Here is a 71838-nt window from a genome sequence, read left to right as displayed (position 1 = left end):
TAGTTTTATGGGTTTGGTATGTATATAATATGCTTTATTTATTGTATTGCTATTTTACGTCTGATTTTAAGGCAATTATTTATTTGTTTTATAATGGAGTGACGGATCGGTGTAAACTTCGTTATGTAATGTTTTAATGAAATTGATGGCCGCCATAAATCGCTAACCGTATATAAAAGCACATTTGTTATTCTTTTGAGACTTAATAAATTGAAGCAATAAGAAAAGTAAAGAATTACTACGACGACCTCACTAACAGACAAACAGATGCTTACGTCCAATAAAATATTAAAATAATGGAAACTGTTGAATGGAAGTTAAAATTCCCGCATCTAATTATGTGGCTTTTATATTTATACGTTGCACAATGTCATAGCCCCCGATTATTTTTACACCAATTAAGAAACCCCGCAGCATCCAGAAATCCGTTGGGCGCGACAATGGCGAGTAATAATAGGTAGCATGCGGGCTCTCGGGACCAAAAACCTATCGGCTCATTATCGATTACTGATCGATGCGATATCGATACAATTCCATTCTTTAAAATACGTTTATAACAATTAAGTATTCACCTCATTAGTTTGCGACGTTACGTTTAGGCTGGGAAACCACTGACTGCGTAGGTCGGACAAACACTACTGAACAATATTATTAATATGATAACAACTATTGTGCCACTCTTTTTGGTAAATTATACGTCATGTGCCTATACACATACCTGTATTTTTTAAATAATTTATCATATTGAATAATACAGTATTGTCCTCCTGACATACCATAAAAAAAATTAATACCTGATGCGCGTATTATTTTCGGATATATAACTTTATTTTCAAAGGGTCAAAATATTGCGTGACAGAGATGACCTGACCTTCAGACCTCAGCGGGAAATAAAATTGCTATATTTTAGGTTTTTATATATGACGAAATTAATTAACCGAACGTAAATTCCGCTGCGAGATAAGTCGTAGTATAAAAATAACTACGTATTAAATAATAACTAAGTATCTTTTTTCTTGTGTTAAATTACGATTTTTTTATTCAAACATATGACGATATGAACAACTCAGTGTTTAAAGTATGCGCCACATCTGCTCATAGCGCGCTTGTCATTTTGATTTTAAAACATTGGATATCAAGTCTTAAGGTCCCATCATAACACTAGCTACAATAATCCGTATAATAAATTCAACTGTGCTTATACATTCGTTTTTGGTTATAGGTACAATATGCAGAGAACCCAGACAGTGGCACACGAGCAATTTACCAGTAAATGAAAAAAACACCAAGTAAGTTAGAAACCCAGCTTGAATAGGTTGGGACCATATACAATCTTATAGAAAATAAAACATGCACGAACTTTGGACGTACCATTAGAATGTCCGGAAACTCAACACCGTCCAATTTTGCAAATGACAATACCTCTAACATTGTTCGCAGTACTTAATGACCATTGCTGACTCGTTATAAGAAATGAATGGTAAATAAATACAAACATTTAGTTATATAATGCTGTAGTAATATCAAAGGCGTGTTTACAAGCTCGTAAAAGTTACCTGTTCAAGCGTCTGGCCGCCAGATGTGGGGCACCTTCGACCGCCGTGAGAACTCCGCGCTCTGCCATTCACCGGCTTTCATAAACAACGGCTTTGGAATATTGTCACGCGATTGAATCTGTCTGTAGCGAAGTATATTGTTCTTAATAATATTGTAATACTGATTGATATGGACAGAAGAATATTAACGGGTGGTCTAGTGTTAGTTTTGAAAAATATTTATATAAGAGGATTGCATTTCATGAGACTTAATCTACTTCTTGTAACGTCAATCAAACTCAAGCGGTGGTGGTCGACTTCTTATTAATAATATGTTCTTACATTAACCTATAGGATACATAAATGCTACACATATAGAAGAGAATACTTTGATATAGAAGACATGAAAAATAAGCTAATAATTTGTTATGGTCAGTAATCACAGACGTCCGGGTTTTTCTATGGAATAACTGAAAACCCAAATACCCCTTTTCTAATCCCCACTCCTTACTACTCTATAATCAATCGCTCGTCTCGTCATTCCATTGTAAATAAACTAATACACTTCAAAACCGCAACTCAAATAAAACCCGATGAAGTAACCAATACCCGGATATATAACTTCGCTTAGTACTTTCGTCATAATGTTTCTTCACTAAGCACTGATTCTCTCGCCGCTATATTGACTGTTTGAAGTTGGTTTACTAATCAAGTTTTTTTATAACATAGGCTAGCAAACCTGCCACATGATATAATATTAAAATCTTACTATCTTTCTGGTTCGGAGAGAACGATTGCAATTTTAGTTGCGCATCCTAGAAATCAAACCCTGGTGCGCAAGGTAACAGTAGCAATTTGCCACGCATCAATAATTATACGTGAGCTCATTATGTACAAACATGTTTTTCTTTTAATTCCGTTTTAGGTAAATATGGTTTCCCTTCGACTGAGTCACTAAACCCTACTCTCGACCACATATTCCCCGCGCATACATCTATATTACAACAAGTCCAAAATGCAAGAGATAGGAAAAACAATAATTAAATATGCAGTACCTTTTAAGTTGTTATTTTATGGATCTTACTCATAAAGTTCAATTGACTATTAACTAAAATTAATTACATTATATAGATGTCGTCATTTTAAAATAAACGTAAATATTTTTTTCTTTAGGCTTATTCCGAGGTCTGAGTATATATTCGGGCATAATTGACTCTACGAAGTTGTGTATGTGTGCGTGCGAATCTGTGTGGTGCGCGCGTTATTCTTAACTATAGCTCATGTTACTTGTAGAGGTAACAACGCGAGAAAACTGCGAATTCTAAACAAAAAAAAAACAGAAAGTACAAGAATGCGCCACCCGCATGAGCATCGTAGAGTACGACCCAGTCCCTTTAACCCTAGAACAATTTCCGTGCGTATTATAATTCAAAAGTATGAACATTTCTATTATTATTTGTGAATACAGGCGGGAAGCTGTCCCAAAATCAATAATGCACGGGCCACCCGTAATGACCCCACGCGATCCCCGGTCCCACAGGGCGCGGGCGCATCGCCGCCGCGCCGCCGTGTCGACGACACGTGCGTTCAAGGTGAGGGCTCATTCAGACGGTGGCATACTGGCTCGATTACTTATACATTTATTATTAAACTTAAAATAGACTAGCTTTCGCTCGCGGCTCTTCTCGCTTGTAATCCCAAAAAAAAATTTAAAAGCCATACTGTCATCAAAATAGCTTATGCATAACTATGATCTAAATCCATTGAACGCTATCAAATATATTTGGGTACGTGGGTGACATTAAAGGGACGCTTATAGGTCATCGGGAATCTCACTTACCGTACAAAAGACAGCAAAACTGCTATTTGACGCCTAGCTTCTGTGACCCAGTGACACCACTTTATATATTCCGAAACTAAACATAAATAAATGAAAACCGTAATTATGTACGTTATAAAATAGTAAATAATAATATTTTAAGTTCGAACCACGGACTATGTTGAAGTTAATAAACAAATTAAGTGAACATTAGTATTGAAAATAGACAACATATCTTTACAAGGAATCAGTACAGATAGACTTACTAGGTACTGTTCGTACTGGTGCCTCATCCTACAATATTTATAGGGATAATATAATTATACAAATTATATGTATTCTGGAAAACTTAATAAATAAATAAATATTTGTGTGTTTGTGAGGTTATAGGAGATAAACCGATGTTTAAAATTTGTAATGAAAAGGACATCAGCGTTTTTATGTTAAATACATTATATTTAATAAATTTACGCGAAAAATAGATGACACCAGCAGAGTCGTGAACAATAGCTGGAAAAATATGAAACAATAAACAAAAAAATAAAAACTATTACAAGTACCGTTACGTCGTTCAATTTGTTTCATAAATAGATTAAGTCACCATTAGTGTGGAAAGTAAACAACATCGTGACTTAACTAATGAGGTAACATTATAGTAACTAGTTGGTATTGTAACAGACGTCATCAAGGATTATTTGTTTTCACATTCAAATACACATCATTTTATTAAATATAGAAATTACCTAAATTCAAAAACCAATAGGAACTCATATTTAATTTCATTATACTGGTATAAATTCACAAAGCATATTCCGTGCCCTTAGATTTTTAACCTGTGGACTTTCGTATCAGCAGTTCGTTCCACTCCCAACTAGGCTATCGCCACTAGCAGATAGCCACATGGATAAACACAATCCTAAATAAACATAATATAGAGTGTAATCCCGAATATTTTACAGAGAAAACTTTATTACGGTAAGAATTTTTAAGGCAATACGCACTCTTTTAATCCTCTTTAAAATTAAGTATTATAATATATAAATATTAAACATCCTATAAACATAATATTTTTCCGTGAATGTCCATTGTTTACCTACACAATAGAGAATACACAACCCAATGGCTATTAAAACATCCTTGAGTAATTACTAAACAAATAAACATTTATATTTAATTAATTATTAAATACTTATAGGGATAAATAATTAAGTATTTCATGTTAATTATGCGAATAATATTATTATAATAACAATATCAAAACACTACGTACCTGCACGTGTACGTAAATGCTACGTCCCAATGTTTATATAACCAACATTTATTATTGAAAAGTACCTCAGCTCACCTAGCGCAACGGGTTATGAGACAGATATGAACTGAAACTTAACAGGTTCGATTCCTTTGACGAAACAAATATTTCTTAAGTGCAAGTTATCTAGGTAGATGCTACAGTTTTTTTTTACCTATCAAAAATACCTAGAATTTTAAAGTACAAGTATAACGATTACAATTAATGAAGTAATGTAAGCTTGTAGTATAATAGGTGTACTTGCAGGCCTCTCTCTATTACCTACATTACACAATGAAAAGTCCGATATATATTAATTATCGTCTAAATTTTATTATTTCATAAAGTCTTCGAAACGTCGGGAGAAAATTATAATACAAAAACCGTGATAAAATCCGAAAAATAGTTTTATTGCAATGTCTAACATTCCCTTTTACATACAAAAGCGTTAATTTTCGCCTAGTTAAAATAGTAAAATTAACCCTTACTAGTATAGGGCGGCGATAGCCTAGTTGGATGTGGAACGGACTGCCGAGACGAATTTCCGCAGGTTCAAATCCCAAGGGCACACACCTCTGACTTTCCTAAAATCATGTGTGTATTCTTTGTGAATTTATCGTTCGCTTTAACGGTGAAGGAAAACATCCTGAGGAAACCTGCACATCTGAGAAGTTCTCTATAGGAATTTCAAAGGTGTGTGAAGTCTACCAATCCGCACTAGGTCAGCTTGGTGGACTAAGGCCTAATCCCTCTCAGTATTAGAGGAGGCCCGTGCTCAGCAGTGGGCAAGTATATAATACAGGGCTGATATTATTATATATTATAGGTCCACGAGGCCTTGGATCTCTCTTTAATACCTACAGTAGGTAGTGGAAAATCCGACATATTATATCGCGTCTATCTATATAATTGTTTTCTAAACATTTCATTAATTGTCTATTCCGGCTGTGTGCAAGCCGCCGCGCCGGGTTAAAAATACTCGTCACGAGATAACTCGCATGACGAAACGTAAATTCCCAAAAATCCCTATTACGTATTGCATATGACTTATAATTAACAAACAATATAATTATCATCTTATCGTTTCTTTGTTTAAAGAGAAGACAAGGGAATTACTCGTCTTCTGCTAGGCTTCGCGACTGCCCATAGCGTGGTGCCATCCAAAACTTTAATTACAATAATATATATAAAAAATATAAATATAAATAAATAACAGAACATTTACAGCCTTATTTTTAAACTTGTTTTAGCGTTAAGTGGTGATTAAAATATATGCTGTTACTTGAAGCTCGTGTATATTTTTGTTAGTAAAAGTTTATTAGTCAGTTTCTCTAAAAACCAAATATATTTGTACCAATTTACAATTTGATATGTATTTCCTAAATTACTATTTCTCGAAGTAAATTCATAATAAGTAATCCGCGGTTTATAATACGTGCATTTGTTATATAAGCTTACCACATAATTTTCAAAATATATATTATATATGTACGAAAAATACTTCGTAGAATAATTTTGCTTCAATTGTAAAGAGAATTGTTTAAAACAAAGCGCGGCGGAGGCGTGAAATAAACCAGTGACAAACTCTAGGTGTGGCCATTGTCGCTGCGCCGGCGCAGACACGTGTGTCCCACGTGCACTCACACAAGGTGCTATTGTCTGCCCAACACGGGGCTATTTACAACTCATGCTCACATAAAAAGAACCTTAACACAAACATATACAGTGTACATCACCTTATCAGGCTACAATTATGATGGTAGTGTTAGTTTACCGCCACTCATTGGGCATTGTTTAAGTGCACAATGAGAATTTTATGTTGACAAAGTTCAAAGAAGGTAAACGGAAACAGTGAGACAGACGTTACTTCACAGTACACACACACACGCACGTCGCGTAGTCAGTAATTGGCTCTATTCTTTGTTTCACTATTAGCTGCTTGTTAAATAAGATATATAATGTACTGTGAAATAGGTCTGAACTAATATAATATAATTAATTATTAATTTAATATAATTAATAGCAACTATAGCGTGTTTTAATACCTTGAGTCCGGTGATCACAATCCGGGCGGATATAAAATATATCCTACCACGAGTAAACTAATAATAACTAATATAGGTAAATAAAAGCTTATCGATGTTGGTAATACCCAGCAGTACCACGCTATCGGCGGCGAGCGTCGCTCACGTGGTGCTCGTCCAACAGCCAATTACCAAGATAACTAAAAACCTCCCCACTTCGCAACGGTTACTATTTACCTCAACCGGTAGTTATTGTGCGGTTATCTTGCGGCTGGAAAACAGATGACCTTTCGAGATCAGTTTACAAGTACATTTATAATTTTTGCGAGATTTTCCACTTTGGCTACCAACATTGATGTTGGCACGTAGCACTGACTACGATTTTTCGCCAATTTGAAATTTTTTTTTCATATTCATGAACATATGGTTCCTCTGGTGGTAAGTGATCACCGCCGCCCATGAACATCTGCATGACCAGGTGGCATATAGATGCGTTGCCGGACTTAAGATCGTAGTTATGGCTGGACATTTATACTTATTTATGTGTCAACGTGCCTCCGAATCTAATAAATACGCACGTTTGTGAAATTCGCGAATCCCGTGCGTGTTAATTTGTTCACATCACAATACACCACTAAAAGCAACCTAATTAGATGATGTTTACGGAACGAACTGCATACGAGTGCGTGTGAGATATACACATTAAGTGCGCGCGCTCTCCGCGAGCCTTCCGGTGAAGAAGCCCGTTAACAGTTGCAGTAACTGCTAACACTATCTTTAGTCATAGTTGGACATTTCTTCACAATTAAATAGAATTTACATATACATCACGCCTTTACCCCGAAGGTGTAGGCAGAGGCGGACCACGCGCACCCATTTTTGCCTATTATTCGGTCATATGATTTGGGAGTGAGAATACCTTTACCGGCCATAAATTTCACACTCCGGGTTGATACTAATATCACTACGAAGGATTCAAATACAGTATCTCAGAGCAGTATCGTACCGCACACTCATTATGAGGACACCACCAAAGCAATCAAATTCTAAATTTAAATATCAAATAAGTCTAAAATGAATAATACAAAACAATCAAATTGTAAATGTAAATGCAAATTTACTTCGCATCAAGCGAGGGAATAATGTCGTATATCGTAATACTTAAATAAAAAAACTAAAGCCACCACATTACATGTTGGACCTGTAAAGACGTCATTTAAGAACTCATTAAGACCTCCACTTCTCCTGGTGGTTAACCTTAAGTGATATTTATCGTCCATGAACACTGGTTCCATAAGAATAAGCTCTCAATATATTATTTGAAAACAATATAAATAAATTAAATTATTATGTCATCTTGCATAACCGTTGTCTATAATAATAATTTTAAATTATGGATGTGATACTGGCTTCAGAGAACAGGAATAATATTTTTAATAGTTATCAGGTAAGATAGGAGTAATTTGATCTTTTGGAATCCCATTATGCAGTATCGTGTATATACTGGTGGTAGATTTCTCATATGTGAGAGTCCGCCTGGGTAGATACCACTGCAATGTATATTTCTGCCGCCAAACAGCAGTGTGTAGTCACTATTATGTTCGATTTTAAAGAACATTGTATCCGGTATAACCATTGGACATAATAAGAATTAACATCTCATGTCTCAGGATGGCGAGCGCAGTGTAATATCAAACAATACTTTGTAATTCAAGGTTTTGGAACGTGGATGGTGTTCCTACTATTTGTGGGCGGTCGTATCAATATACATCAGGCGAACGGCAAGCTCGTCTCGTCATTCAAAGCAATAACAAAAAAAGTTGAGTTCATGACTGTGATTAACAACCAACTTCTAATAATTATCCACGAGAGCATTCGCACACCATAAAAAAAACAAAGTCAAATTTTATTTTAAATTTAATTTCCCTAATCAATAGCTCGTAATAGCCATTGAACCGGCTGTGGTACAGATGCCAGTGCTTTTATTAAACATGTTTTTATAAAACACAAAATACTCAAAGTATAATTTGGATAAGAACGACTAAAACATAAGGAAAAACCTTATTACGATTATCGTACAACGTCGAAAGTAGTATACATAATCTTCCTTAAAACATTGTTGATGTATGAACAACATATTCTTCATATAACAAGAAAGTACTAATATGTAATAAGCAAACCGATATGTTTACTCGAGGGAATCACGTGTATCAGTACTCGCTCGGTAAGATTTACAACAACGCGCGTCGGAACAACTAGCGCCATCTAGCGACCGAAAGCCGAGGCACACATCGCATCACTTCAAACATTCCGCACCGTACTAAGTTGTTGATTTTGTCTCTACATTTATGAGATAAACTTTATTTCTTTAAAATTTATGCTTAAATTATTAATTAAATATAAATATCGTAAAAAAAAATATTAGTTAATTATTTCAATGGTTGAAACCATATTACGCGGTGCAATTTTAAAAATCTCAAGAACAAAATATATATTTTTAATATAAAAGCTAAATAAAAGATCGTGATTAGATAGAGACAGGTAGCTAGCGGAAGGTGGAGCGCGAGCGTGTAAATAAACAAGTGTAAGGCGCTAGCCCAGGTGGAAAGATAGAGGGCAGCGGGCAGCGGCTCACGGCGCGGAGGTGTAGAGTGCGGCGTGTAGCGTCATTAGAGCCGGTGGCGAGACACGGCTCGGCGGCACTCGCCAGTCGGCTGTACTAATTAAGTATAGGTGGGGGGAGGTGGCGGGCGGCGGTGCGGGGCGCGGGGCCGCCGGCGAGGGCGGGGCGAGAGGCGGGCCGCTCATTCCGCCGCGCGCCGCGCAACCACGAGCACGTCCGTCCGCGCGAGCGGGCCATGGTCGCGAGAACCGATGAGAGCATGTTCGGGTGCTATGGTGACAGCTACTCGTACCGCCTGTGGAGCCTGGCCAACGTGTGGGGCGCTTGCCGATGTGAGTAGTGCACCGTCGGCGGCCCGCGGTGCCCGTGCCCCTTCCACTTCCAAAACTGGGACTTTTGCCGCTGACGTCAGCGGAGGCTGTGAATCTCGGTGTAGTACGTGGTAGATGCGATCCCACCGGCGCGAGGTGCGCGTCGCGGTGTCAGTCAGTAGCGGCTGGTGGGTCAGTGCGTGTGTCGCGGAGCCCGGAGTCCCGCTCGTGTCGCTCGATGAAAGTGCACAGCTCGCTTATGGGAGTTGGCGGTTGGTACGAATGCTTGGCGGCCGGTTGGCTTGCGGACATGAGGAGTAAGCAGGTGCCCACGTCTACCACCTCGGCCAGGCGGCTCGCGGCCTTGAGTAAGCTTCATTTCTTTTTGTTTTTATTTGCATTTTATTATTATATTTATGTATGTATCTATCTCGCATTAGTTGTTTTGTTAAATGTTCAGTCCGAGTCGGTTCTCGGTTTGGTGTCTGCCGGTGACTGTCGCGAACACGTCGGAAAGTTGTTAAAGTGTACGGATCAGTGAATCGGAAAGTGAAACTGGAAAGTTCTGCCAGTGTAAATATTGTCGCGGGCCCCGGTGTGGCGAGTGCGGCGGTGCGACGTGCCGGGCTGCGGCGACACACGTTCAGTTACTCAGTGGGAGCAGGTGGAGTGATATCACCTCACCGGCATCCAAAATAAAACTCGAACACGTCTTCATTAGAAATAACCTCGGTGTCGGACGAACTCCCCTCGTCTCCCCCGGGATATAATTCATCCACTTGAGAATCGGGAACAGGTACACACAGACTTGAAAGAAAGTTTCGTTTGTCGAGGGGAACCCCGCGCCGCTCGCTTTCACCGTCTTAAATCGTAAATGATTATGTTGTTTTAATTCATTTGCTTTTTCTTGTCTATATTTTATTTTGTATTCCTGTTTGAGCGCCGCCTGTCTGGAGTGGACGGTAGGGAGTAGGGACTCGTTTGATGCAGCGTCGCGGTTCATTTTTACTCGGCCAGTGGAACGCGGATGAATAAATTAGTAAAAAGTTGTTTTATCGCCAGTCGGACGAACAAACGACTCGGTGTGACGCTCGCGTTTTAATCTCATTATAATAAACAGCTCAAAGTATGCACCGCATAAAAGATCAAAACGCACGCACCGTAACGCTTTGTATTTATATTACGACATTATTTATACAAATAGAGAAAAGTGTAAACAAAACCAACTGAAGGTCTATTTTCATAAAACAAATTTAAAATTTACATTGTCTTGGCGCAGCGTTCGTATTGCGAAACCGTTCGATTTATCAAACGCACGGATTACCTACTGTTTAACTGAAATATTACAACTCTGCATTTTAACCTCACTAGTCGTTTAAATACATGAAGTGAAAATAATGTGTTCGAAAATAACTAGCGAAAAGTGTTTGTTTCTAACTTTTATAACTGTTAAGTTCGCATCTAATGTAATCAAATAATTTGTATTTAGTTCAGTTTAATTGCTGCGACATTACATTCGTAACAAAGAAAATAAACAGATGAGGAAACTGATGGAATTATCGTGTCATTGATAACAAACGTACCGAAGTCGAAAGCAATAACAAAGTGCCAGTGCGACGCACAACTCCACCGATAATCGCCCTGTTTATTTACGATAATATAATCAATGGTTTTTGAATTAGTTTGATATACCACAGTGCATAAAGTATAAAATCGCGAGTTGATCCCCGACTTAGACAATCCATGTTATCCATGAATTCAGATCTCTGACACATCCACAAGTCTCCTGATTCGAAGTCAGCTATATAACTGTCAGGTATATTAATTTAATGTACGAATACTCGAGCCCTTTGACAAACAGACGTACCTTTGTGATGCATCGGTGAGTCAGCGGTGATTCACCGCGTATGTGATTTTTGTTCTGTTTTCACCATCTCACCTCAGCCGAGCCGATCTGAATCAGGGTACAAGTAATACAGATTGACACTGCACGACACCGCGCTTTAATGTTAGCTGTATATAGAGTGCAATATTACGTGTTAACAGACGAATTGGTGTTTACGATAAAATATAACATGTTGAAAATACATCCGGCCGATTAAAATGAGAGCTAGGACAGATAAGTGACAAATTATAGAAGAAATTAAATCATAGAGTTATAGATACACATGAAAGTTAGACCATCGAGATGTGTTAATTTGTTGGGTTATACGTAACTGGGTATGAATGTTTTTGACAATTATTATAGTATCACAAAATTTTGGCCAAAATAACTGTATGGCGCAGTCATATTCGGACGTTTGGACTCTTCATTAATGTTATACTTCGTGTCAATGTCATTTAATCGCGGACATTATGCAATTTAATTACTTTTGTGTCCATCTTGTTTTAACTATTCCTTATACGCCTTTGTGTTACGATATTAAAAGGAGATTTTGATGATCAAAAATACAACTAGCACAATGAAAGTCCTGGAGATTATTTTAAAAGAAAGCTATCCTTCATATTTATAGGCTAAGGTTAGTAATTCGGTGATGTAATAAAAGATTAAATACTCACTAGATTTCATTTATTAATATCTTATCTAATTTCTGTGGATCAATATTACTTTTAGAGACGATTAACATGGTAGTCTACATATTATATGTAACAATTCAGACACTTTATGGATTCTTCAATTCAATTCCTAGTGACTTCCTTTACTATACGCACAAAATATTATTACATCGAATATTGATGCAAATTGGTACCACAGCGTTAGTCCGCGAACCCTGATAAAACGAGATTGTTGTTATTCATAACAGTAAAGTTAAATAAATGTCGACAACTGTCAAATTCTACCTTTAATCTTATAACTTGAGAATGAACGTACCCGTGATTAGGTAATAAATATAGTCGAGTCGATTATTATTATGGAATCTTAAATTGTCTTGTTTGATATCGTTCGCATGTTTGTATATCACAAAAAACAAAATCTCCGCATCAAATCTTGTTATTAATTTTATAGCCACCTGTAAAAAGCATTTCCGGCGCGAGTTTTTATAACTGGCATTATGACGACCGCAAGTTTCGCTTTACTATAAGCCAACATATGATAACTGAACACTCATGTGTAACAAGTAAAGTTTGCGGAATCCGGCGCGCGCAGCTCCGCCTCGTTACATCTGCCTGTGAATACTGTAATTATAAATCATGACATATTATTACAAAACATTTAATGCGCAACATTTATGAGTTGTCTGCGGTTTATATATTTTTACCGCTGGACGTGCACGAGGGGCGTTAAACCGAACAACTAATCTTAACAATCGTAAATATCATCTTAGAGAGGGCTTACTATAAATTATTCCGGGACTCTTGACTCCACTAAATAGCAAACCTCTTCGTTGTGCGGAAAAACTATGATTTATATACATTTTACAACAATTTTATATAGTTTCAAATTTAGAATTTTATGGAATGTCATAAAATTATTAAGTTAATGTTAACAATTAGATGTTCGGGTCGTAAATTGTGTAGCGAGCCCACGTCGGAGGTAAGCCCACGGTCGCTCATGCAGAATATAAAAGTTTGAAGTGTCGGTTTAGTATTTAGGATCATTTCCGTTTTAATGTCATCATCAAACACGAATGCTCGTATGAAAACAGAAGTTAAAACAAATATAGATATGACCGCGCGGATTATCATATTATCTTTGCATGAATAACCAGTTTAGGATGATTGCAATCGTTCAACATGTGATTCCCATTACAGTATAATTAACGTTTCGGCGTCCAACACCGACACGGGCAAGTGTTGGGACTGACGTAAGACAGATAATAACTGTATAGGTATTAACATTCCGGGTGCCGGCGAGCCGAGCCGCTTCTTTCGTAGAACTTGTCGCGCTGTTGTGACATCATACGGAGCAACAATCGGCTTGTTTTGACACGTGTATCATAAACTATGACATATGAATTATTAGAGCGCGACTCGATACAATAACCGAATGAATACGCTTCGTCTAAATAGCTCAATAATTCTCTCAACGCGCAATTACAATACCGGCGCTACATGGAGCCGCTGGCTGACAGCCGGAGTTTTTTCTCTAACATGTCTGGCACTTCGGCCGAGGCCCTCTGCTCCCCTGCCCCCGCCCGTCTCCGCCCGCGCGCCCCCCCGCGCCCGCCGTGCACAGGTGCGACCAATCACCACGGCGCGCGTTTGTGTGATCAACAATCAAACTGTTATCTCTGGGAGTACACAATGTGGACGCGCGTGTGTGAGTGAAACGATAATTGTTATTTGTTGCAACGTGCAATAGGAAGCGGCGCGGGCGCGTGTGCGTGCGTGTAGGCTTTTTATCAGCGGTGAACGGACGAACTCTGACGGCTGCCCGTGCGCAGATTACTGAGCGGCCGATAGCGGCGTGTGTAGGTGTACCGTCCGCTGCATCGATACGTCGAACTTATGTCTTCTCGCAGCGCGGCACCTCCGTCTTTACTGTCTCTACATACGTCGCCTCTATCTTTGACACAGTATAAGCCACTTGGCACCGTGTCTTGACGTTTTTTATATCAACCAGGGTATCGGCAGAGGTACGAACTTTAACAAAGGCTCCGTTATCAATGTCATCCACAATACAATTGCTATGAAATCCTAAATTTTCGTCGTTACAATAGAGCAATACTTTAAATAAATAATCTAAATTTAGTTTTAACTACAAATCAACTACGTCTTAACAATACCATCTAATAATATGTAAAACGATGAGTGTACAACAGATCGCTTACACAAATGAATCAATGGAGATGTACAATATGTTGCATGTCGACTTATCAATTGCAAAACAATAATTGTTATTGCTATAAGGTAGATGTTCTGCCTCACATAAATGAGCAATATGTTTCAGGAAATTAAACACAGACTTGGGATGTCGATATATTATAATACAATATTATACCATTATTTAATTATATCGTTTAATTAAAAAAATATTGTCCTAAATAAAGTTCCATTTCAGAAGCTTTTTGTGAACTGCCGGTACGCATAGCGCCATCGCTCGGCAAGTAGCGGAACTATAACTACTAAATGCAAATTCAATTATTACTGACGGTTTTTTCTATATGCCAATAATCCTAAAATATCAACATTGCCTTATAAACCAAAATTAATTATAAGTTCTTAAAAAAATACTAAATTTATAGTTTAGTGCGCACTTTGGACAAATTTAATAACATCTTTGTTCATGGAGGATGAGTCAGATGGTTTCGTTGTCTAAACAATGTAAAGAGGTATGTCATTATTGAACAAAGGTATTGTACAAACAAAATAATTACTTGATTTATAATATAATTTAAACCATTTCGGGCTATTTTTTCTTAGACAATACAAACTGTTTATAAGTTTACTCATGAAGCCTGGAGATAGGTAGAGATGAATCTAATGCCAGCACGGCGATGTCGAATTTATTCTCGTTAATAATAATCTGACATATATCCTTTGTGACGTTTAAGTTGTTTAATTATACTTATTGTAACACTCTACTAATAAAATCAATATGGATTTCAAAATTATTTTTAGCCAATATCATTAAAAACCGTGTAGCATGTGTTGTGAGTAAACCAGGTCGTCCTTCAGTCGGAGTTCTAACTCGCGTAACTAGGACGCTGTAATCGCTCCACTTTCGGACAACAAAGCTTCGAGCTCTGCTGGACACGACCAAGACGTTTGTTAATTTTTATCCACTGTAAATACAAATTTAGTAAAACTTTACTAGCATTCGCCCGCGGCGGGGATACGTAAAATCTCCTATTTAAAAAAAATTCACAAAAAACATAATATGATGTTTTTTTCAGCGGAAGAAATATTGTTTATATAGTCTGAGATTCTATTATAAAAGTTTTATGTACCAAATATATAAGTAGTTAATACTAAGTCTTTGTTGCTAAAATAAATATTTAAAATAAAATAGCATAAATTTATATAATAATTAGTACCTACTACATAATATAAGTGATAAAGGAACCAATAATATTACATTTAAAGAGTAAAAAGAGCGGGTCTCGATATTTGTAGGCATCGCAATTCGCAACTCCGCGACACATGAGTCAGATCCCAGGGTCTTACAAATGTTGCGGTTTGCTGTTATTTTGTAATTATAGTGCTTATCTAACCTCAATTATTACACTCCGGGCAATATTGAAATAAAATATATAGGTAATTTATAACTTAAAAGGCAAATATTGTTTGGATTAAAATGTTTCGGCGAAGTTTTGTCGGTGTGCGTAGATAGGAACATAAAATAATATAAAATACTTTCAACAGAAATCTTAATGGAATGAAATATTTATTGTATCCATAAAATGTGTAACATTATTTAGATTTCGTCAAATATAGTTTACGGCAGATCTAAGAGCAGTTTCCACCAGAAGAGAACCGGCAGCACTCTAGTGTTCTGTGTAGTTGTTAATAACAGTGTAAAATGCAAAGAATTTGTCATATTTATTTGTGATATTAAAATATGTAATGATTCTTTATAAAATGTCGATTAATTTGATTATGCCGCGAGCTGGTTGGATTAAAAAAAGCAACGTACGAACGACGATTATGTTAAAGAATTCATTATAATGTTAGTGTACGTCAAACGAAAACCAGAAGCATATAAATTAATAATGAATTCCACCGCGGATATCTCATTCCTTCATAAATTATCCGCATAATCCTAAATATTGCAAACCGCATGAAATGAATCCCTAAAACATATATACAAAAGTATAAAATACGTTAGCTATTAATTTTAAGTTTTCCTCACTACTTTAGATTTTCATAATAAACGTATTAAGAATAACAAACACTTATCAGAAATCGGAATAGGTGAGAAAATAAAGAATAACGTTATTGAACGATACATTCGGCCCGTGACGCGCTGTAGTGTTTCTCTTATGGACTTGATTTATTATTATTACCTTTATACTCTTAATCAAAATATTTTAAACAAGAACTTTCCTCAAAATGTAAATATTTTGTAAAGCTCACTTTAAATCTTTGAAAGTGTTCTCATTGTATTATATTTTCAAATAAATAAATACACCTAACGTCCGGACTCAACAACTATTGGACTTTGTTTCACAAAATCTAGAATACGTTTGCAAAGAATATTTTTATCGACGTAGAAGTCGAACCTGCCCCAATTCATTTAACACGCCGCCCATCGTAAATTTAATATTATATCGGCATCCATTATTGTATTGGCGCGATATCACAATTATTATCTAAACTCAGTGCTGCCATCTATCGACCAGTAGCGACAATTTCGTTTGTAAAAAGTTAAGTTAATATGAAACTCATTATTTACTGACTTGATTAATAAAGTATAGTTATCTACTTTATTAATAATATACAGGATATGAATGCTTTACATTAATTGTGAACTATGTTTATGTAAGCAACGGAACTTTTTCTAGGTCAAGTACAAATGCTCAATAAGATGATAGGTTCCCCCCGGTCATATCACACCACATACAAGACGGATATAAGCTCGAAGATCTGTGGGTGCATAAATTATACCTCTATCTAGCTCTTGGGGATAAAATCGTGGACTTTTGTATGTATATTATGTCTGAATAAACTCTTACTACTCTGACTATTTTTAAAAGTGTTCTCCTCATACCCTAATGTGGGGTTCGTATATATTTACATTTTCACAATTAATTGGGCTAACTGTTAACGACGCATGTAACTTCAACTCTTTGACGGAACAAATCCTAGGTATAAATATTAGAAAATTAACACAAATTGCCAAGTAAATGAATCCGGAACTTTCAAATAAAGAGCTCATAATAATATACTGTCACTATAAGAATATAAGTACAGCATTATCTAAAAATAATGGCTATAGAGAAACCACTTCCAATCTCTTTTACCGGGTGACACAGAAGGTGGCGCCGAAACGAGATGCTATGCCGAATTTTAGCTGTATGTTTGTGGAGGCCACCCCTTAAGTTTCTAGGTATATTCCATACCCTCTCATCGACTAACAATGCATAACATTGGTTTTATGAGTCAAGTTAACGTGATATGTTTAGAAGCGTAATACACAAATTCAGCATTCCATAACTATGCCGTAGGTATGACGAGCGTTATCAATTCTGGATTAATTATAATAAACCGCGAGGCATCCAGTCATCAGCACTCGCTGACCGCGGACACTGCTGCATACATTGTTAGATAAATAAGCGCAAATAGAAGGTTTAAATCTACATGGTTGTGGTTAATCCTTTAATAATAGAGAGCCACGTAACGCGAGCGTGCCGCGTGCGTGGTAGTATTTTCTAAAATTCAATAGTGTCCCGAGCGGATAACGCGCGCCCGCACTAATTAATACGTACCGTTGTTCTTCTCTTTATTATATTTGATTAACGAGCCGTCGGTTTTAAAAACGATATTACACTGGAAAGCCGGTCGTATTACCAAAATAACCGGCAACGAATTAAATTGTTGCCGCCACGTTTGTTTTTATAAACGAACGCGCGCCCGTAAAGGTGTCCGCGCGATAATTTTAATCGCCAACAATGTGTTACAACGGATAATTGTTTTATTTCCAATTGGGGCCCGCGCCGGCCGGCCGACGCGCCGCCGCCATGCATACACGACCACCGTTTATTGTCTTTCGTTTGTACGCCGTATTGTCGCGTATTTATCACCTGATAATGTTTAACGGCATCGTTCGCACTCGTAATGCGTGTTTCGAACGGCGCCACTTAGTAACCAATCAAAATATCATCACTCAGTAAAATACATCATCGCTTATCAAAGACAGTGAACTCTATAACAACGTTTAAAACTTTCATGTTGTACTATACGGAAGAATAAAATGATTGAAAAACATAACCATTCTGAAAATGATGTGTTCTACAGAGAATAACGAACAATATCAATTACGTCGGTATAGTAAATATTAATAATATAATGGTGTTGTGTGCAGTCCGTCCGCTGGCAGGCGGAGGGTCGGAGGGCAAGCCGTCAGAGGAGGAGGAGGAGCGCGGCGGATCGCCGCTGGGCCCCGGCGGCCCCTTCACCTGCAGCCAGTGCCGCGGCGCGTACCCCACGCGCGAGCAGCTCGAGCGGCACGAGACGCTCCACTCTCCCAGCACACAGGTGGATACAGTCAAATATGTCAGTGCCCATTGTAAATATAACAAAGAATTTACTGCTTTACCGATTTTCAACACTTATCGACTGTCAGAGCTATAGACAAAAACACGAACAACTCTTCAGTGCTCTGCATAATTACCCTAAATAACACCCACCTATTTAACTAATTTTTGTAACGCTTAGAATAAAAAGCGAGTGAACAAGGGCGACCATTTAGACTCCAAACATTGCAATCGCGAAAATAAGCATTGTATACAGGTATTCTTAAGAAAATATACAAAGGAGTAGCAAATATTAACATAAAGTCAATGTAATATAAATTCTTTTAAAACATCCTTAATTGAAATCATTTCCAACTCACGGAATATGTAAAGTTTATTTTTTGTTTGTCTACAGACATGCAAGATCTGCCACAAGAGTTTCGCGAACGTGTACCGTCTGCAGCGACACATGATCAGCCACGACGAGAGCGCGCTGCTGCGCAAGTTCAAGTGTAACGACTGCGACAAGGCATTCAAGTTCAAGCACCATCTAAAGGAGCACCTGCGCATCCACAGCGGGGAGAAACCTTTCGAATGTGCCAATTGCGGAAAAAAGTTTTCGCACTCTGGATCCTACTCCAGTCATATGACCTCTAAAAAGTGTCTCGTAATGAATTTAAAAATGGGAAGAATAAAGGCCAATAACCCAGCGTTGAATCCAGACCGAAGTCCGTCTCGAAAGCGCGGCAATCCCATGGTTACGTCACAACTTAACAACAACATCGCTCCCAATGGGGGCATATTCCATCCCATTCTTCCGAAGTACAATGAAGCGGCTGCGTTTTTCGCTTCAATGTCGTCGCAAGAGAACAATTTTCATCGACCGCCGCTCGGGCAGACCGGTCTTAATCCTTTCTATATGCCTCCAGGAATACCAATCAGTCCGGCAAGCGGTATAGCCCCGTACACTCTGAATGCAACTATAAGTCAAATCTTCGAGCAATGGGCTTCCTCACAGTATTCGCATAGAAAAATAGAAAACGCCACAAGTCCAAAACATAATAGTCCCACGCTCGCCGATCCTGAAGATTTAATCGAAGAAGTGACCGAAGAGGACGACAAGCGTTCTGAAGGCAGCGCGGAGCTAGTGATGGATATAGAGGACGATGAAGCCGTTACCATAAAGAAGGAACAAGAAGATCGGGAGCCTGATCTAAGATCGCCGTCTCGCATTTACGATTCCGTCCCTGTAAATAACAACGGCCTTAAGCCCGACAACAATCACTCAGGATTTAATACAATATTAGAATCTGTTAATGAATCAGTGACTAAACACTTCTTTAGTGCGAATATGGACAAACTGTCACCCATGCCGGATAACATGGGCCCTGGCGTAGAATCTCCACCGACGCCACATGTCATCATTAAAGAAGAGCCTGAAGACCCCTACAGATGTTTAAAATGCAACTCTATTTTCAATAACAAAAGTGATTTCATGGAGCACGAAAAGTCTCTTTGCGGAAATTTATTCAGAAAACATGAAAGCTTGGCAGCTCAAGTAGCCGAAACGGTAGCTCTGAATAGGATAGAAGCTGAAATGCGTGTGTGTGCCTCCGTACAAAGCGGAGTGAGCGCCAGTGAAGACGAAGACTGTAAAGATGATCGTGATGAAAAATTGTCAGTACATGATAGCGACAGGAAAATCAGGGTGCGAACGGCCTTAAGTGAGGAACAGCAAACGGTATTAAAGGAACATTACGCCTTAAATCCCAGACCGAATCGTGAAGAATTCAAAAGAATAGCTCAAAAAATCGGTCTTGACAACAGGGTGGTTCAAGTGTGGTTCCAAAACAACAGAGCCAGGGTGCGCAGAATGACACAAACACTAACCGCGTCTGATCAACCTTTAGACCTCTCCACGAAGAAGTCCAACCCGTCGGTCACGTCCAGTCCGTCGCCGTCGCCGTGCAGCATTTCAGTAACACATTCCGACTCTGAGGAAGCGGTGAATCTGAGCCAGAAGTCATCGCGCAGCACGACGCCGCAACGCATCGGCTACACTCACGCGTATCCACATTCCAATTGCTCCTCATCTTCGTTCACTGATTTTCGGATGTCGCCTTCGCCAGGCGAAATTATTAACGGACAAAAACGGTTACTGCCGCAAAAGTTAAATCCATTGGTTCCAATGGAAAAGCTTTTACAATACAACGACATGGCTAACGGCAGGTCCCCTGTCCTGAACATGCACATGTCATCAGACATCACGCGACAAGGCAGTCCATCTTACGAGCGACCCCAATGGGGGGACGAAACGCAAGCTCCAAACGAGTTCGACGACGAAGCCACTGTACTTAAGAAAAGTAAGCTCAAACACAGCACAGACATTAAGGAAGGAGAAGGGCAGTTCGTCTGCGACCAATGCGACAAGACTTTTGTGAAGCAGAGCTCTCTGGCGAGACACAAATATGAACATTCAGGTGTGTATTATTGTACCTCATTTATAATCTTAAAATCTCAGTTAATTTCTATACCCATTATATTGCGATTAAATTTATAAGCTCTACAAAACGTAGTGAATTTCAATAAATTTACCATAAGTAAGTATATTGCCGTTACAAATATTATCGAGACTAACAATAAATGAATAAAAAAAAGTCTAATCTGATGTGTTTTGTTATTTCCAGGCCAGCGTCCTTACAAATGCATGGAGTGTCCGAAAGCGTTCAAGCACAAACACCACCTGACCGAGCACAAGCGGCTGCATACCGGCGAGAAGCCGTTCCAGTGCTGCAAATGCTTCAAGAAGTTCTCCCACTCCGGCTCCTACAGCCAGCACATGAATCACAGGTTCGCCATATGCAAGCCCTACAGAGATTAGACGCGGCGTCGCCTGTCTCCATAGCACAAAAATCATTATATTGTGTAAATATGCAACGAAATTTGATTCATGAAGATTTTTGTATTAATATTTTGAAGTATCAACGAAATACTGCAACGAAATAGTTGGTGTTGTGCCAAATACCTTCTCAACATGTTTTGATGCGGCGATTGATAGAGAACAAAGAACTATAAGTAACGAGATGGCATGAAACTGAAATGTGTAAGTCCTGTGCGGATACTGAGACCAAGTCTTAACCGGCAGGAGTGTTAGAGAAAGGACGGGAATCTCTTTATAATACTCATGTGTTAAAGTATTTATCGCCCGGTATTTTCATTTCAAATCATATTTAAAGTCATTGCTCAACATCATATTTTTATACAGTAGGAAATAATTTGTATTCCCTATTTATAAATAGTGTCAAATATACCAAAAAATGTGCCATACGATGAGCCAAATTTTATAATTTACTTATTTTTTAGTTTTGTATAGTTTAACGTAAAACCCAAAGGCCAGTACCTGCGACAGAATACTCGGATAATGTATATTGCTTTATTTTTATATAGTTATGGCCGTTTTGTTTATATAAGATACAACGTTGACGATGAGGTGCCGATTCAGTTCCGAATGAAGTGACTCAAATAACTTATTATGGTCCACTTGAGCCTGAACAGAACCCGCGCCTGATCGTGCTGTCATCGTACTATGCAGTTTATTTTTAATCGTTTAAATAGAAAACAAAGATGCACCTGCAACGGTCAATGCAAATAAGTTTACGGGAGTGCGCGAGCGCATAAGGACAATGCACGCACACGTGCACTCCTATTGTGATGACAATATTCTAGAGTTATAAACAACATAATATATTTATATTCAAGTAAGGTCTCTAACTCATACACTAATACGTAACAGTATACGTACACAATAGGACAATCTATATTCGTTGAAACATTTCTAAACGCTTGGCTTTCAAGTTGTGCTTCATTTTTTTTTATTTCTTCCACAAATCTAATCGTCTCTTCAAATTCTATACTATGTTAAAATAAAAATAATATTAATAATTATAAAATTTTACTCTAAGCTTCTCTTATTGTAACGTTAAATGTTTAGATAGATTCAATCTTAATTAAGTTTAAAGCATTCCATAATACTCCTATGGGATCTCTGCTGTGTTTACAAAACTCTTTCGATTAGTCCAAAGATAGTATATAATAAGTTGTAAATATATATGTATATGTAAATAATAACGGATTTATGTGTAAATAGAATCGCTTTAACAGAACATAGCGTGTGCGGGCGGCATGCGGCGGCAGGCGGCGGCCCGCGCGCGCCGCGAACACGAGACAATAATGCACTTCCGATAACGAACACAATAGGATAAAGATAATGTTATTGTAAAACTTATTGATAATTATATCTTATAGTACATAATATACAGTAGCAATCAACCAATCGCTATCCACTATCGAACATCTCTATTTTTTTACACCAAATATTTTATCTCGTGCATCAGTGCGTCGCGTCGGCGACGCTCTCACGACCACAAAGCGCATTAAGTTCATTGTTGTTGTACTTAATTTGTTCTTATACTCCGCTCAGTCGTTACACATTAGCTAATGCCTAATGGCGCCTACAGAGACAGTGTATTCAATATTCATCGATATATTCCATTATCTTGCCGTCAAACCTAATCAAACTCATTTGTTAATCACAACAGTATGTTAGAACAGAAAGTTCCTAAGCGAAAAATACATTTTAAGAAATACCTAATATTATTTCTATATTTTAATAATTGTAAGTAGGTAATAATTTTGAAAGGTTTCTAATCAACGAATTACATATAATATGAATGCGAACAGTATATACTTTGTGATTATAGTTGCAGTGATAGAGTTCAGCGCAGTATTTGAAATTATTATACGAATCTCCATTTAGCATAGTTGTTCAACCGCGATGTTCAAACGTATTGTAGACGCGACGAGTCCCGGCCCCGGCCGCAGCGCTGGCCAGTGGCCTGCGGAGCGCAGCGGCCGCGACTGGGCACGCTCTCATCCACGCTCTGTAGTCTGTACTATACAACAGTATTCTACAAAATCCATCGCCACACGAAAATATGTACCTACCTATTATACGTACGCGATAAATGAAAAAATATCTAATATACATACCTATATTTAAATTAGTTATAATTGGACATAAGCAAACCTGTTTGAACTATTTCATATTTTATTGTAACTTTTGTTTAAATTAATTAAGTATAAGTGATTTCCAAATTACGACCGGTGGGCTAGATAAACCAAAGATTACTTACGTGAACGGCACGCGTACCCTGTAATATATAACGAACGCGTCGTAGATAATAAGTTAGCTTTAGTTATGTGCCAAAAATAATTTTAAGCTTCGAAATGAACTTTTTATAATATAAAAGATTTTATTTTTCACAAGGAATGGCATTGTACTGTATAGTTCGGTTACATGTGCAATAATATTGCATTGTAGTATTTTGATCTTCTTGTGAGTGTATAATAAGATGCAAGCGAAAGTGAATTCCTATTGCCATATTTGTGTATGGGTGGTTATTTTCTATGACAAGTAGCTTCGATTCCCCGGAGTTTCCATACAAGGAATACGTCTCTATGAATTAGTGTCGTGGACTCTAATTGAATATGATCATGTATTTCTTAATTGTTTACGCAATCTGATAATTAGTTATAGGTATTAACGTTGTTTATACGTTACGAAAATTCCGCGTGGAATCTAAATTGTCATAGCGAGTACAAGCCCTGTTGTAATTGTGAGATGTGTGTGGAGAGAGTAGTGAGGAATGTGGTGCCACGTGCCAACGGTTGCTGAACATTTGTTATAATAAGTACTTTAGATTGTTAAACTTACACATAGATTAACATGTGTTAAAATATTGCCTATATAAATTATAGTAATTCATTTTACTTGATATTATAATGTATATTGAATTTATGAATATTAAAAATATATATATTGACATTTCAATGCAAACTTACTGTATTATTGATCACCCAACTAGAATATGTGGCGGTACAATCAATGCATACACCGCCATCTCGACAACATCATCGGAACTACAAAATGATCGATACACTGACATAGCGCAGTGAACGCACAGCAATCACGCTAAATGGCCATAGACGTTACTGGCTTACGATAGCAGAATTATTGCGACGCACAGCATACATACCACCTCCGAATAGGAATCGTCGGAGAGGCCGCGACCGGTTAGATGCAACATCTGCCTGATTAGAAATATTTACCTTCAGTAGAGGAGCGCAACCATCTATTCCTCTACAGCGGTGTCTACCAATACGCTGCTAAAATACCTCCTTGTTAACCATCTTTCGCCGTATATTTCTATTTTCTACCACCAAGTAGCCGTACCTGTTTAAAAAAGTAAGGTATCGGAACTCTTGAAAACTCACTTAATTTTAAAACCTTCATAAAATCATGTCACGAATAAAAAAATAAACTTTCACTAACTTGAAACATATTAATAAATAAATAAATAAAAGAATTAATAGAAAATCGTACTATGTTTTAGCATTAAAACACAGAAAAATACCAGATACGAGGATGGTGGGCCTTGTTAGGAAACGGGCTTTCATCGGTGACACTATCTTATCTATACTATTATATAAAGCTGAAGAGTTTGTTTGTTTGAACGCGCTAATCTCAGGAACTACCGGTCCAAACTGAAAAATTCTTTTTGCGTTGGATAGCCCTTTGTTCGTGGAGTGCTATAAGTTATATATCATCACGCTATACCCATTAGGAGCAGAGCATTAATGGCTAATCTCAGGAACTACCAGTCCAAACTGAAAAATTATTTTTGCGTTGGATAGCCCTTTATTCGTGGATTGCTATAGGCTATATATATCACGCTATACCCAATAGGAGCGGAGCAGTAATGGCTAATCTCAGGAACTACCGATCCAAACTGAAAAATTCTTTTTGTGTTGACTAGTCCTTTGTTTGTGGAGTGTTCAAAGTTATATATCATCACGCTATGACCAATAGGAGCGGAGCAGTAATGGCTAATCTCAGGAACTACCAGTTTGAACTGAAAAATTCGTTTTGTGTTGGATAGCCCTTTGATCCCTGAGTGCTATAGGCTATATATCATCACGCTATGACCAATAGGAGTGGAGCAGTAATGAAACATGTTGCAAAAACGGAGAAAAATTATTAGTTTTGAGAGCTTCCGTTGCGTGCGCTGCGAAAACGGTTAAAGTTATGCAACAATGATGTATGACGGGATTGTTCCTCTTAAAAAGTTCTAAAAAACAAAGTCCCCCGCTGCATCTGTCTGCCTGAACGTGTTAAACTCAAAAACTACCCAACGTATTAAGGCGATACCTCAAGGTCCATTTTCATACATTTTGTTTCGGCTTTAATCTGGGTAACTAAACAAGTATTGGCAAGTAAAGAATTTAAATTCACGTCTAGTTAGTGATTAGTTCTCGCAGTTGAAGAAAAAAGAAAAAATAATAAATAATCATCGATATTACTGCCTATAAAATTTCGTCAAAATAAAATATAAAGGCCGAAATATCCATGATTATTAATTATATTTACGAATTTCTTTCAACTGCGAGAACTAATCACTAACTAGACGTGAATTTAAATTCTTTACTTGCCAATACTTGTTTAGTTACCCAGATTAAAGCCGAAACAAAATGTATGAAAATGGACCTTGAGGTATCGCCTTAAGATGAAATTTGGTATGGAGACAGTTTGAGACCCTGGGAAGAACATAGGCCCCCGGGAAACTACTACTTTTATAACGGAAAACTTTAGCCTGAAAAACTTTATAACGCGGGCGGAGCCGCGGGCAAAAGCTATATTAATATAATATTGAAAGTTAATTCACCCAAGTCTTGACGCCTGATGTCTCCGGCCGATTAACATTGTGCAGCCCCGTTTCGAGCTTTGTAGAAGTTGTATGAGTTTGCTATTGTTTTAGGTCAGGCGCCGCCTCTACAGACTGCGGTCGGCATTGATAAAAAAAAGTTCACTTGTCGATCTTAATATTAAGATATCCAATATCACAAGCTAGAGGGGTTATCTAACTACATTAATAATAATTATATGTAGGTATATGTTTTTTTTTTAATCAGCCTCCACCGTCGGAGGACGCTTTATCCATCATAGTTTGCAATTAAATGTCCTAAAGCTAAAACTGACAGTTACATCCAAATCGTTTTCACTAGAAGCAATAATTAATATTTTAATAGTTCTATACCCATGTGACTTGCCGCAAGTCCTGCAACCTTCCAAATTTATAGTAGTCAGCCTTTCGTGACATTTTACATGGTAAAATCTTGTGCAAAATAACTTCTGCAATATAAAAATTTCTGCTAAAGGTTTTATTTCTTAATTAAACCAAAATAATACAATTTGTTACAATATGTACAATAGGTAATCATTTATTTATTTAGACAACTACATACCATGTTTTGTTCTGGTATCTTCTAGTTCTAATATCTAGTCAATGTATCTAGTACATCAATGTTATGAATATAAATATATAAATAAAATAAGATTTAGTAGATCGTTTTTCAAAATCTTTTTAGTACTTAAATTATGACCGCCCGCTCGTTTCGCTCCTAGTCATTTTAAATCCATCCAAAGCTTGTCTGGAAGAAATCGCAGATAGCGATAAGACCGCCATTTGTACTTCCTGTTATTACACCATCTCTGTTCTATATTTATTATTCTTTACAGTTTTGATGTACAATAAAGAGTTTAAATAAATAAATAAATAAGATTATATAACACCCGCTGTCTTCACAAGATATAACTTATGCATTTATTAATTATTCTACTGAATTACAACGTTATCTACTTTGGAAAATAAAAAAAAAATTATTATATGATATGTTGGACATTTTTTTCTTATTACTCGAATTGGCTGTATGTATTTGTTTATTTTACTCTACCGTAGAAAAAAAACTAAAGGGACTGTCAAATGTCACATGTGTACCTGACAATTGATCAATAAGATAATCATGTTGCCAGGTTTAAAACATATTTTTACGAGATCTCATTGTAAATCAAGTTTACCGAAATATTTACTTAATTGATAGATCCCCAAATTTCGGACATTATGTAGTCACATTGATTACATTTAAATATATATATTTTTAAATACATAGTACTATAAAACAAAATACGCCGCTACGCGCGTCTATCTGTCTGAACGCAACAAACTCAAAAACTACGGAATAAATTTCAATGGATTTTTTTATGAAAACATTTTGAGACTCTGGAAGGTCATAGGCTATTTTTTGTCCTGGGAAAATATAGAGCGAAAACTTGATCCCATAAAACCCATTCACACTAGGGAAGCCACGAGCAAATATTAGTTTAATATAATTTTTTATTGCTTGATATATAAATTAAATTAAACGACACAAATACGCTACTAGCACTAGACCTGCTTAGCAATTATTTTCAATTAAAATTTATACTTATTTGATTGATAAACGTCAAATTTGCTTTTTAAATCATATCACATAATCTATTGATTTTACAAAAAGTATACATGATCTCCGTATTCGGTTTTGCTTGATAAATTCACTAATTGCTAATTTTTTAACACTCAGGCAACACTGAAGACATTTCGCCACTTACGAAATGTGTTGTTCGTCAGCAAAATAATCTTTGAAAAATTATTTGTCAACGATTAAATTCATAGTATTTGGTAAATACATCATTGTGGATACAGTGCCGCTATATATTAAGTATATAAAATGGGTGGTAAACCCAAACAAAGTCAGAGGACGAAGAATAATGTCAAAGTAAGTGTCGGTGTTATTTTCTCCGTGTTCTATACTTTTGTACATAGATTATTGCAATTTGATCTCATTGAAGTCTATTGTCGACTGACGAGAGTATTTAACCTTGACGAACTCTTATTACGTAGTTACAATTGAATTGAAACCTTAGTTACTCGCCTGGCCTATTGAAATATTGCATGAATTTTTGTGGGTACCACCTTGTAACGGATGCTTATATGAAAATGTAGTAACTACCATCTCAATTATACTTATATTTAAGGTTTCAATCACATAATAAATGGGAATAGCTAAGTAAAAATCGAAAAAAAAATCATGATATAGTTTGCACAATATTATGTCAGTAAAAGCTCACTAAGTATTTCATATGTACACAATAGATGTACAAATTAGTATAAACTATATTTATTTTATTTCTGTCACACAGCTAAATACATTATGAAAAGACAGGTGCCATTAGTCATATTCAGTAGGCAAACACACTTGGTCCCATTTTGCAGTCAAGCAACAATATAAAAGTATTATTGTGTTCAAGTTGGGGCAATGTTGAAACCGGTATTCTTACTGAGCTATGAGAACCTTACCATGCAATATCTCAAAAGTAAAAAGAAACAATGCTTTGTAATATAAAGTTCTGTAGTTCTATTACTATTTACTTTAATACTCACCAATAAGTGAACGGCTTGTATTACTATTAAATAAAACATATATATAGACATGGACAATTAAACTAACTCCTGGTTTGTTCTTTATTTTAGCCATCAAGCAGTGGACGCAGTGCAGAAATAATAAATTCAGCAAAAATAGACACAAATCTAGTATGTGTTGGAGGAGGGAAGATTTTGCCTGCTCTGTTCCCTACTCTAGCTGCATCCGCTAGCATGGAGAATGATATTGATCCAGAATTCCAGATGTGCATTAAAAAACTTAATAAAAAGGATCCCATTACTAAAACTAAGGTATGTTATAACACCAGTTATATACTATATTAATGTTAGAAACAACTTGGATCACAACTAAAATTTTGTTGTGCGAAAGTTCAATCAGAAATTAAACTCCATCCATGAGGCGGCTTAAAAGCAATGGAGAAGCTACTGTAAACTATTGGCCAATTAATTTCACCCAGTCAATGTTTCAGTTAATTGTTTCTTTTTTGTAGTAAATTTGTGTTTGCAGGCTTTACAAGAACTAACAGAGTTGGTGAACAACAGCAAAGTGGATGATGTGGTAGCGATGCTACCGAGCTGGGCACATTATTACAAAATGTTGTCCTTTGACCTGGACCGGAAAGTGCGCGAGTACACTCAGGTACAGTTCACTTACAGGCTTGTTTTGAAATTGAAGTAATAAATGAAACCACATACTCTTTACCTCTACTAATCTTGTGCCAAAAAACATCCATGAATAATAAATATTTTCACCAATAATCATACCCTTTTCCAGGTGATAATTTTTTTTGTCGCAATAATAGATTTTGCTACATTAGTACTTTACCAGAGATTTTCCTGATAATTTCTGGTGATTGTCGAAAATCGCTGAAAAATCTATAGGGGCTAAAATCGTTCCCTTGTAAATCCCTAATCATTGGCCCTATTTTGGTTACCGTCACCTAGCTATAATGTTAAGTGTCTGTGTGTGCGCAGGCGTGTCACGGCGCGGTGGTGGGCGCGTGCGGGCGGCGCGCGGCGCCGTGGCTGCGGCGCGTGGTGCCCGCGTGGCTGCTGGCGCTGCACGACGCGCACGCGCCCGCGCAGGCGCACGCCGCGCGCGCGCTCGCCGTTAGTACCACGACATCCGCTCACTACTTACAACTATCTATTTACGTACAGTGACTTACTTGCATATATCGCCTAATTTTACTTATATCCTAATTTGGTACCACCGATAAAGCCACAGTTAACGATTTTGTCAGACTTTATCAATGATCCTTCACAAGGTACTCAAAAGCAGCAACATATTTAATAACTGATAAAATACAATAAATTGTCTAATTAATATTTAAAAATAAGAAATAAAATGATATATGCATGTAAGATTTGAAATTCTAACCTAACTAAAAAAATAAAAAATCTTGATTAGTCTATAAATTATATAATGTTTGTTTAATTACAGAAAACTTTCCCTGACAATAAACTGCCTGACGTGATATCGTTCTGCAAGACAGAGATACTGACTCACATCGTAGACAATCTGATGTCAAACCCTGATTCAGTGTTGAGTAAAAAGTGCGTACTGCTATCATTTAGTTCATTATCACTTATCATGTAAATTAACCTTATGCTCTTTCATTAAGTAAACATGTAGTATTTATGATCGAAAATTTAAAACATATCGCAAAAGTATAGTAATTAACTGATGTATATTTAAGATATAATTATCCAATTATGTGAGATAACTTGTTGAAACCAAATTTTATAAATTTTACGAGCAGTATGTAGATCTTATCAATATAAATGGTAGAGCCACTGGAAACCGTTTATAAGCTATATTAGCTTTTTCCCGCGGCTCCGCCCGCGTTATAAACATTTTCAGGCTAAAGTTTTCCGTTATAAAAGTAGTAGTTTCCCGGGAACCTATGTTCTTCCCAGGGTCTAAAACTGTCTCCATACCAAATTTCATCTTAATACGATGGGTAGTTTTTAAGTTTAACACATTCAGGCAGACAGATGCAGCGGGGGACTTTGTTTTATAATATATTTTTTAGAACTTTTTAAGAGGAACAATCCCGTCATACATCATTGTTGCATAACTTTAACCGTTTACGCAGCGCAGGCAACGGAAGCTCTCAAAACTAATAATTTTCCCCGTTTTTGCAACATGTTTCATTACTGCTCCGCTCCTATTGGTCATAGCGTGATGATATATAGCCTATAGCACTCCAGGAACAAAGAGCTATCCAACGCAAAAAGAATTTTTCAGTTTGGACCGGTAGTTCCTGAGATTAGCCATTACTGCTCGGCTCCTATTGGATATAGCGTGATGATATATAGCCTATAGCACTCCACGAACAAAGGGCTATCCAACGCAAAAAGAATTTTTCGGTTTGGACCGGTAGTTCCTGAGATTAGCGCGTTCAAACAAACAAACAAACAAACAAACAAACAAGCAAACAAACAAGCAAACAAACTCTTCAGCTTTATATAATAGTATAGATTAATATATCAATATGAATATAGTAGTCCTCCCAAAAATAGTCACCATAATGTGGCAGCCATAATGAGTTTCGTATGGTCAATAAGTTAACTGAAGCTTCATTAAATCCTTTTCCCTTTGCCAAACATACATTACTTTTTATTAAAAGTCACCACAGCATTATATTTCCTCGAATCCGACAATTCATTAGGCTTATAAAAGTTAACTCCAAAGATGAAATGGATAAGGTAGCCAAAATAATTAGTTGTAAACATTTGCATACATAATGTTATGTGCAGGATAGAGAACGCGGAGGACAAGGAGGCGCAGTACAACTGCATCGTGTCGAGCAGCCTGCGCGGCCTGACTCTCCTCACGCAGCGGCTGGCGCCCGCGCACCACGACTGGCTCTGGGAACAACTCGACCAACTGCTCTTCCACCACAACTCCTTCTGGAAACTCGCCTCGCACAACTACCACCAGATACGGTATGGGCGCCTGCTGATTGTGTTATAGCAATGCGATTTGTTCTTGAAATACTATTTAATGATAACAGAAAATTGTCTCGGCTGCTAATCAGGAATGCCTATAAATAAAACTAGCGCCACATATTTTTTTTCTTTATATAACTCTGCAATCCACTGCACTTTCTTTGTAATTTTAAGCTGTACTTATAATAAACCATTCTGTTCCCATAATGCCCAGTAATTATATTAGTTCGAAAGACTGACTATGACGTTTTTCAATCAGGAATAAAACGGAACTTGCTTGGCGGTCACCATAGCTTATGTTATAGCGAAGTGTATAGTATATATTTTTTACTATTTGGGATGATCGATGTTAATAATACAGTAATCGACACCTTTCTTAGTGCTATATTTAATGCTCTATTGCCAGCGGTTACAGCTATGGTTGGTTAGTTAGTCAATGTAGAGACCTTTTTCAAGTGGTTTGATTGTTGTTTAGCGCCGCGTGGTATGAAACCATCAGTCATATAATAGAGCGGTTCAAAGGCGTGTTCGGCGACAAGTACGGACAGAAGACGTTGCGCATCCTCATGGGCGCGGGCAAGGACTCCAACGCGTCCGTCGCCGCGGGACTCTGGAACTGTCTCGTCATGATCATGCACAATGTTGAGGTACTATATACAAATAATTGTATCAACATGCGCCATTTTATCCTGTCTTGGGCCTGTCGCATCCAGTTCTTGCCAGCGAACTTTCGCAGATCGTCACTTCACCTTGCTGGTGACCGTCTTTAGGTGATGTCCGGTTAAATAAGAAAAACAACGCACCGACAATAATTATATTGTGACGAATACAAACAAAACTGGTATTCTTAGTAATACGCAACATTGCGACAAATTGCGGGCGCGGGCGCGGGCGCGGGCGCGGGGCGCGGGCGCGGGGCAGGGCGTGCGGCGCGCGCGCATCCGTGCGTGTAGAACTCGCTGCTGGCGACACGCACCGCCGCCCACTACTGTTTAACATGGCCGTTCTCCCACACCGTCCTACATTACGTTAGCCGAGTCTAATACTATTGTATGTAGGAACTTAATCACAATGCCTGGAAAAATATAATAATAATTTGTCTTACAATCCACCTGCCTGACCTAAATAGTTACAATATGGTGCATAGTAAAATTATCTTTCTTTTAATCATGTTAGGTTTAGCTTACCTAAATAAAAGAACCCATTTAATTGTGTAGTAATTTTGATGAGTGTTTCAGGGTTGGCACACATACCTGGACAAGAAACAGCTCATCGTCAAAAGGATAATAGATGTGTTAGAAAATGGTGAGTTGTATTATCCTACTTATAACTGTTAATGCTATTTCCTACTTTTTAATATAAGTGCAATAGTTGGTGACGTTATGATATTTTTTCTATATGCACGGTAAAGTGACTTAACTACACCTGATGGAAAGTAGAATGGGTTCCCATAGAATGTCGACTGACGAGAGATGATTAATCCACGACAGTAGACCCAATTATGCCGGCCTATTTGATCCGGATATACACAGGCTGATCCCGGAACCGCTGATCCGGCAACACACGTCGTGGGCCACAATGGCGCACATCTTGGGTACAGTTGTCGCTCTCCGGGCGGATATAAAATATATCCCATCACTAGCCATATTTGTTAAAAGTACCTGAACGTATAAACCGTCGAATTATTTTGAGTGAATGTTACTTGCATGTCGTGTGGAGGCGGGTGGGGCGACACCAAGCACCTGACGAGCATCTTGCTGCCGCTGCTCGCGAGTCTGCCCGAACACCTCCTCACCAAGGAGTTCTACGAATCCTTCTTCAACGCTATGTTTACTGGGTAACTGTTTATAATAATTAACTGACTTTTTTAAATAGCTCTCTCGCCGCCCCTCTATAAATAAACTAGTAAAAAATATACACATACAAGCGGTAAATAGGTTTCTTTTTTAATATATCCAATTATAATTAATAAACAAAATAATCTTTGCAGCCTTGAAAAAAAATCTATTTTAAGTTCAAAGAGTGAACGGCAGCTGTGGATTGCTAATTTAGCGGAATGTCTGCGATATCTGTCGATCCGACAAAATGACTTCGTGGTGGAAGTGACGACTAGCGTGCACAGAAGTTGGCTCGAGATGGCGCTGAGTACCGAACACGCGGGACAGCTGCGCAACAACCTGATCAAATTTTCTGCTACAAGCATGGCCTCTCTCGTCAAATATTGGCTCAAACAGTCCAAAGAACCCAACGGAGAGAAGTACGACCAGCTGGTGAGGAACTTCTGGCAGAACATCGCCTCGAAGCTTTCCACGCAAATCGACAAACTATCCTCTGAAGAGGAGGATATCGCTCGCCACATCGACGGACATGTTTTACTGCTGCAGACATTAAAGATATCTTTTCTACACGAACCAAAGAAAGCTCAAAGTATTAAGTTTGAAGATTCTGAAGTTATGGTTCAACGAGAGACGGCCAGTCCAGAAAAATGTGATCCGACAATAGTCGAGCGTTTCAAACACAACCTAGAGAATGTGGTGCAAAATGTATGCTATCAATATCTTCAGTTTGCTGGAGAGAAAAAATTGGTGAATGCGGTATTAACGCCCTTATTGAGTCTTCTAATAGAGTTCAATCAGAGGGAGGTGTTGCTGGCTGTGGCGAGGCAGTTCGATGTCGACTCGCTGAGCAAGTTTTACGAGAAAGTGTTCAGAGAGTGGTTGTTCGACGAAGCGCTGCGGTGCAAGGTGGTGGTGGACGTGGTGTTCCTCATGTTGCAACACATGACCGAAGAGGAACAGGAAGCCACGCTGGATTCTTTTAACCAGGTACTGTACTAGTCCGAGGTATAAGAAACTGTTTGCAATGACACTACTTTGTTTTTATGAAGTCAATACACATTAGTTGAGTATTGAGTTGTTGATGTGAGGTGTGTGTGTGTGTGTGTGGGTGCAGTTCCCGGTGTCGGTGGCGGAGTGGTGCCTGGCGGTGTCGCTGTCGCACCCGCACCGCGCGCGGCGCTGCGTGCGGCGCTGGGTGCGCGGCGAGGCGGCGACGCGCGCGCTGCTCCGCGCCTGCGCCGCGCTCGTCACGCACGACGGCGCCAGCACGGGCGCCAGCACGGGCGGCGCGCGCAACCTGCTGCTCATGTGCTTCTCGCACGACGACCGCGAAGGTACAGGCGTAGTATATCACTTTTAATCTTAACACAACGTTTTACTCTCAACTGATAAGCTGCTGCAGGCGGCCCCTCTAGGCGACTGTAATGAACATGAAATATGGTCTATTTTTTAAATATTTTTTTTTGTTGCGGTACATTTAATATACTGGCCCTAGTCAACATCGATAGAATTACGAGAAGAACGATATGGTATTGACATAATTTTTTCGATTATCAATTTACAGAATTAATAATCAGCGCAGACGCAGTGACTCGTATAGTACAGTTGGTGAGCACGGCATTACGGGAACAATCTTCTGCCTGCCTGGAGCAGCTGTCCCGGCTGGGAGCTCAGCTGGCGTCCGCGCTGTTGATACGGGCCGACACACATCACGCCGCGCCGGATCTGCTCATAGAACTGATCGGAGTCACATTGAGGGTACCTGTGAGTAGTTTGTTAACAGAAAAGTATGTGACTGTCACCCGTTATTTGGTTAAAACTACGCGCTTTGTCGCGTTAACGTGTCATGTGTCCCCAGGTCGCTGGAGCTTCTTATTTCTAAATATATAATTTGCTCTTCTCCCCCCGCTGCACTAAAACACCGATAAGAGCGACCATTCGTGTCCAGGCGTTAAGATTTGTCCTCTAATCTGAGGTGTCTAAGATGTTAATAAAATGCACTACGTGACGTTTCGCAGCGCGGCGACAGTCGGCTGAGCGTGGACACGTGGTGCGAGCTGCGTTCGTCGGCGCAGGACGGCGTGGCCGCTCTGCCGCCGCAGCAGCGCGCGCGGCTGCTGCGGCGCGTCGCCGCGCTCCACGACCAACACGTGCGCTCGCGCAACAACAAGTACGTTGTTCATCTGATTCCGACACATTTCTAGGCTTATTTAAGTCAAGGAAATGTATGTGTTAAACACATGTTGTAACACCACGGACCAGTACAACTACTTCTTATTATTTTTCAATCTACGGGAACTGTCGATATAAATAAATGATTTTTCTTTTAGAAACCCAAAAATATGCATAGACAAAATCGAACAGATCTGCTCTCTCAGCCCGTACATCTTGACGGCGAACTCGCGGTTGCCCGAGGACCTAGCAGAAATAGTAATGTTCACCAAAGCTCTCTTGGAAGTGGAAGCACCTTCCATAGAGTACTACGCGGTGCGGTACGACTGCGTCCACTCCAAGCTCAACTGCCCTTTCGACGACGATAATGATATCATAAAGCGAGTGGCGCAAGACAGTGACGACGCGGAGCTGAGCAAGAGTGACCTGGTGGCGTTCATGAACAGCTTGTTACTCCGCGCCATGTACTTGAGGACGTTGTTCCTCCACAAGCCCGACGACGAGGAGGACGAGCCAACGTGGTGCGAGCGACTGCTCTCCGAACAATACTTCCAGACAGAGTTCTGCAAAGTTCTCTACGATTATATGATCGTTTGTACCCTGCATGAGGGATATGGATTCGTGAGTCACTTTATTTATTTTACATAAATATATATATATGTATTATATATATATTTTTTTGTTGAATGTCTAATTGTTTTTAGAATAATCAAATAAATATAAGGATATAATTGATAGTTAATTAACAAAGGGTGCGCTGAAATCAAATGTTAACAAAACATTTTCTTCTAGTGGCCACACCACAAGATACTCCGTGACGGCAAAGCTAAGTTAGACATGCTATTAGATGACATTATCAACGAGACATCGACCACTCTGCGCAACACAATACAGTGCCAGTTATCCCATTCAGCTGCTGCTACAGGTACGACCCGAATGATCGTGTCGACTATCGATATTGACCGTCGGCTTTCGGTAGTAAATTTATACATACGTATCGTAACATATAACGATTATATTAATTACATTAAGAATTCGATATTCCGTCAAAACAGTTGAATATCGATATTTTTTTGATTGTTTCATTATACTGTAAAATCGATATTTATAAGCAAAGTACAGAATAATTTTGACAATATTTAGTGACACACATTTCCGTTTCGATATTTACACGCTAACAAAGTGAATTTTCGTTTTTTATCATAATCAATGATTACTAATCTGAATGTTTGGACATACAAGTAGTATTGTCATCGTTTATTGTCGATGCGAGGTGTGTATCGATACGTGTGTGTGGCAGGTTACTACTGGTCGTACGCGCGGCGCCACTACGAGCTGCGCGCGCGCGTGGAGCCCGCCGCGCTCGGCGCGCGCGCGCTGCCGCACGGCGCCGGCGACCTGCAGCTCGCGCAGCTGCGGGACATCGTCACCGGCAACGGCTTCTTCCACACCCTACAGGTAGCCACCTGTTAAACTTGCTTCACTGTCCACTTATAGCGTACTGTCCCCTGCTACGTACTTGTTGTTAACAGTTTGTGCTGATACGACTTTTCTGCACGACAAGGGTTAATTATAATAATTTATCATTTTGTACAAACATTTCTAATACAAATTTCGGTAATACCAAAAGGCGAGCTGAACACTCGTCTCGAACTAGAGTAATAATCATTAAACTATAAGAGTTGTGGTTTAACCATAAATCGCTTACTCCTAATGCAAACATACAGATTTGTGTGATTATTATTTTTAAACCGAATTTGATTCTCTAGCCGGTTCAGTAAGCACTTGATAGTTCCCAGCGCCGCGTGCACGGTGATGAAGTCGTACTGTCCTCAGGCGAACCTGCAAGGCTCGACCGACGCGCAGAGCGACGCGCGTGCGCAGTACCTGGTGATGGTGCGCGCGCTGGCGGCGAGCGCGTCGCGCGCGGGCGAGCTCGACCGCGTGTTCACGTGCGAGCTGCTCGCCAACTGCGCCACCTGCCACCTCGACATGCTCGTCAACGCGTACTACAGGCATAACCATCTCATGCTGTTCGACACGTGAGTGACGACTGTTTGCTTACTTAATTAATCTGGAACACGACGGTATTCAAAAGATCGCTAATTCTAAATTACAAAAACGTTATTTGTGAGTGTTGTTGATTTCCGAGGTTGTTTGATTTTTATTGTAAATATAAATTTACATGTTGCAGCGACATATCGCAAGCGCCATGGCACGCGGCGGTATGCAACGCGGCGGCGCTGGAGTACTTGACGACGCTGGTGACGCGCGAGGGCTGGGACTTGCCCGCGCACCACTGGGACTTCATCAACATCGCCTGCTGCTCCGTAGCCACCTCACTTGAGAAGTCCAAGGACGCATGGGGCACTACCAAAGTAGGAGCTACTTCATCATGATTTTCTATCGACGTTTACGAATGTATACTAAATTAAGTTATAGATTGTACACCTGTACAATATTTAGAAAAATGTACATGTTGAGTTATCTCTTGTACGACGATATATTATGGTACTCACCAGCACGCCACTCATTTCTTGACTATTAACAATTAAATTTGTTCACAACGTCGTTACAAATTCTGTGGTATCTGTAGGTGAGCATGGTGGCGCGCTCTCTCCTGCGGCTGTACGTGGCAGTGCACACGTTCGTGGCGTCCGTGCCGGCGCAGTGCGAGAAGCAGGAGCCCGCCGCCCACGTGGCCGCGCTGCCTGAAGAGTGGCGCGACATCTTCGAGCCCAGCGTGCACGACAGCCTCTTCCATCTCATGCTGCACGTGCTGCGTGAGTAACGCCAACTTCAAGCACAAGTTTTTACTATTGATATTGATAAAAATTCAGAGATAAAATTGGTCAAAGGTAATGCAGTTGGTATAATGGTTGGTTCTGGTCGTCAGAGTCAGACAGCGCGGCGCCGACGTGTCCGCGCGTGGCCGTGCTGCACGCGCTGGCGCAGGGCTCGGCGCACCTGGACTGGAGCTGCCTGCCGAAGCCGTCGCAGCTCGACGTGTTCGCGCTGTCCCGCGTGTGCGCGCGCGCCGCCGAGTGCCTCGCGCGGCCGGTGCACGTCGCCTACAAGTACCTCGCCTACCACCTGCTCGCCATGCTCGTCGACCCGCTCATACTCGAGGACAGTGAGTGCAACACCTCTGTACTGACTTATGCGATCGAGTACGCCTAAGCCTCTCCAAACCATTACTTGGTCGGACTTGAGCGTTTCTTATGGAATGGAGGAGTGGGAGTCAGTTTGCGTGCCACCTGGACGATCGTAATCTTTCCAACCATAGAATAAAAGATAAACGAAGCATTTAACAGAATGTGTTCATAACAGTGGGCAAGTTGTCGATGTGGAGCGAACAGACGTCGGGCGTGGGTCAGGAGGAGTACGACCGGCCCAAGCTCGCGCTCGAGTACTTCGACGAGCAGCTCGACTACCTGCTCGACATCGTCAACGAGGTCGTCGCAAATGTCCAGTGAGTGCTACGTATTTATACACTGTGTAAATATTATCGTATAATGGCAAACCAGAAAAGTATAAATTGCAAGTGAATACACAGGCGCGGGGCCGAGTCCACCCGTCCGACCTGCGGTAATCTCAATAATCGCACGATATACAACCAGCTACAATTTTTTGTATCGTTGTAAGAGCGCTCGCACTCCGGGCTCGTGTCGGTGTGACTGACACGCTGTGACTGTCGCCAGGCTCGGCGAGGGCGTGTGCGAGGTGACGCCGTTCTCGGACAGCCACTCGTCGTGCGTGGGCTGGCTGCTGCTGCTGCGGCTCAGCCACAAGCTGTTCGCGCGCGCGCGCTCCACCGTCGCGCTGCACTACCTCGAGATATACCGGTACTCACTGCTCATTACTCACTACCTACCGAGCGTTACGCACCTCGACCCCACGTGCTCGATACGGTCGGTCGTGTACTGTCAAAGACGATTAAACATATGTGCATATATTTTATGTGAAATTATATGTATTCAAATATTCAAGATTTTTCATACACTAAGTATAATATTTAACAAAGATACAGTGGGCATGATTTATATTTCATAATGTTAAGGGAAATCGATCACTATATAATTTCTGATCTACTAGATTAATAGTGTGATTTTACGTTGTTATGTTAGGATCAAGAACTTCGCGGAGCCGGTGCTGAATGCTGCCCTGCGACTGTTACCTGAAGAAGTATTCACATACACGGAGGACAACGTCGGCACCACGCCCGTGCCTACCCAGTACACTGACATGTTCTTCCACAACACGCCGCTGGATATGTATGGTTAGTAGCCGTGTCAGTGACTGTCGTGCACTGGTTTTGTGTATAGAATAAGAAGTATGCGACGTGTGTTGCGACAGCGCCGGTGAGCAGCAGCGTGGTGAGCCAGCTGGCGTGCGGCGCGGTGTGCGCCGGCGTGTCGTGCGCGGCGGGCGGCGCGCGCGCGTGGTGCGCGGCGGCCTCGGCCCCGCGCGCGCGCGCCCTGCGCCGCCTCGCGCGCGCCTTCCTCGCGCCCACGCTCGTGCGCGACCACTTCGCACGCGTCATGCGCGCCGCGCCCACCTTCACCAACGCCGTCGTACGTACTGCACCACCGCCTCACGTGCTGTGTCAGTCGACCTCAAATATAACCATTTACAATGTCTCTTATGTATCTAGATAACTACCTATTGGTCGACGTACGAGGTGGTGTGCGTGTACACGGTGGAAGACCATCCGATTGAACTGCACATCGCTCTGGCTAAAGACTACCCCATCGGCGTGGCCAACGTGTACACGCCCTCGCTGCCGACCCCTGGCGCCGACACCAACTGGGTCGCGCTCTACCTTGCGCATCAGGTTACTATACATTATGTTCAGACTGTACAGGAAAAATCGACCAATTATGTTTTACATTATTATACTGGTAAAGCACTGCCTTTACCGTTATCATTGTTAAAATAAGTTTAAAATTTTTTTGTTCATAAATTTTACCTGTTTCCGTCAGCTACAAGTCGATATCCTCTTAGGAAATTGATAAAATGAAAGATAAGTAAACTCTTTATATAGGTGTCAGTTTTAACAAAAGATAATAAAGATAGTTGAATGATGATCCGTCATATCGCTTCGTGCGCAGAACGGTTCAGTGGTGGAGGCGGTGCGCATGTGGATGGCGGGCGTGGAGACGCGCGTGGAGAACTCGCCCGTGTGCTACATCTGCTACGCGCGCCTGCATCCCAGCTCCGGCAAGCTGCCGCGCCTCGCCTGCCACCAGTGCCACAACAAGTTCCACGCCTCCTGTCTCGTGAGTACTGAGTATACACAACACGCATGTCGTGCGCGGAACGGTTCAGTGGTGGAGACGCGCGTGGAGAACTCTCGTGAGTATACACCAGTGGCGAAGGGTACATATAACTCGATTCCTATCAGCTTTCCTTTCGTAACTTATGTGAAATCTAATTACCATTCAAGAACTATTTGCAGAACGCATTTATGCATATCAGTACCTATATGTTGTGTCGGATTCCCTTTCGAAAAAGTTCATTCTTCGCCACTGGTATACAACACACAAACATAAAGATATGGTTATTAGGTTAAAAATAACTTGAAGATTTTGATTGGTAAGCTACATTAAATCTATACTGTCCGGTGTGTTGCTGGAAGCAGTTTATTTGTCATTAGCTGTCTAGTTTATCATCACTGGCGTCTAAAGTTAAGTGATCATGGATTAGTTTGTCAGATGCTTGTTGAAGATTCCTTCTGTATAATAAATGCTGGATTTTCGCCCACAGGATATATTTCTACAAAATATAATTTTCTACTAAATACTTCATATTAATGATTGGTTATATACCCAAGGTAAGAAAAAAAAAATTGTATGTTTATTTTATATTTTCAGTCGAAGTGGTTCACAACAAGTTCGAAGTCGAGTTGCCCGCTGTGTCGCGCACAGTTCTAGCACGAGCGAGCGGCCGGCTTGTTCCGCGCCGCTCCGCACTACTAACCGGCGCACGCGCACTCTGTGCGACTGCGCGCCCGATACTGATACCGACTGCTGTGGAGTGAAGTCAACTGCTATATATTGTGTGGATGTTGGCTATTGTTGAAAACGTATTGTAAATGGAAGAAACATAACTCGAATATCGTTTAACATGACAGATATAACAATAACAAATACTTGTCAATATTAAGCAACGGCATGGAATATTATCTACAAAATTCCCTTTTGTGAGAAAGTAACAAGAGACTCTTTACTAAATACTTGAAAAGATAAAACACAATGCAAGTAAATACTTCTTGAGTCAACATCCTATTACAAGACTTTTGGCAACGAATCTAAAAATTACAGAGTGATATAATTATTTAATTATTCTAAAGTATAATGTTTAAAAATAACGGCGCGGATATAATTCGGTTTTTCTTACCTGCCTTGTATTGTAAATATTGTACTAGATAGCAAATATTATGTATTTGTATTAATATTTTTGTATGTATACTTTTTCATGAATTTGTTTTACACTTCGTTATATATGATAGTAGTATATAAATAAACGAATGATATTATTTTACTGGTGATATTAAGACAAACAAAACGTAGAATGGTATGCCCGACGTGTGAGCGGAGTTACGCCGTTAAGGTATTATTGACTGGAAATTTACGGTTGGAATAAAATTTATGTATCGATGTACTTGGGCAATACTATAATTATTAAGATTATATTATTAATCATGTTATATTGTAAGACGGTTAAGAAAAAACGAATAATAGTGTAACGTGTAAGGAAGTGAGTGAGTCAGTCAGACAGACAACATGTAGTGTGCGACCTGACAGTACCGGTAAAGTATGCTCATGAGCACAACATGGATTCCGAGAGGGTACTGCTCTGTCACCGATTACACTGTACACATTTTGTACGGCCGTGATTCATTTTAAATAGTATATTGTTGTTAAATATTGTACATTATAGCAGTTTATGAGTCCGCTTAATTATGGTTTGTATCAGTTATCCGTTGTAGTGACACTCAGGCGCAGATTTACATGTGTAGTTTGAAAATAATTATTGTTATTCTAATTGGTTCACTAATGACACCTTGGTTCCATTACTACTTGGATATTTTCGTATACATAATTAATTATTTATTACATTTTCTATATCCTGATAGTGTTGATCGTGTAAATCAAACTACAATATGTTTAATAAATTGTATATACGATAATAATTTAGGATTATTTTTAAACTTTTCCAATACAAGTATAATATCCTTAAATTTTTTCCTAATATTCTTGTACATACCTATGTTTCAAATCACTAAAAATTTTAATTAAATGTTAGAAACATGAGGGGCGCAGACTACGCTAAAGGTGTTGCCGGAAGCCTGCTCCACCATTTCAGAATTTTCAAAAAAATATTTGCTACATTAATATTTATGCAACAAGAAAAGTATTGATTTACTACATTAGTAGAGTCTGTACAATTGTTCATCTTTTAGGTCTGTATATAAAGCATCGTAATACCTTTACTAATATCTATATCGATATTTAGTTTCAATAGGTAGGTAGGTATTTTATATAAAATACTAGCTTCCGCCCGCAGCTTCGCCCGCGTGGATTTCGGGTTTCAAAAATGGAGAAGGTGCTCAATTTGTCGGGATGTTTTTTTTAATTTATGGTGGTATGCAGGTGGTCCGATTGTCCGGTCAGGGTCTGATGATGGGATCCTGGTGAAATCGAAGGAACTTTTAACCATTAAGGTTGCACACGAAATGACGGAAGCTTAAAAATGGAGTAACTTCTCCCGTTTTCCCAACATTTTCCATCACTGCTATGCTCCTATTAATTGTAGCATGATGAAAAGTATACTATAACCAGCTCAGGAGTATGAAAAATAATTGTACCAAGTTAAGTTAAAATCCGTCGAGTAGTTTTTGTTTCTATAACGATTATACAGACAGACAGACAAAAATTTTACTAATTGCATTTTTGGCATCAGTATCGATCCCTAATCACCCCCAGTTATTTTGGAAATATATTTCATGTACAGAATTGACCTCTCTACAGATTTATTATAAGTATAGATATGCAAAAGTAGCTCAAAAATTGTCCATAACGAAAACATGCATTTTAAAGTAAAACAAAAGAAATAATATCGTGAAGCCAACCAAATAACTAATGATATATTAAATTTTGTGACTGTTCAATTTAGTCGGGTCCGCGATATCACTTTTGTTGAGTTTCAGAACGCGACATTACATTATTATATTCTGTGCTCCAACGCACACTGCTTTGATGTTAGGAACACACCTACATTGCTTAGACAACAGTGAACTTTATACAATAGCAATAAAGCTCAAATTGACTCTACGTATTAGTTAGAAAACGTTTGTATGGGAAATAGAAAAATGCTGTTTTGAGGATTTTCCCGGCAATTATTCGAATTTTTCTCACCTTTTAAACCTTCCCTAGACCTCCACGAATAATTCAAGACCAAGATAAGATAAATCCGTTCAGCCGTTCTCGAGTTTTAGCGAGACTAACGAACAGCAATTCATTTTTATATATATAGATTATGTAATGATAACAATTATACCTTTTAAATATGTTGTTTTAATACTGTATAAAGATGAATAAAAAATATTTGTATGTCTTCTAATAAAAAAATGAAATACTATAAAATTAATTACATACTTAATGTTTTGCCGTATATTTTGTATATGATAATATGCGATATAAGTTGAGTAGCCATTGTTTAAAACATTATCCTTATATGCAATATTTGCATTGAATCATAAAATCCCAGGTACAGCAGCCGTAGGACAGTTTGAAGAGTATCGCGGGGCGCGGCGTCAGTTGTAGCTCGTTCCGGCTGCATGCCGCGAGTAACGTTCACGCTGTACCACCTAATTAGAGATAATCTATAACCTCGTCATAGTGCCTTCCCATTACATGTCGTGGTTCAATTATTGTATGCGTATCCAATGTATATGTATTTCCTAAATATTATGTAATATGTACTTATGTGTTTGTATTACAAACAACCACTTTCTAAGTTGTCGTTGTTACTATACCCATTTTGGCAATCCTTTGTAAATAAACATAGGAATATAATTTTTCATAATCAATTTCAGAATCAATTAATAACCTTGTTTATAACTGCCTGCCTATAATCTAAAAAACGCATAAGACTAAAAATTGATAACTAAAAGCATGGTGCAGTGGTTATTCAAATGAGATGCTCCGTAAAAGCTACAGGTTTTAATTAGATTTATAAATAAGTTTAGAAGTAAACAAATTGTTTGTAAATTAAATGCAATACATGTTTTATTTCATAAATTATAAGCTGTTTTCGCTCACGATCCTGTCTGTCTAGGGTATAGGGTATAAGTAATCCAAATCTATCTTAATTTCAAATTATATCACTATTGGTTCAGAAGTTCAAACATGCAAGTCAAAAGCTTCACAAAACTGATGTATTTGGGGAAAGATATTTTTCATAAAACAATATTTTCTGGAGGATAAATGTAACACCAGTAATTTGAAATAGGGGATCATCCAATAATCCACAAAACAGTCTAGTAGTGCTGTGTTATTAATGAGTTAAAAGTGATAGCAGCAGGGCCATAGCTAGACTTGAATTTAAGGTAGGGCAGCTGTAATTATAGTTAGGGCGGAAATAAAAATGTTACTACATCTGATCTGGTCAATCGATTTTTAACAAAATTCCCTTAAATCCAGAAAGGGGATTATTCCACCCATCAATACGAACAACTCCTACTATGGCCCATTATGGGACCAACTTCCAAATTGTGAAATAAAAAACCCGCTGCTCCATATATTTTGATTGAGTAATTATGTATAATTTAGTTGAGTATTAAGGTAGGGCATTGCCCCACAATGCCCCCCCCTTAGCTACGGCCCTGGATAGCAGTATAATGGTATGTTAATTAATATTTAAATGAGTATGTAATGTGTTCAACATAATTTATTTACAATTATGAAATAAGTATATAGAGCTTACAATATTTCACTATCCACACATGACTAGTATATCATAGTAATTATCCAATCAAGAACCCTGTGTGATTGTTCAGTGTGTTTGCAGCTGTCTGTTGATCCAATCAATGTCCTCATAGAACCGTGGGTCACTCACTCGGAGTGCTGCTCGCTTGTAGAAGAAATAGTACCATGGGGACACTGGAAATATCAACATTATTTTTGTGATTAATTTTATACAAATAGGAATGCAAATAAACACTTAAGGAGTGACAAACAATATTTCAAAAGCCTATAAATACTATACATATACTGGTAACATAGATATTAATCTAAAAAAATTTACTCTGTAAATAAAGAATCTATCAGTTTTATAGACAGCAGTGATAGCTTAATTATTTGTGTGTGTTACTATTTTATACAATGCAGAATGTTCATAGCAATACTAACAGCATCTCTGGAATGTGAAGAGAAATATGAGCATAGGCGTGGACACTGCCTCAGGGTCACTCCACTTCTCCAGCAGCCACACCGCGTGTAGTGCGACGCTCGCAGCCACGTACGCGGCGCACACCGAGCACGCTGCGCGGAACTTTCGCACCAACACCTCCACCAAACCTGCCTGCCATTTACAACTTTCATAACAATCAATACTTTTGAAAACATTCCTCTACTGCCTCAGTGACCTAGTAGTACTGCGTGCGCAGTACCACACCACTTTGAGGTCAGGAATTTGAAATGCAGATTGGGCAAAGTATTATTGTTGTTCAATATCAGCCCAGAGTCTGGAATTTGTATCCGACATGGCCATAGGTTTGCTCCCTATCACATCATGGGATCGATGGAACACACTTAGCTTAAAGTGTGTGACCTGGTTGCACCTCTGCCTAGCCCTTTGAGGATAGAGGCGTGATGTGTGATCTGTTAAGTTTTTAAAGCACTCCAAATACTCCCAGATAAAAGCAAAGATTTTGAAAATTATATGGAAGTATTTGCAAAACGGCAATGAAGATTTATAAGTACATTTAAATATTTTTAAAGTACTCACTTGAAATAAATAAGTTGAAAAGAATGTCATCAGCATTGTTGTTATGGAAAGGACGAGGAAAAGATCCTGAAATCTGAGAATCAAGTGTTACACTTCAAATACTACATAAAGTAGACAAAATTAAATTTGCGAAAAATACATTACTTACATAAATAACACCAGCAAGCCGTCGCGACTTTTAGGAAACAAACTCACGCAGTTGAATATTAAATCACAAAGTATAAATGCTAGCTGAAAAAATAAACAAAGCGTATACCGTGGCGTTGACAACTTCATATTTAACTTGTCTGTTTTAATTTATTTCATGTTTAAATTGTATTTTCACCAAGAGAATTGAATCGACCGCAACCCATAACAAAGGATATGACGCTTATTGCCAAAAGTCAATAGCTACCTATGACGTCAATGGATATTCTGACGTCACTTCTTGAATGTCGCTGTAATGGTAGCTCCACATTTTTGGAAGATTTTAACGCTTCCTTCCTACGTCTTTAAAAAATAATATCAATGACGCACGAATTTCTTTGTTCCCATTTGAGGCTTAATTTATATTCTATGCTAATTTTCTTTGGTGATATCTTGTTTTTTGATCAAAATATTTTTGTAACATTGTTTGAATATTGTAGTACTTAATAAAATTGGTCAATAGTATTTTTATTTTTCAATTATCAACATATTGCTTGAAATTACTGAATATCATAATCAAATAGTGCACGCGTAGACATCTTAGCGCTTAGGTACAATATTTTACACTCAGTATCTTGATATGTTGATACTGAGTACAAAATATGTACCTATAGTAAAGGAGATGTCCAAAAACAGTTTTTTATTCGATAAACATTTTAACCAAGGTAATTTATATCTATTTGGATAGAACTCTTAAAAACGAGTTAATTGTCATCAATTATTTAATTTTTAAAGTTCTCTGTTTCGGTGGTATTTGTAATTTTATTTTTATAGGTCTATAAAATTACTTTAGAAAACAAAATGTCAATTTTTTTTTGTGTAGGTGGTGTTTTATTATATTGTTTGGATAATCCTCAGATAATCAGTCACTTGTAATTTTTTTTTCAAATTCTCGCATTTCGAAATCAATAGTTATACCTATCGTGCTGTATGGCGTACATATTGACAACATGTTGGAGTATGAACAAATATTGCGTAAAATGAACTATTACAAAATCAAACGTCATTCCATTACTGCGTACCTTTGTAAGCTTTATGAAATGTTTTATCCTTTTCACCCTCCTTTGTTTATACTTTTCTATCTCTATGATCCAATACGCCAACGTCCGGCGCATGGTGATTCGTAAATCGTGAGACTATGAAACAAGAGTCGTGACGTTTCACGTAAATACAATTGTGAACTAGTGTATTTGTTTCTGATTATGGATTCGTGGATTACGATGAAACGAAATTACTAAAATTAATAACTACAGTGAAGTACTGCGCAATTTTGTGCAGCATGAACGCAGAAACGTGACAAAATTATACTTTACTAATATCTGATTACCGTGAAGTGTAAGCTAGACTTACAAATAATGGGTGGTGATAGAGAACGCAGTCGTCACCAAAGCTCTGAGAGGCATCGCAGCAGGAGCCGAGACAGGCACCGAAGCCGCGACAGGGACCGTCGGGACCGCAGCAAAGACAGGCACCACAGCAGGGACAGAGAAAGGCTGCAACGAGAGCGCGACCGCGGCAGGAGTTCGTACAAGGAGTATAATGGCGGAGGACTCGGCGGCGGTAAGGAGAATCATCACATTTTATCTATATACAACAGAAAGATCAGATGACGTTAAGTCTCGCATGATATCCCTGTATTTGCCTGTAAAGAACTATTTGTTTACTTTTCTATTTCAAAGGTTAAGTGCACATCCGGAGACTTGTTCTTCATACTAGTGTTGTGAAAATGTATTATAGGCACTGAGAGGTGTATTTCGCTATAAAGTTTGGAAATATCTGATGTGTAATGAAATTTCTTATATTCTTTCAGGTCTGGGTAGTAGTGGACCCTCTAGAAGCCGGTATAAACCACAAGAGGAAGAGTTTTTAGATGCTCGGAGGGAGGAACGAGAGAGGATTGGCATGATTGGTGTGTCCTCAGCTTGGGGAAAATCACCAGCAAGAGGAGAGTGAGTGTAATTTCTAACGGAGTAAAGCTGCGATAACAAGTATGTTTCTCAGTGTCCAACGGCGCTGAGAACAGACATAGGGCCGTTGTGATTGGCTAATATTGTATCTCAATATTAGCCACTCACAACGGCCCTATGTCTACGTACTGCGAAGGCTACCATGCCGTCAGCACTGAGAAACAGACTTGTTATCACAGCTTTACTCCTTCCTTAGATAAAAAACGTCTATGAATAAGGCGGTAAGAGTTTGGGCAATATTTTAACAGTAAAATAGGGTCATTACACCAGTTTCACAACCAATACCAGTAAGCAACAACTTACCCAGTTAAATATGTGGATAGTCGTTGCATAATATTTGTCAACATTTTACAGCTTGGCCAACCAAATATTCTAAAATGAAAAAAGAATACTCAATAACATATTGACTGAGAGGACTGACGACATTCAATAAAAGAACAATTACTTACTACCAGTTACTGAATTTACATTGTATAGTATATTAAACTGAAACTTAGTGATTGACAGTTGCAAATTGCAATGCATAATGACTTGTTAAAAAAGGATCATGTTTTCATATTCAGACTTGCACAATCTGGTTTTGTATTTTTTTTTTATTGATTTGAGTGAAGAGACAAGCTTACCATTTGCCTGATAGTAAAGGATACAACTGCCCATAAACAGCAGAAACACCATTGAGCACCTTGAATTACAAAGTATTGTATGATATTCCATTGTGGTTGCCATCCTGAGACATGAGATATTAAGTCTTATTATGTCTAGTAGTTACACTGCACTGGTGTGGTGGTACCTACCCAGGTGGACTCATATATGAGCGGTCTACCAACAGTAAACTGTTTTGCTTTTCTTAATTTTTTAATTATTATTATACTCTTTAGGATTTGGACTTGTAAAAGCCTTAAAGATGGGAATGTTTAGTTAACAACCACATGTCTTCTTGATAAAACTTTGTCAAAACCCAATAAAGTGGGTGCTAGTTGATACAGTTCACAAGTATGATCAATGGCAGTTTGCAACCCTCAAGCCCTAATTAAAAAACAGCTATGACTGCAAACTAAAATAAACTACTTAAGTAGGTATGTTCAATAGTCAATCATAATTTTCCTAATAAGTTTTTTAATTTTTATTCTGTCAGGGTATAGATGGACACCTAAGAATATATTTAGGGACAATTCTTATGGTTGTCATCTATTGTACACATAAAATACTTTATTATATTTAGACAAGTGTAAAGTTAACAGGCATATTGATCCTGCTACTTGAATTCCTTACTTCATAGCATTGTAAATAATTACAGAAGCTTGTAGTCACTACCCATCCTAATATAATTTTAGCTACAACAGGAAGAAGTGGCCACAATGTAAATAAATTGATCTACCATACTGTCTAAAAGTGTAAAATTTTATGTTTTATTTATAAAAGGTATTCAGAAATACAATTATAGTAACAATTACAATTATTACAGTTATATTAATAAAATGTATTCACAACAAACTGGAGTATTCTTATAGCTCAAGTGATATTTGGGAAAGTTTCTTTGGTGTGAGTAAAATTTTCGTAGGCATGTGGGCTTTTGAAAAAGCTGAGTGAGCCACTTGCAATAGCTTGTCGGACTGCAAGTTGAGTATAGATGGTATAGTGTAATTTTTAAATGTTACTAATAATCCTGACATTACAGTTCAGAAGAAGATGAGCCTCAACCAGAGAATACACACCATAGCAAAGAAAAGAAGAAAAGCAAAAAGTCAAAGGATTCAAAAGATGACACCAAGGAAAAACTAAAAAAACTAAAAAAGAAACTGAAGAAGGTGAAAAAAGCAAGAAAGAAAGCAAAAAAGAAAGCCAAAGAATCCAGCAGCAGTGATTCCAGCTCCAACGAGGAGGAGGTGTGGGTGGAGAAAGGAAGTAAGTGTAATGCTTAAACTATATATTAAGGAATTATTTGTACAGCCTTCAATATGGAACCAATGTGTTAGAGGAATTTCTCCATAATATGATGGTAACTGGTAAGTTGCCATCAATAACAAATACATCTCCAAACTCCATGGGTGTTGTGTAGCCTTTGATGATTGTTATTTTTTTATATATTTGTCACAATTAGTATTCATTACTTCGTTGAGTACAGCAATTGGACCATAGTTTTACAGAAAATATTTTTCATTCTGAATGGTATATTCAGTTATAGGTTTTTAGTAGAACACTTATGCCTAAATGAAAGCCTGTCATTGGAACTTGTAACTTTTTCAGAGGAACATGAAGTTTTATTATCCAAGTCCAAATCATCAAAATCGAAAAATCAAGATGATGAGATGGCTTCAGAAGCTATTGGACCCACTCCCCGTGTGGGTCCTTCTCTAGGTCACAAGGATTTTGGACGAGCCCTGCTGCCTGGTGAAGGTGCTGCGATGGCGGCCTATGTCGCTGAAGGAAAGCGAATCCCTAGGCGAGGTGAAATTGGCCTCACATCAGATGAGATCGCATCATATGAGTCTGTGGGTTATGTCATGAGTGGAAGCAGGTATGTTAACCTTATATATAAATATTAATTATACGGTCTATATTTATTCTCCAGTTCCTTGCTACAAGATATCTTTCGAATAAATTGATTATTATTCATTCCAATAGTTATTAATGTTAAATTATGATCATTGAACAGACATCGTCGTATGGAGGCTGTGCGTATCCGCAAAGAGAACCAAATCTACAGCGCGGACGAGAAGCGCGCGCTGGCGGCTTTCAGCAAGGAGGAGCGCGCCAAGCGAGAGAACGCCATCCTCTCGCAGTTCCGCGACGTGCTGCAGGCTCGCACGCAGCGCCGCGACACCTAGCCCACCCGGACCTGCTCATACTGACCAATGGAGAACCCAGCTCATCCCGACAACACTTATTTGAGACTAACTGAGAATCTACCATATATGACAGCAGTTTGTCAGATTGAGGTTCTTGCAAATACTGTTTGTGCATGAAGTGGAACATAAGTAAAACGAAGAAGCAGATTTGTGGAGCAAAAGATCAAAATATTATGTTGTAAGAATAACTCCCTGAATCGGCCTGTGGTTGGTATACTGTCTTAATAAATAAATCAATTTATTAATACAGTAGTCTATAATAACACAGATTGTGTGAAATTGGTGTAAAATGTAGTAACTTTGTAAATAAATGAACACTGTGGTACAAACAATTAACATTTATTTTTAACACTCTTAATACATTAATTCCTCTGCTTTTATTTTACAATATTTACAATTATGTTTAATGATATATCAGAGAACTAATGACCTACTATAAAACTATGTCTTATTGTTTATGTTTAAAAATCAGTTGAGTACAAAAATAGAAAATATTTATCTTATAAATCCACTCACCTAGTCACATTTCCAGGCAACATCTAGGCCAGTCTAAAGATTTATACAGTCTGCAATTTTGTCATTACAATATTATTCAAGTGAGTTGTGCACCCATTCCATTGCAGACAATTACAGTTTTACAACATAAGTGCTATTAAATATTGTATGAATGTTTATTTTGACTGAAGTGTAAATCATCTGTTACAACTACAAGTCTTGCGTTTAAGATTCTTGATTATCCCTGTTTCTGCTTTTGTCTTATACATGGCAATAGTATTCTATGTTTAATATTTCCATGTCTTTGGGGATTATGGAGAATTGCATCAATATAGCTTATATGAGGTTCTCCGAAGTTTCGTTGAACATTTCCTTATCAGTTTTGTAATTGTTATGCACATTTACATATTGTTTTGAGACCAATGATTAGAACAACTTCAGACTTAATATTTCGTTAGGAAAGAACTAGATCATGCATTAGCTATTGCTTTACGCATGACAGCTTGTCATTGTAGGTTTACATATTCAGTCCGTAATATGGTCCTGGGCGACGCGGTGTTTTGTTTATGTTCAATTGTCGCGCAGATGTCGCAGGAGCTCCGTCGCATACAGATGTTTATAAGATAGTCCGCGTGCGTGCCGGCGCACTGTGCCTGGCGCGGTGTTCAGCGCTGCTGCGCCTCGCGGAGCTGCGCGAGCGCCTTGCGCGTGTCGCGCAGCTCGTGCAGCGCGCGCGTGAGCAGAGCGCGCAGCGCGGCCGCGGGCAGCGCCGCCAGCGCCTCCGCGCTCACCGCGCACACGTCCGCCACGCCCGCGCCCCCCGCCCCGCCCACCGACACGCTGCTGCTGTCCATACTCATCGCGTTTGTGCTTTTCGTCTATAACATTATAATATTTCAAAATATATAATATTTGTATACAATAGAACTTATTTACTCAGGCTAGCACACCTACGAACGGCCCGCACTGCATCACTTTGCAAAACAAAAATTCTCGCATCTTTTTCGTATATTTTATGTGAACTATCGCACACTTCAGGCGAGCCGCACCGTGCCGTTGCACATCGCATTGACAGATCGCTTTGTATGCATAATATTTTTTTGTGGCGATGTTATGCGATACATATGGCCTGTCGCAGTGTAAGTTGAATAAATACTACAACAAATCTAAATAATTATATAACTCAAAGGCTGACTGACTGACATAGTGATCAACGCACAGCCCAAGCCACTAGATGGATCGGGCTGAAATTTGGCATGCAGGTAGATGTTATGACGTCGGCATCCGCTAAGAAAGGATTTTGATTAATTCTACCCCCCAAGGGGATAAAAGTTTGTATGAAACTTTGTAAATTTTAAACCGATCGGGCTAAGACTTTGCATGCATAAAGCTTTTATGACGTAGACATCCCCTAAGGATTTTGATAAATTCCACCCCTAAGGGGATGAAAGTTTGTATAAATCTTCTCTCTAGATTTTCGACTGATTGAACTGAATTAAAAAATTGGAGCTACTATGATGAAGATGTTCAATTAAATAGGATATTGATAAATTCAACCCCCATGGGGATAAAATTAGTTTGAACCTATCAGTACTGGGAAAATATGTAGCAAGACTTTTATCATACAGTGGAATTTTATCCCGGAAAACTCCTTCATGCGGGCAAAGCCGCGAGCAAAAGCTAGTGATTAATAAAATAATTGCCTGCGGTTACGGGTTCTTGTGTATTAATGTAATTTTGCATTGTGACGCCTTGCGGCATTTGTATGCGCGAGCCTTTATTCATTTTTTACGTGAATGTAAAATAGTAGTATTGTGATATTAAACATTACCGCCTGCGCATCGGCGGCGTGGCTGACTCGCGTGGTGGTTGCGTTGGCGAGCAGCTTGTTGAAGTTGGCCTTGTTCATGATGATCTTGACGGCGGGCCGCGCGGCGCCCGAGCTCGCCGCCTTCGCCTTCGCCTTCATCGGGATAGTCTTCCCCGCAGAGTTCAGCTTATTGTCCGCTGGCAATTGTACAAATTTTACCTGCAAAAGTGTCATTTTTTATTATTTCATAAAAAAACCTTATTTTTTATTCTTTATCCGTAATAACAACCAGTTACAGGATTTTCAACCCTTGCCAGCCACGACTGTGTAAGGAAACTATGCCTGGAGTGTTTTTAGAAAGACTTTTAGTTGGCGAGTATAAATAGAGCAATAATTATAATCAGATTGATTCGTACCAGGTAATTATTTATTCAATGGAGCTATGGTATTCCGCACTATGTCACCTGCAAGTCGTTGGGATGTATGAGTTTTTTGGCGGGCGAGTGCGCGTGCGCGGGCAGCAGCAGCTTGTTGTTGAGCGTGAACACCTTGAGCCCGGCGCGCCCGCCGGCGCCCGTCACGCTCGCCGCGCTCGCCGCGCCCGTCACGCTCGCCGCACTCACGCGGCTCAGCGTCGCCAGCTCGTCGCTCTCCTTCAACATCAACTTGCCCGCGTCTGCATCACAGGGACGTGGAGCATCAACAGACTAGCCATGCTCATCATCAGCCGGACTTCTTGGACCGGCATGCCGGGAATATTACATTCAAGTTTTCCCTCCTCTTTTATACATTATGAGATAGTGTGCACACATAACTTATACATGGAGTTACGTACTGAGTTAACTTTCAGATTGATGAATTTTCAGACATAGATACACTTGCTTCATAAGAATTAATTTTTCTACAAAAAATTCTTAAAAAAAAATTGAATTAGATATTGCGGAATATAACGAGAAAGTTGACTGTTTACTCAATAAAGAGTATGTAACCTTAGTATGATTTCACTTGCATTCGTAATTTAATAAAGTATGTGTTTTGTAAAGAACGCTATGGGTTATACATTTTGCTATTAGATAAAGTACCTTTTGTATTGCAGTAATCATTAGGATATGAATAACAGAGTAGTACCTGAGAGCACGACGGTGCGTCCGCTCTGTAAGGCGTTGAGCACGGTGCTGCCGTCGTCGGCGGGCAGCAGCGTGATGCCGTGCTTGCGCAGCAGCTGCGCCGCCGCTCCCTCCGCGCCCCCCGCGCCCGCGCCGCCCGCACCGCCCGCACCGCCCGCCGGCGCCTCCTCGCTCGACTGCACACACGCCACAACACAATGTAATGTAATGTAAATGCATTACGTACCGGATAATCTATGTTTAATATTACCTAGTGTATTTATCACTTACTTCTGTAACTGGCTCCGTCTTTATAGTTGTGCTTCTTTCTTGTTGTAGTTTGTTCTGCTTTAAAGTTGTTTCATCTGATAGTTCTAGAAAAATATAAATATTTATTCAGCTTAGAATAACAATTATCGAGATATTACAATAATTTGTCTACTCATAAACTTACTAACTTTGTACTGTTTCGAAGGAACGCATCTGTGCGTCTGTTGTTGGTGACTCAGGCATCTGATCTGCAATTGTATAATTGGATGCGTTACAGATATTATTTTCAAAAAGTATATTAGAAGTGTATGTGTGTATGAGCGTGTACATGCGTGCGTGTGCGTGTGCGTGTGTGCGTGTGTGTGTGTGTGTGTGTGTGTGTGTGTGTGTGTGTGCGTGCGTGCGTGCGTGCGTGCGTGTGTGTGTGTGTGTGTGCGTGCGTGTGTGTGTGTGTGTGTGTGTGTGTGTGTGTGTGTGTGTGTGTGTGTGTGTGTGTGTGCTTGCGTGCGTGCGTTTGCGTGCGTGCGTGTGTGTGTGTGTGGCCTGCTTGTAGCACTCGCACGGAGCGCTGCGCCCCCCGCGCGCGCACGTGTGTGTGTCAGCGTGTGTGAGACCTGCTTGTAGCGCGCGCACGTGTGTGTGTGTGTGTGAGACCTGTTTGTAGCGTGCGCACGTGCGTGTGTGTGTGTGTGTGTGTGTGTGTGTGTGTGTGTGTGTGTGTGAGACCTGCTTGTAGCGCGCGCACGGAGCGCTGCGCCTCCCGCGCACGCGCCGCGTCGTCGAGCGCGCGCACCACGTGCTGGTGTCCGCGCCGCGCTGCCAGCGCACGCGCCGTGTGCCCGAACTTGTCCACGAGCGACAAATCCGCGCCGCGCCGCACCAGCGCCGCCGCCGCCGCGCCGTGCCCGCGCGCCGCCGCCCACTGCAGCGGCGACATGCGCAACATGTCCCTGCGCGACACCACACATTAACAGTGGATTATTTAAGCAGTAGTTAGTAGAGTAGAAAGGAATGAGAATTTATGTGAAAATATAAGTATGATGAGTCACCTGCAATCTATAGCTGCGCCGAGGTCGAGCAGCAGTTCGACGACGGTGGTGTGTCCGGCGTAGGCGGCGAGGTGCAGCGGCGTGCGCTCGACCTTGGTGCGCGCGTCCCGCGACACGCCGGCGCGCGCTAGCACGGCGCACGTGTCGGCGTGGCCCGCGCCCGCCGCCAGGTGCAGCGCCGACGTGCCCAGCTGATGGAAAAACACACGTTACCTCCAACGTTCGGGCAAACTTCTTTTTAGGTCCCAATCATATTCCTATAGCGCCCTCTGAGAGTCTGTGACGCCTTTTTTAGGACCTTTCACCCAGGCAACTGCTTTACTCACTCCACCTTAAAGTGTATAAGGGCGCCGCGGGATTCTAGAAACCTTCGCCACCAGTCACCAAAGGGCAGGGGTATTCCTTGACCCTTCGTACCTGGAGCGGCCGCTTCGTTAGGCCTATGGTCAGTCACCCTATGGGCTACGGGCAACATTTAATGTTAACTCGTCTCAACGTAACTGGAGACACCGTCTCAATTAGGGAATCCTCAAAACGCATTTTTCAATAGCCGTGCACGGAGTAAATCGGAAATTGATTGCTTAATTTACGAGATTAAAAATACTGAATATTAAATAAATTTACCAAATTTCTTTGGAATTTCATTTTAATATTAAACTTAAGACCCAAAAATAAATTGCCATATCACGCCGCAGCGAGCGTCAGCGCGAGTACCATTTTTTTACTCTAAATAGGGACTAATATGGGCAGCGACACTATTCGTTGTAGAGTGTAAGAGGAGTCTGAGGAGTGGTCGGTGTCGGTCTCACCCAGTCAGTCGTGAAGGGCGCGCCCTTCGCCATGAGGTCGAGCACGGCGCGCGTGTCGCCCGCGCGCGCCGCCACCAGCAGCCGCCGCCCGAGCTCGGCGCCGCCGCTCGCGCCCGCGCGCCCCGCCCCGCCCGCGCCGCCCGCCCCGCCCGCGCACGACGGCAGCGGCTCCGGCTCCACTATACCGCCCGCCTGACAAACAAAACACAGTTTAGGATTTATGAACCCAACCACTTTCCTGGGAAATGTTGCCTCAATCACACTCATATGAAACTTATAAATATTATTAATCGTGAAAATGACAATCGTTCCCAAGGGACAAGACTCTATGCAGTATTGTGCAAATAATATATAGTTATTCAATCTTTCAGTTTCTAACAATTAGTTCTTGACAATGTTCTCAAAATATAACCATCATCTGTTCATTCTTTATAATTAATAATTATTATATTGTTTTGTTGTGAATTTAGAGGACTTACAGATAAAATCTGAGGCCCAGTAATATGCACCACCACATCATCTGTGCACAAGTCTGTTGTCATGGTTACTCATCTGAAACAGTAATAAAATCAGTAGGTATTACACATAATTTATCATATTCATATTATTATATTATATACATTTATTTATATAATCACTAGCTTTTGCTCGCGGCTCCGCCCGCGTTATAAAGTTTTTCAGGCTAAAGTTTTCCATTATAAAAGTAGTAGTTTCTCGGGAGCCTATGTCCTTCCCAGGGTTTCAAACTGTCTCCATACCAAATTTTATCTTAATACGTTGAGTAGTTTTGAGTTTAAGACGTTCAGGCAGACGGATGCAGCGGGGGACTTTGTTTTATAATATATTTTTTTAGAACTTTTTAAGAGGGATAATCCCAATCCAACGCAAAAAGAATTTTTCAGTTTGGACCGGTAGTTCCTGAGATTAGCGCGTTCAAACAAACAAACAAACAAACTCTTCAGCTTTATAGTATAGAAGAAGAAGATTATAGTATAGATAGTATAGAGTATAGATGTTGCAGTAGTCAAAGCTGCGTTAATGATGAGATGTGTATTCGTCTGCCAAGTTTGAATTTCCCGCCCTCTAAATTCGCCGCCCGGGGCACGGACCCTGGCTTGCCCCCCCCCCCATAGATCCGGGGCTGACTGAGAGTGTTATAAACGTAAGAGTAGACAAATATAATGAGAAAGTTTCGAACTGCTAAGCTATCGAGAGTTACACGTGTTATTGTGAGTCAACCATAAAAGATAGACATATGCTGTCGTAGGATATTTTTTACATAATTTTAAGGAGAACATTTCCGTCATACATGATTTCTGTGTAGCTTTAACCATTAAGGTTGCACACGCGACGGAAGCTTAAAAAATGGAATAACTTCTCCCGTTTTCCCAACATTTACCTTCACTGCTCTGCTCCTATTAATTGTAGCGTGATGAAAAGTATACTATAACCAGCACAGGAGTATGACAAATTATTGTACCAAGTTTCGTTAAAATCCGTCGAGTAGTTTTTGTTTCTATAACGGTTATACAGACAGACAAAAATTTTACTAATTGCATTTTTGGCATCAGTATCAATCCCTAATCACCCCCTGATAGTTATTTTGGAAATATATTTCATGTACAGAATTGACCTCTCTACAGATTTATTATAAGTATAGATAGATATAGATAGATAGATTATGAGCATTGCACATCCTTGCTTCACCATACTCAGACAAAACAAATCATTGAATACACATTGCTATAGTGGCAGCCCACTTTGATTGCAAAACCATTGGTATTTCAAAATGTATCAAAACTGATATTGAAAAAATAAATACCCAAGAACAAATTTGCTAAACAATCATGTAACAGCAAAGAATTAGTGTTGTAAATATACACTAATATATAAAGCTTAAGAGTTTGTTTGTTTCAACACATTAATCTCAAGAACTACAATATTAAACCGATTTTGTTTTTTTTTTTTCATTTATAGGAAGCTACGTTACTCTTGATTGCTATAGGCTACTTTATATTCCAAGAAAATATTTATCTTTGATAAATATATTGCAACTCTTCTTACCTGCAGAGAAATACATGCATAAGTTTGGTTATTTTTATTCACTTAAATACAGGTAAAACAACACACTGAATGCAGTCTCATATAGAGCATAACTTATTAAGCAGCCGAATTGTGTTCATTAATAACATTTCAGTTTGAACTCTTCCATCTATCATGTATTTGATGCATATTATTCTGCTCTCGTGGAGCTTTACATGCCTATATTGATAAATGACAAACAAACTCATCAACGCATACATCTGCAACTTTGAACAGGAAAGAAGTGGCTCAACCATTGAATGCCCATACTGTCCAGTATAATATTTCAATGGTCCCCAAGAACAAATTCTCATCTGCATAGTGTCTAGTTACAGTGTGAAGGTTTTAAGTAAGTGAAAATATAAAAATCAATTACTTACATACCTCAAAATAGAAATTATATAATTTTTTGATAACAATTACATTTTTGATAACAATCAATAGTTTTGAAATAAGTAATTGATATTTATATTTTCACTAAACTTAAAACCTTCACACTGCAACTAGACATTTTGCAGATAAGATTTTGTTTTTGGAGATTGTTGATTTCTACTCCATGATGTTACAGGAGTACTCTGTCATGTTAGGCGGCACAATGCTTTTATTGATTTATATGTACCTACTTATTGCTATTTAAATTTGTGTCTTTTTTTATGGAAGCACCTTAAATAAGCATATTAAATGTACAAACCTTCATTTTTGGAATAAGTAATACTGTTTGAAATGAAAAATAAGTAGAATATAAATTATGTCTCCACAACTTTCTTTTAGATAAACTATGAAGGCTATTGTTCTAATAACTGACTTATATTTTTACTTCATAGTGTTATAAAACTTTAAGAGTCCAAACACTAGTTTTATCAAGATAAATGTTCTAAATTATGTTAAATGTGTTAAACTTTTTGCAGAACACTATTACCTATTCCTTTCATTAGTGATGTGTTAATAGATAATATGACATATTTGTATTTTTCCTTTCTAGTTTGTACTTTAAACGCTCTTATTTCCGAAGAACCGTGTTTGTGTTAAGTGTAGAAAGATCATTTGATTATCATTTGTTATTTAGATAATCTTGTTACCATGATGATGGAGCGCGCCGATGACCTCGGCTTCTCGCGTAATGAGAACATTCAATCAAATAACACCAGTCGATACTCAAAACATTTCAGTTCGCGCTTCTGCGCCAATATTATTGATCGAAAATAACAGGATAAGGATGTCAAATACTTCGGCAGACCATGCCTTTCGACCGCCATAATACACACTTCCTTTTCCTGTCCCAACGGAAGTGATAAATTGGTGTGCTCACTTTAACAATAACACTTTATAATATTGTCTACTCACCGAAATATGGCTCAAACTACCAAAAATATGTATTTTAGTTAACGCTCCATATTGAATTCACATCTAAATGTGTAAACGTCAACAGATTTCCATACTTTTTTGTGAAAGGTTGTAACATTTATCTACCGCGAAAATGAACGTCAAAGTCAAACATGACAGCTTATATTGACACCGTCTCATATTATTTTATTATGGATGATTTATAAGTATAATTGTCGAATTACCGAATTTTTGAGTATATTTCATACTTGTTTCGTATTATATTACCTAAAAATAGTTTATGTTTTTTTTTTAGAGGTTATGAATTTGTTTGTGAATGTTGGTCATAATGTTGACCATAGACAGTGTAATATTCTAGCTAAAAGCCTTTTTGCCCTAAGATTTAAACTTTTTTCAATCGTTGAAATTAACGCCCGCTATACTCCTATTCTGGTTATTTTATATTGAATATTCCAACACCTGTTTTATTTTCTAAATACAAGTTCTTTTAAAAATAATCAAGAAGATTAAATCTTTTAATAACTTATTCATAAAGTTTGTCGTAATTAATTATTTTTTAACTCCGGTAACATACATAAAGCTACACATTTTGAGTTCGTAAACTATTTTCTTTTGGATTATAGATTATGTTTAGTTTTGGGAATTTGTGTAAATATATGTCTGTATTTTTATTTTTGTGTGGAATGACATATAAGTTGGAATATAAAATTGCACATAATAATAATACGATTATTAAAGCACTACACGGAGAGATATATATATAGCGAGTAATGGAACGCAATTTTAGCGCGAAATGCGAAACTCAGTAAGTAGGTACTCATCTAGTCACCACTAGTCACTGTATAGCGTGTACCTAGTACCTACACGCGCATTTCAACAATTGAATTAAAGAAGTTTTAAAAGTATATAGATTGAAATATTTTGTTATCATAATGTTATGTACATAATATGTTATTAATTCTAAGGTTTATGTGATAAAATTCCACTAAAGTATTCAATACTCTCTATGGCGTGTCAATGTGTTGTGAATTGTGACTTTGTGAAAAACTAACTAACTATAACCTAGTTGTGACTTTTTTACATCGTCTGTAGATACCCTCAAAACTATGTAGGTATGTACTTAATGATTAATATAGACAAGTAAATGATTTAAGATAATTTTATTATTGTCCAATATAATATTATATGTACTTACTTAATTACTAGTTACAATTATGCAAGATGAATGTTGTACCTAGAACCTACGTTAAAACAGTCTGGCGTGTAACTTTAGATATGTACCGCCTTTGGTAATAATTTAATTACTTACTTACTTTTATTATTGATAAGTAGGTATACTTATTAATACCTACCTATTTGCCTGCTAAGTAATTTATGTTTATAACTATCTAAGGCTGCGGCCGATGATGACATCAAAACGTGATATTGGCACGGGTCAACAACTCCATTGCAAAAATATGTAGGACAGAAAAATCACAATCATGTGAAACGTGCCTACTCTGGTTTAACGCAAATTTATCCAATATTCCTCTCCTCTCACAACTCAGAAATCATATCAAGTACAAGGTAAGTATTAAGTACTTACTTATATTAATAAAAGGAACAAGTAAAGACCAACCTTGAGAAATCATACAAACATGATGATGAAAATATAAACACTTCATGTTGCAGCGGACAGTTTTGTATTATTGAGGCGGGGCGGGCGCGTGCGTGTGTCGCGGCGCGGGCGCGGCGTGTGGAATGAATTTTGAGTTTGGAGACTGTAAGTATTCTCTTTTACGATTTACATTCCACGTTAAATTTACGTTATGAATTTATAACTGTAACATAAGTACCTAAGTCATACATTCATGTCATAAAAAAATTATAAAAATTCCGGTAAACAATTTAGAAGTGTAAGTATCTACGTACTTATTTATGAAGAACCTAACTATTCAACTGTTGCTTGCGACGCTGGGCGTCTTAAAAAGGGTTTCCGGAATAAATATATTCCAGGGTTAAATGTATTCTATAGCACTGTGAAGTAATGTAACTTCCTATTAGTGAAAAAAAAAATCAAATTCAGTTTAATATTTTCCGAGATTAGCATGTTCAAACAAACCCTTCAGCTTTACATATTATTAGTAAACATGATAGGATCATGTCCATTGTGCCTTAAAATAAATACGTACGTTTCTATCTTAGGTAAGTATTGTCATAGTATAGAGAAAGTGTTATCATAAATAGTTATCGAAGGTACTGGTGACTTTGTATTGCATTAATACAAGAAAAAAATATTATTACAGCATCCAGTCTCGGACGAAACCACCAAAACAATATGTCAACAATATCAATACTAATTGTTCCAACTTTATCCCGGATTGTTTGAAATGATATTTTTTAGCGCTGAGCCAGCTCCCGGGCCGCGCCGCGTCGGGTGATTTGTGAACACAATAAACTGCGCCATATATCGCGGATCATCCGGATACGTTCGGCGCATTTGAATCCGGATCACACCTCACCTGCGGACCTTTTAACTGTTCACAAATAAATACGTTGTCAGCTCGCTTTTTGGCTAAACTAAATAAATAAATTCTTGCATTTGTTTAATTGTTTGTAATTGAGGGCAAATTGGTGAAGTCGCGCTCTCTTATTATTTCGACTTGACAAACACGGCCTAAGCATTGCTCCACATTAGGGCTGACTAACACAATTCTAAGGTAATATAAATGATTAAAAGATGTCGGCATACGCGAAATGAAGTATTACCCAGTCTCTCCTCACCATATTATGCGAACTTATATTTACTTACCACCTATTTTAAGCAACTAACAGCTTCATTTAAGTAATTTTCAATGGAAATTTTGGTTCCTACTTCTCCAAGTAAGTGTATTTTATACCACGATCAACTATTATTCGTTAACTTATCTGACTTACTAAGCTTAGCTGTACTTACCTTTGTCATGATAGTCTTTCACGCATTCAAAAGCCAAACATTTAGCTGACGTGGGGTGTGGAGTGTGGACAGTTGAAATTTACTTAGCTCTTTAAAGCTTAATATTTCGAAAACTGATCTTACAATCAAAAAAGTGTTTTTACACATTAGCTACATTATACCCCACACCAAGACACAGATGAGAAAATAACACCCACATTTTACATGTAGATGAGGTCCTTAATTTTTTTTGTAATTTATAATAGTATGTATATCTCCAAATTAACCTTTTATAGTACGAAGAGTCTCTGAGATAAGTCGCCGACAGATGGCCGGACTATGTTTCTTTAAGTCTTCCTTGTTCTTTACTCTAAACATGAAATTAATTATGACTAGATTCTGTGTCGACGAAATCGCACTAATATTGTTTTTCTCTATACAAGGGAGTTGCAATATTATATTTAATATTTTCTTACAGGCGGCGAGCTTATTGCTAAAGGCTTTTTCTGCCATTCATCGGGAGATACAAGGTAAGAATTATAGTTGTATTATAAAAAAGACTTACCTATAACGGTACAAAACAAAATGGAAGACGATATTTACATGTAAATATAAAAAGGTGTAAATTTACGTGGTATGCCTAATTAGCAATGTAAGAGTAATATAAACTATATATGTAATAACTACGTATTAAGTACATAGTATAAACTTGTGGAAGAGGTTTTGATCCAACTTCCACTTGTTACGTTACGATTTACCCAAAACTCCAATAAATTAAAAGCAGTTTACAATAATACATAAATATATTTGATACTGTTGTATTGCTACTTTGTTTGATAACAGCAGCTTAAATGCAATTACATAGTTGTAGTCGTGCATTACGATGCCGGGAACACGTAACAATACGCGGGGCCGCTGTACTTCAAGTAAATATCCCAAACTACGCTCCGAAACTAATTTCGGGTGGTGTTTACTTTGCCAGTTTATAGCTGTTTGATTTCGTAACTTAATAATATACAGTTCTCAAGTTTTGGACTCCCCGTTGGCTTACCTTGGTACTTTCCTATAATCCCATATTTCAGTAAATCAGTGTTTATAATTACACTTGTTTTGATTGAGTTTCACTGTCGATGTTTTTATTATGAATGGGTTGGTTCGACTATGTTATGAGGTTGCGACCGACGCGGTCTCATATGAGTAACAGAGAACAGGTGCAATGTGTCAAGTTCATTGTAATATTTTATGTATCTAGGTGGTCGGATTCCTGGAAGTTTAGATTTAAATGGTTATTTTATTTTAAGCCGGTCATGGGGATCGGTGTCCACTGGTCCGTTAACCATCAGCTATTCTTGGCCAAGTTCTAGTCTTTTGCTACGCTTAATTACAGGTTTGCGAAGGGGGTTAATGTGATTCAAAGTACACAGTTATTTGTTGTGTTTCACAAGTCTGTGTGTAATTAAAATCAAATGGTAAACGTTTCAGAACACTTGTGAAAATTAGAACAATACAAATATTCAATACAATTATTACAAATATTCTTTTTAAGTACATTTTAACATACATACATACATACATACATACATACATTTGAACCATTGTAAAAAATTCTCAGACAGATAACTAATACGTGCTTTTTGAGCAGTGGAGGTGTTCTCATATTTCATTTCATAGTTGGTAGGACAGTTTTACTAATAGGTAAGTTTATTTCGTAAAAACGAAATATAATTATCAATTTGTGGATTCTATATCTCAATAAGATAGCACATCGCGTACAATACTTAGTTAAATCAAGACAAATAATTGAATGTAATTGATAAATCTTTTTGAGATAAATATAAGTAACAGAAACTGTAATCCTGGCATATTCTCATAGTAGTAATGCATCCTGCAATAGCTTGTATTTAATGTCTGGCGAAGCGTTGCATTGTGTGCTTAGAGGGCGCGCAGTGCGTCCGTACTGTTACCGACGTTGCCACCAGAGAGCGCGCCGGCCGCCGAGCCCCGGCCTCTCTCGGATAACTTGTGAAGCACACTTTAGATAGCGAACTACTAACAGCTGCTAATGACTGTCAATTTATATTCCACACAGACTCGACTTCTGCCCTCTCACCACTTCTAAGTGGTAAGTAATTAAGACCTCTGTCCACTCGTAATAAGGCATAAATTTGCAGTTATTCCTCCGACACGTAAGTAACATACATTTATGAGATAACAAACTTTTGCCGTAACCAGCTCGAACCAATAACCGGAGCACTCGAAGACGTTAACTTCGCCCAACGTCAAACACTTACCAACATTATTATTTTAGGCCTTCGTCGGTGCGAGCGTTGAATAAATATTATATTTTTCCTGGACCCTCCTGCGAAGTTTGTCCTATAGGGTCGTTGCTATGTCGCTCTGTTATCAGAAATCAATGCGTCCCGAGGCCGCTGTGGGATAAGCTCCAATAATTTGCGCCGTTAGCAAAAACCAAGCACTTCGGGCCGCGATCCGAGATAAGACTCGTCGTCCTTTTGACAATCCTTGGAGATTACATCCAACAAAATTAAATGGTGTATCTAGTTATACGTAGAAATGTTTATTACACTATATTGTCTGTAATAACGGATAAGTTCATAGTTAAACATTTCTTTTATTTGGGTAACTTGGTATCACGTACTATTTATTTGAATAAAACTTTTCATCATCGATTATAACCAATGCTAATCAACTTCAATTACGATTGAATATTGCTGGCTGCATCGTGCACGATTTCAATTTCATTAGGTTAAAGTTAAAATTAAAGAAACGTGCTTGTAAAAACGAAGCAAAGACCTCGCACTCGACAGATACTTATTAAATAATATAAGTAATACCGTAAAACTATGCGCAATAAATTAATTACTAACATAATTAAGAATATACGTAAGTGGGGTCGGAAGTATAAATGTACGCTTCTATTTAAAACAGTGGTGAATAATTAGCGATAGTTTGAAGACAGACAATGCAGCTGTGATGCGGTGCCGCTGCTGCCTACACCCACGTATGCCCTACTTGTCTCACACTTAGCGGGATACCATTCTTAACGCGCAAATATCTGTGTTTTCACTTATTGATAGGAAATTCATTTCGATCAATATTAAATCCATAAAAATTAACCCTTGTATTCATAAGAAAACCACGAGTGATTACGGTATCAAAGATACGCCTGGTACAGAGGTATAGAGACTAGATAAAGTTTCCGACTCGGTAGATACTACAACGGAATAAAACAAAGAGTTTATAGTAAAAAAACAAGCTTTTACTTAATTGCTTTAAAAAATAAAATAAATAAAATTTAAATTGAATCAATCTATGTTTTATACTATGTAAAGATAATAGTTCGTAGCAAGATGTCATCGGATAATTACTTTAAAATTTATTTGCAATGATAAATAATAATGAATATGTAGAAATATATAAAAATAATACGATGTAGTTGAATGAGTAGGACACATAGTGCATACTTCTGTAAGGGCAGACAGACTATTCATTTATAAAAATATTTTTCGGAGCATATAAGTCGATCCTTCATAGATCATGATTAAATTTTATTAGAGACGGTAATTCTTTATACAAAATGCGTATAATCGCTGAGGTTCTGAAACAATGAATCGTTAATACCGTTCCAAAGACGAGGGTATTTGAAAAAATTTGGTCTCCCTAAAATTCCTAAGTATCAAGACTTGTTAACACTGATTTTGTAGGTATGTTCCCCAAACTGTTATTTATATATATAAGACCTAGCACCTTGTTAAACATGATAATATCTTACAACTGTTGTTTATAAAATGGCTTTAGAATTAATATTGTGCGAAAATAAATGCTCAAGTAGTTCTAAGCGGCAACGTGCAGACGCATTAGCGGAGGACACCTAGGCACTTTTTATCTGAGGATCTTTAGCTGTCCCTAATGCGTTGAATATGGCTACCGCGGAGTTTGTATTACAATGCGTAAGGTTGTACATAATGTTGCGCCCCGTCCGGGGGCATCTTGAGAACTCCGCCACGGTACTCATTACCCGTTGTAAGAGGCGACTAAATGCCGTTTAGAGGGAGTTGAAGATCCAGCAGTCAAACTAACATAATTTTCCAGTCTTCGCTTAAGCAGATAATTGATAACAAAAAAAGTTTTTTTTTGTGAAAACAAAATAAGGCTAGGTACTGGCTATAGATTGTATTCGATATTGTAAGAAAATCGTTCCTGAAGAAACCTTTGTGCAGGACGCAGCTGCAGTGCCAGGATTAATGAGGAAAGCTCCCGGTTACACAAAGCGGCCTCGAGTGAGCTCTCTTGGTTCAAAATACTTTTAATTTGCAGGAAATACATAAAGAAACATTTATCTTTTCATAAAGTTGTCTTCTAATTAGAAAACGAACAATTTACTCGCCTTCATGTAAGTGTCACGAAGTCGTGACAGTTGGTACTTTTGTATAAAGTATAAACAGTAGCAGCAGGGCGTTGAACTTACAATTACAAGGCACTGCATTTTACTCGTCACGCTAGGACGGTAGATATTACTTTTTGTGAATTGTGATTACTTTATACCCTTCGTAGAGTTTTGAATTCACTCTGCCTTATCTAAATATCCTTTGTTAGAATAAAATGTTAAATAATTATTTATGATGAGTTACATTTACTGAAAAATCAAGGTTGATGAGGAAAGTTTTAACGTTTATTAAATTAAAACTATCTGCGCCAAGTGTACACTACACGATAATAATAAACTTATATAAATAAACCACCAGCCCATTTCTAAACAATTGAAAAACATTTTCAGTGAACGATAAGTCGTTCACTGAAAATGTTGCTTAGTCCCGTATAGAATGTATTCACAACATTAATTCCTTTAATCTATAGCAATTTATAGAAGCTGGCAGCCCCAACAACTGGTGACCGTCCGTGGCTGCATTCCATGCGATCTAGACAAATAACTTGCCGCGCCCCGGCCGCCGGCGCGAACTCCACATTGTGCCGGCAATCCCTCTCTATAGCATATACATTGCCATTGCAGTCCTATGCGGAAGCAAACTACGCTGTGTCTCACCTGCAATGTACGAGGAATAGTTACAAACTATTGTGGAGTGCGCGGGAATTACTACTGAAGTGGTGGGCATCACGTCCGCAGTAGTCGAAATGGTTACGTGACGTCACGAACGCGCCATACCTTGCCGGTCATCCACGAATATATGTACTGAGATCTTAACCCAGATACTCACGGGCCGGCTTAGATTTTCAAAAAAGCTAGCTTAAGTTTATATTGGAAGATTAGCTTTACACTCTGGCTATTCAACTTGTACAGTACTGCCTACTGGCAGTTTGTTACATGCAAATGTGATAGGCGTGCTGAAGGGAATGAGACGAAAGGGAAAAAAGCAGGGAAAGGATTTGGCTCTCGACCAAGAATCTACATTTTATGTAATTTTATTTCTCATAAGTTGCTGGTGTTTGTAGTGTAATACAGTATTAGCGTTAATTGTTATTGTAACACGTTTTTATTTACGTGCGTTATTGATGAAGTCAATTTGTGATTTGCCAGTAATAATTATCCACCCTGTATGGCTAGCATTTATTTAGTCATTTAATCAGTACAATTTACTGTGCCTAAAAGGAAAAAAATACATTTCGTTTCCTTTATTACAAAGAATGTTCACATCGAAATGAGTCTCATAGGAAATTAAGACACAACGCTTCCATCTTCTGCTATGTTTGAGTCTCTTAAGCGGTTGATCTAATGATGATGCCCTTCGAGATACAAACGCAATTATTAACCACATTTTGTGAGAGCTACTTTATATTATCGTATTATTTTTTTTATATAATTATAATCAGTATCTACATTGTTGTAGAGGGAATGTAGTACTGGTATGCGTGCACTTGTTTACCGTTCGTAAATTAATTTGCTATGAAAAGCAGGATATTCATAAGCCACTGGCAAATTTAATTAAATAATTGAAGTGTCGGTGAAATAACAACGGCCAATAGCATTTTGCTACGACGCAGAGCTCACCCGTACCACGCCCGTGGCCAACCATTGAACATTGTCGACATATTTACTTCAATGATCAAGTTATGTGACGTTAGTCGTAACTTATAAATGTATATAAAGCGTAATTCGATTACAGCTGTCAGTTGCAGGTCTATTTTATCAAATAAAAAGAGAGTTTGAGTTAAGCCGAAATAATAAAAAAGAAATATTTTTTCTGTGTACACAGAGTTGGAACGCCATGTTCGCCAGCACATGGTTGGCTCGTCTCGCGTCCGTGACCTACATACGAGCAGGATGTATGGGTATCCATCACCGTGTCAATTACGATATATTTTCCCCACTAAAGGGTCTTTTGTGATGTTGCGGGTTTCACTTTCAAGCTATTTATAAATTATATTTGAAAGTAAAGGTAACATTCTAACAATGATTAATTTTAAAGTGTAATTTACGAACACGGTACATTTATTTTTTTTATATCTGAATAGACAAAGACTGCCACGCAGTATAGTATGTACTTTATGCATAGAATGGTTAGAATCTAGGCCAGCATGACAACTGTGATTGAACTGCCGGATTTCATTGAATGTATTATGTATTTACATTGTAATTAAAGAGTTTTACCTCAGAGTTTCGGTGTCAAGGACATTGTAGCATAATGTAATTATATGGTATCATATAATTTCTATGTCTCAAGGTGAGTAACGCAGTGTGCCATGCAGTCTGTGTAATTTGAAGTCTTGACTGGATTAAATACTGTGTGAGTGAGCACGACCCTTGCCAACAAGCAAACGAATTTCATGTCTCCTCGCTCAATGAAATGAAAGAAGATAATGTAAAAGACCACTACAAAGCTACACAAAAGATTCATAACGACAAAGTGCGGAGACATCATACTCAAGCGAAGACCGTCACGCCTTTTACTAGTGCTTTACAATGAGTTGATAACTCAGTGTTTAATGTCGGGTACGTATTAAAGTTATGATCTAAGTTGAAAGGAGTTCCCTGACAATGCGCGATGTAAAGCGTCCCCGGGGCGGTCAGCAGCTGCTATCAGTCACGGGCCGATTAACGCACACTCAAGTTGCCTTGTGTGTTTAAAGTTATTATCTATTGTATTATAAGAAAACAAAATGAACGTGTTGTATGGTATCTAGAATTGGCTGTATGTTGTTTCTTAAATATCCTATCGCCAGCCCGGTATCAGCTGTTAGATTTTTCTTTTAATAACGTTTTGATGTTAGTTATAGTATGTAACGTTTCCAGTATTCTTTATTTCGAGTAATATCAAATATCATTCATGATTCAAAAGACTAATCCATTTCAGATATTATAGATTTGATTTATAATGTTATATGAAAAAATCAAACATTCGTAAACATCAATGGACAAGTATCGACCTCAAGCAACATTATTCACACCAGGACTGACAAGCGAGACTGACTCTCTCGAGTCACCTTTATTTTTGTCAGTTTAAATGACTTGAGCCGCGAGTCGCGCTTGATTCAACCCATTAGGCAAATGTTCTCCGGCGGCGAGGGTGGCACTGACCCGTTACTTACCAAAAATTAAAAAGCACTTCCTCTTAAAAATCTAGTTATGGTTTAATTGTTGAAGTTTCGAATTCAATAACTGTTCGCGTCTTGACGAGTCTTCTATAAGTACTTACCCTTAATAACTTGAGTATCAAGTATCGTCTTAATAATGCCTTGCCTAATAAAAACATGAACTCCAAATGGTATATTTATTTATTTATTTAGCACTTTATATACAAAAGTATACAGGCGGACTTAATGCCATAGGCATTCTCTACCAGCCAACCTTAAGGTGGTGCAGAGATAATCAAGGTAGGTGCATAAGAGGAAGATAAGAACAAAAACAAA

The 71838-nt window shown here is 38.6% G+C and overlaps 5 protein-coding genes and 1 long non-coding RNA gene across 10 annotated transcripts; 4 read left to right on the top strand and 2 right to left on the bottom strand.

The window, feature by feature from the left end:
- Window positions 1–9487: 9487 nt before the first annotated feature.
- LOC115446624 (zinc finger protein 1) lies at window positions 9488–24612 on the top strand. Of its 2 annotated transcripts, none has more exons than XM_030173333.2 (4): window positions 9488–9968; window positions 18566–18756; window positions 19132–21196; window positions 21404–24612. In XM_030173333.2, the coding sequence occupies exons 1-4, from the start codon at window positions 9839–9841 to the stop codon at window positions 21595–21597; spliced, it is 2580 nt and encodes an 859-aa protein (XP_030029193.1). In that variant the 5' UTR covers window positions 9488–9838; the 3' UTR covers window positions 21598–24612. The 2 variants fall into 2 exon arrangements, with proteins under 2 accessions (XP_030029193.1, XP_030029194.1); XM_030173334.1 differs by having other exon boundaries at window positions 18566–18738; window positions 21404–21813.
- A 3614-nt stretch (window positions 24613–28226) lies between these two features.
- On the top strand, window positions 28227–43252 carry LOC115446625 (E3 ubiquitin-protein ligase listerin). The gene is made up of 27 exons (XM_037440646.1): window positions 28227–28427; window positions 29183–29383; window positions 29601–29732; window positions 30068–30202; window positions 30537–30649; window positions 31856–32044; window positions 32523–32694; window positions 33286–33352; window positions 33767–33884; window positions 34038–34872; window positions 35000–35219; window positions 35450–35649; window positions 35904–36055; window positions 36216–36678; window positions 36850–36982; window positions 37358–37515; window positions 37894–38099; window positions 38252–38435; window positions 38654–38840; window positions 38954–39190; window positions 39388–39529; window positions 39759–39902; window positions 40185–40336; window positions 40414–40631; window positions 40712–40891; window positions 41169–41336; window positions 41931–43252. Exons 1-27 carry the CDS (start codon window positions 28380–28382, stop codon window positions 41988–41990), a joined length of 5214 nt encoding a protein of 1737 aa, XP_037296543.1. The 5' UTR covers window positions 28227–28379; the 3' UTR covers window positions 41991–43252.
- A 2741-nt stretch (window positions 43253–45993) lies between these two features.
- LOC115446630 (transmembrane protein 138) lies at window positions 45994–47824 on the bottom strand. Its single transcript, XM_030173339.2, has 4 exons — window positions 47219–47824; window positions 47071–47143; window positions 46473–46644; window positions 45994–46223 (listed from the first exon to the last, which is right to left on the bottom strand). Exons 1-4 carry the CDS (start codon window positions 47344–47346, stop codon window positions 46117–46119), a joined length of 480 nt encoding a protein of 159 aa, XP_030029199.1. The 5' UTR covers window positions 47347–47824; the 3' UTR covers window positions 45994–46116.
- Window positions 47825–48385: 561 nt separating this feature from the next.
- LOC115446627 (NKAP family protein CG6066) lies at window positions 48386–52404 on the top strand. Its single transcript, XM_030173336.2, has 5 exons — window positions 48386–48816; window positions 49067–49205; window positions 50902–51128; window positions 51471–51741; window positions 51880–52404. The coding sequence occupies exons 1-5, from the start codon at window positions 48612–48614 to the stop codon at window positions 52049–52051; spliced, it is 1014 nt and encodes a 337-aa protein (XP_030029196.1). The 5' UTR covers window positions 48386–48611; the 3' UTR covers window positions 52052–52404.
- On the bottom strand, window positions 52396–61295 carry LOC115446628 (ankyrin-2). Of its 4 annotated transcripts, none has more exons than XM_037440662.1 (11): window positions 61262–61295; window positions 58091–58163; window positions 57612–57803; window positions 56803–56993; window positions 56480–56703; window positions 55942–56001; window positions 55775–55857; window positions 55506–55680; window positions 54842–55053; window positions 54399–54596; window positions 52396–53445 (listed from the first exon to the last, which is right to left on the bottom strand). In XM_037440662.1, exons 2-11 carry the CDS (start codon window positions 58151–58153, stop codon window positions 53233–53235), a joined length of 1611 nt encoding a protein of 536 aa, XP_037296559.1. In that variant the 5' UTR covers window positions 58154–58163; window positions 61262–61295; the 3' UTR covers window positions 52396–53232. The 4 variants fall into 4 exon arrangements, with proteins under 4 accessions (XP_037296559.1, XP_037296556.1, XP_037296557.1 ...); XM_037440659.1 differs by having other exon boundaries at window positions 61038–61269; XM_037440660.1 differs by lacking the exon at window positions 61262–61295 and adding an exon at window positions 60773–61002.
- Window positions 61296–61875: 580 nt separating this feature from the next.
- Window positions 61876–64483, top strand: LOC119189972. The gene is made up of 3 exons (XR_005112692.1): window positions 61876–62149; window positions 62709–62799; window positions 64430–64483. It is a non-coding gene; the product is annotated as an uncharacterized LOC119189972 (long non-coding RNA).
- The last annotated feature ends 7355 nt before the right edge of the window (window positions 64484–71838 follow it).

This window comes from Manduca sexta, chromosome 20 (genome assembly GCF_014839805.1).
Source record: "Manduca sexta isolate Smith_Timp_Sample1 chromosome 20, JHU_Msex_v1.0, whole genome shotgun sequence".
NCBI classification, from domain to species: Eukaryota; Metazoa; Arthropoda; class Insecta; order Lepidoptera; family Sphingidae; genus Manduca; species Manduca sexta.
The sequence above is the reverse complement of the archived record's forward strand: the minus strand, read 5'-3'. Positions and strand labels throughout refer to the sequence as shown.

Bases quoted from the DNA above. Each gene is read 5' to 3' on its own strand.
- LOC115446630 (XM_030173339.2), bottom strand. From the start codon at position 47,346: ATGAAGTTGTCAACGCCACGGTATACGCTTTGTTTATTTTTTCAGCTA. The intron at 46,645-47,070 runs GTGAGTACTTTA...TGTAAATGGCAG, and splicing joins TTTCAACTTATTTATTTCAA to GCAGGTTTGGTGGAGGTGTT. The intron at 46,224-46,472 runs GTTAGTATTGCT...TGATATTTCCAG, and splicing joins CTTCACATTCCAGAGATGCT to TGTCCCCATGGTACTATTTC.
- LOC115446624 (XM_030173333.2), top strand. From the start codon at position 9,839: ATGAAAGTGCACAGCTCGCTTATGGGAGTTGGCGGTTGGTACGAATGC. The intron at 9,969-18,565 runs GTAAGCTTCATT...TGTTGTGTGCAG, and splicing joins CAGGCGGCTCGCGGCCTTGA to TCCGTCCGCTGGCAGGCGGA. The intron at 18,757-19,131 runs GTCAGTGCCCAT...GTTTGTCTACAG, and splicing joins AGGTGGATACAGTCAAATAT to ACATGCAAGATCTGCCACAA.
- LOC115446628 (XM_037440662.1), bottom strand. From the start codon at position 58,153: ATGACAACAGACTTGTGCACAGATGATGTGGTGGTGCATATTACTGGG. The intron at 55,858-55,941 runs GTTAGTAAGTTT...ATATTTTTCTAG, and splicing joins TTCCTTCGAAACAGTACAAA to AACTATCAGATGAAACAACT. The intron at 53,446-54,398 runs GTAATGTTTAAT...ATAATGTTATAG, and splicing joins ACGCCGCCGATGCGCAGGCG to ACGAAAAGCACAAACGCGAT.
- LOC115446625 (XM_037440646.1), top strand. From the start codon at position 28,380: ATGGGTGGTAAACCCAAACAAAGTCAGAGGACGAAGAATAATGTCAAA. The intron at 36,056-36,215 runs GTACGTTGTTCA...TTTTTCTTTTAG, and splicing joins GTGCGCTCGCGCAACAACAA to AAACCCAAAAATATGCATAG. The intron at 40,892-41,168 runs GTTACTATACAT...CTTCGTGCGCAG, and splicing joins CGCTCTACCTTGCGCATCAG to AACGGTTCAGTGGTGGAGGC.
- LOC115446627 (XM_030173336.2), top strand. From the start codon at position 48,612: ATGGGTGGTGATAGAGAACGCAGTCGTCACCAAAGCTCTGAGAGGCAT. The intron at 49,206-50,901 runs GTGAGTGTAATT...CTGACATTACAG, and splicing joins AAATCACCAGCAAGAGGAGA to TTCAGAAGAAGATGAGCCTC. The intron at 51,129-51,470 runs GTAAGTGTAATG...TAACTTTTTCAG, and splicing joins GGTGTGGGTGGAGAAAGGAA to AGGAACATGAAGTTTTATTA.